Raw genomic sequence first — 72,089 nt, forward strand, 5'->3', positions numbered from 1 at the left:
AGTTTAGGAATTTTAGTTTTTAGATTTTTCAAGACTGAGGTTTCCATTGGATCAGGAATTCTTGTCTGCTGTAGATTTATATTCATGAGCATTGTGTGGAAATTGTGAGCTGCTTAGGTGGTTGCAGTGGGGAGTTATTCTATTCCTGGGTTAGAAAAGTAAGCTAAAGATGAGGTTAAAATTCTAAACCTCTAACTTGGTAGTCTTCTATGAGATTCAAATTTCCCCATCTTCAGATTTGGGGTGTTAATTTTGAACCTTTATATTTGTTGTGGAGAGTTGTTGGAGTAATTAAATAAAATATTTTGTATAATGTTCTTACCACATAGAAGAACCCCCCCAAAAAAAACAAAAAAAAAACAAGTAAAAGCCTTGTAAGAGGTCCCTCAGCCTGATGGCAGTAGATTTCAAACTCACAGCTTATAATGCGGCATCTCATTTCAATACTACAGCAATATGAGAAAATATAGTGAAAACGAGGCTAACACTCTCCCGATTCAATTTCAGTGATTTTCAGTGCTCATAAAAAAGCATGTTTATTGAAGTAGATTAAGAAATACAACCTGAACCTAATTTATTTCATTTGTTTTAATTTTTCTCCTACTGTTAGTCAATAACCCCAAAATTGTCGCTTTGACATGCCAAGGGGACTTAGAAGCTGCCTCAGATCCAAAGTCCCTCTATCCTTGCTTTATGCCTCCCTCTTTCCAACCCCCAACCAAGCACAGGGAGGAACTTGGGACTCTCTCTGGGAATTTTTTATCTGACAAGGAAAGCTTCTTTTCAAAAGAAGTGCAAATGTCTTAAACCCCCTTCTTCGGGTATCTCATCAAATAACCAGGAAAGACCAACCATCAAAGCACCTGAGAAGAGACTGAGAGTCCTCACTACACTAAGACTTTTCCTCTATTCTTTCAAGGGCAACTCCAAGAGATTACCTGGGGCACTTTCTCTACTTAATAAGACAATCTTTGTTCCTGTGCCGCTCTGCCCCTCACCCTCCTGTATGATCTGCCTCCCACGTTCCGGGCCCATGTATGTCTCCCGTTGTCAGGGGAGTATTTCAGCATCAACCATCTGTCCTCTTTTTGAGTTCATGTTTTGTATGACTCCCGAGCACATATATGCACCTTGATACATTTTGTATGCCTTTTCTCCTATTAATCTGCTTTTTCTCAGTTGATTTTCAGTTAACCTTCAGAAGGCAGAGGAAGTTTTCCTTTAGCCTCATCTCCTTCATGTGAAACCACTTTTGAAAAATTATGACAATATGAGAAATCTGACATGACTGACTCCATCTTACTTCTAGCCTCACAGGTTGGCCGTCTTTGCTCATTCCTGGGCATGGGACAACAAACACTGGAGGAAATTTAGTTTATAATTTAAGTGATAATAACCCTTCCAAAAACTCAACTGCCATTACAAAACTAATGAAAGGCCACCAAATTAGGAGGATGAGAGGGGCCTAAATTTTACTAAGATGTAGGCAAAAATAATTACCAGCTATTATTCCAGAGGTCACAAGATTTGCAACTTTCTCAATTATTCTTTTGTAAAATTATTCTATTGTAAAACCTAAGACTGGATTTTTGAGATGTCTTCTTTTCAGGTTTTTGCATTTCTGATGACTAGATGACCCCACCCAGACTTGCCAATGTGTCCCGTGGCCCTCACCCAGGAACCAACTCAGTGCAAGAGGACAGTGTCAACTCCCTATGATTTTATCTCCCACCTAAAAAAATCAGCACTCCCCACTCCTTGGCCCCCTACCCACCAAGCTATCTTTGGAAAAACCCCTAATGCCTGAGCCTTTGTTGAGACTGATTTGAGTAACAAGCGTCTCCCACAAGGTGTGGCCGGCCTCCTGTCTATAAAACTATTTCTTTACTGCAATGACATGGTCTCCATGAATTGATTTTGTTTGTGCAACAGGCAGGAAGAACTCATTCGATGATTATGATTCAGACGGGAGACAAGGAAATACTGAGAAGAAGAGGGTGGTTCCCTGGCAAAGACCCCACCCTCAAGCCTGGGTAACTGTGGCCCAAAAATGAGGACAGCCTTTCTTGTTTTTGTGCCCAAAAGTTGCCTTTTGGCCTGCCATGCACTGTATCCTATACCCACATAAACCCCAAACCCCAAGCTTCAGAAGCAGACAAGGAAACAAGCAGATGAGCAGACAAATAGCAGAATGGTGCAACAGAAAAAGAGAGAAGATAAGGAGCGTCTGAATGTCGGGAGGATTTTGGCAAACCTGGTTAGAGAATCGGGCACTGAATGGCCAAACTCCAGGGGAAGATCATTTTTCCACTCCATCCCCTGTCCAGCTCCACATTCTTCCCACTGAGAGCCACCTCTACCACCCAGTAAAACTCCACATTCAGCATCCTTCAAGTCCATGTGTGACCCAATTCTTCCGTGATGCCGGACAAGAGCTTGGGGTACAGAAAGCTGTCACACTGGCCCTCTGTCCTCGCAGAGGGTCTACTGAGCCAGTGAACACTGTCTGAGGACAGCAAGGGTAAAAGAACACACTGTAACACATGCCCACTTGGGCTCGAGGAGTCACAGGCTCCCACCCCTGAATGCTACTGTGGGGCTACAGCCCAGTGCCCAACTCCTGCACCTGTCCAACTGCATGCTCCCACTTCCGTATGGGGTTTGAGCAGTGGCGGTGACCCAACAGATTAGCCACAACTCATCACATGTCCTGGGAGTGGGGTCAGGAAACTCTCCCATTTCAGTTGTACATGTAATCTTGTCCTCTTGTGTGTGGAGGGCATCTGTGACTTGCTTCTAATTAATAGTATTTGACAAAGGTGATGAGATGTTACTCATGTGATTATTTTAAAATATATGCTACTCACTCCTAACAAACTAGAGCCAGAGATCAATATGCAACTTAATAAAGTAAATGGCCATGTTTGAGAATCCCATGTGACAGAGAACTGCAGGGAACCCCTAGGAATAGCAAAAAGCCAGTGTCTTAGAAACGGAACTTTAAGGAAATGAATTCTACCAACCATTTGAAGGAGCTTGGAAACTCTCTCCCCAGTGTAGCTTGCAATGGGAATACAGCTTCACTAACACCTTGGTTGCAGACTTGTGAGACCTTGAACAGAGGACCAGGATATGGTGTGTCTGAACTTGAGGCTGCAGAAATTGTGAGATTTTAAATATGTATGAGTGTGTATATATATATATGTGTGTGTATATATATATATAGTTTTCAAGCAATGTTTGTGGCAATTTATTATGCAGCAATAGAAAAATAACATCATAATTTACCTTCAATTTGAGTAAGTCTGGGTTATTTCACTTAAATATCTCTTTGATAATTAGAAAATCTAAAAAAATTAAATACCTCTCTGATAACTAAAAAAAAAAAAAAAAGAATGTGTAAAGATCATTTTGGCTATAAGCATCTGGGATTTGAAGATTGTAACCTGTGAAGGGGAAGCCAGTGTTCTCATGTAAGCCAGAAACTTGTGAATATGAAATATAAACCCAGGAAGAAATATAAACCCAGGGTGTCAGGACTATAACATAGGGCTGAAGTTGAACTCTGCATCACCTTTTGTATGGGTGTCCTGGCTCAGTGACTTCTTTAAAGAAGTCTGGAGATTTCCTTTGAGCCAACATGCAGATTTCCTAAGTGACATGCTGCCATTCATTAATTCCTGCACTTGGGGAAAGTGTCCCGCACACCCTTAAAGGTCACATTGCTCTAGCAGTTGACTTACTTAAAACTGACAGAAGACTGGATCCTTAAGTTTGGAGTTAAAAGCATTTAATCTTCCTTAACCAGAGTAATTCCTCTATCTGTGTTAAATTCAGTTTTCAAGACCTAGAATAAGCAGCGTGTTGTCAGATTTGTTCAGTTTTCCTCAATGCTATGAGCCAAAAATAACAATTATTATACATCCAAAAACACAATAGGACACTATATTTTGCCTTTATAATGAGTTCTCCCTACTAGATTCACAAAGCTGAATTATATATTTTTTTCTCAGATTTAGACAATATACCCAATCCAGAACATGACATTTTTATTAAAAAAAAAAAAAATCACCCCATGTTTACCATTTGGTCTACTGTTTAAAAATATAAGAACAGAAGATTTATCAATCCCTACTATTAGGAATGATTCCTTTCCAAAGCAGGGACTCACAAAATATCATTTTGGTACTTTATGGCTACTATTTCATACCTCTGTTATTACATGTTACTATACCTTGTTTGTATTCTGATAACCTGGAACACTTAGGTTGCCTCATTATTTTCCCAGGAAAAAGCCAAGAAAAAGCAAAACATTTTGGAGTTGAGAAATGTGAGCTATGATATAAAAATCTCTGTTAAATGTGAATGAAAAGTAAGCACTCGCTTTTCTCATGTTTTGTGTGTCTTTATATGAAAATAAGTATATTACTTTAATAAGGATTTATCACAGCATTATTAACAATTGCATAATTGCCTTTCTGCATGTTTGTCTTTTCCACAACTCCTCTTTTTATCTTACCATTCTGCCTTCAGATGCATTGGACCGGAGATCCTATAAAATGCAAGTAATTTAAATCTTGCTTCTCTTTAACAGCTCTTAGGGGATGTTGGAGAAAAGCAAAGTTTTAAATATATTAAAACGAAAATGTGAACTATCGGATAGGAATATAGAAGAGAGTTGGTAGCGTTATGTGAGGATAGAAAATGGGTTTCCTTCCTGAGATTTTAATTTGGTGGTATTTTCTAGAGATGCCTGGAGCCCTTGTTAACATTCATATCATGGTAACGAGATTTATTTTTTGTAGAGAATGTAAATTGGGCAGGAGAAAGCTTTGGGAATGAGCAATGGGCTTGTATGGAGAAATACCAGGAAATGTGGTTCTTTCCCTCCTTATTCCAAACACACATGCACACTATTAAACTTGGGAGCCTCTTTCACTGACTCTATTTGCTTTTTTTATTTCTCTCTTTATCTTCCCTGAAGCCTCCATGTTTACTTACTTTCTACCAAAGCTTTATACTACGTAGTGCAACATTGAATGTCTCAGTCTATCTTAACAGCCCTAGTGGAGTCTTTTTTTAATCAAAGCATTTAAATAATCAACACATGCAGTTCTTTCAGACGTGAATTCAGAGTGTCTCTATCAGTTTGAATTATACTTTAAGCACAGATATTTAACCAAAGTGTATTTGTAATCTTATTTTCAGACGTTTTATTATATGAAGTTTTGTGTGTGTGTGTGTGTGTGTGTGTGTGTGTGTGTGTGTGTGTGTGTCTGGTAAATTTTAAATCATCCATCTGACGGATGATTTAATACATTACATGGTATTTCAAGTTTGAATTTTCTAAATACAAAGTATCTAACCATTATATGTCAAATATGTGTATAAAACATATACTATGTTTATGTTGTTGTATTTTTACAAACATACAGTAAAATTTGTTCTTTGAGAGAAAATGAATGGCAAAATGCTCATCACTGATCACAGATAATCAACTCAACAAATATCCTGATATTTGAGAATTCACTTCAAAACCGGAAAAATGGATTCAGGTACATCCAAATTTCATTTCTATTTTCAGTCTTACATTATTATTTTCTAAAATTACATGAAAAAAAGGGAATTTCATGAAGGATAATTTTCAGAATCAGGTAGACTTGAACATTATTGACAGATTTATATACTGCTTGTCATCACAGGAACATATCAGCTTGCTCCGAAATTATCATTTTATAGTGCATTTTTAATGGACATAGTTCATTTTTAGCTTCTCAGGAAACTAAGCTATACTGAAGAGTCTGATACTTTATAACTAACACACTTCTTGAAGTTTACACTCCAAAACACAGCCACAAAAAATAAAGCACAATTCGTATTCACTAACCACTTTTGAAATTGCGAATTCATTTTCTGGCAAGAGCTGTGCAATTCCTTAAAATCTATTATTTCATCTAACTCAGGACATTTTAGCAAAGAGAAATAAGAGTAGTTTTACAGGGCCGTCTGTTCAATACACATGTTCAGTTTGAATCTAAATATCTGGAGTTTTATGAACTGAGAAAGGGTTCTCTTTATTTCCCGAAAATGATTTGTATTACTGTTGATCTCTTTAATTTCAGAATAATACACGTCCATTGAAAAAGTGATGACATTCACAAAATTATAAAAAGTAATGTTTATATTAATTTACATTTCATAAAGTCCAGATCATGAACCCTGAAGCAGGCTGCTTGAATTACAGTCCTACTCCAGTCCTTACAAAATATCTAAACAGAATAGTTACTACACTAGCCTGAGTTTTCTTATCTGTAAAATTGAGTTGATAGTAGTATATAAATTTCATTGTAATTCTGAGGTTGAAGTAGGCTCATTCATTTACTGTGAGTAGTACACTTCCTAGTATACTAAAATAATTTTGGCTTGGCACAGTGGCTCATACCTGTAATCCCAGCACTTTGGGAGGCTGAGGTGGGCAGATCACCTGAGATCAGGAGTTCAAAACCAGCCTGGTCAACGTGATAAAACCCCATCTTTACTAAGAATACAAAAATTAGCCAGGCATGGTGGTGGGCACCTGTAATTCCAGCTACTCAGGAGGTGGAGGCTGGAATATGGCTTGAACCCAGGAGGCGGAGGTTGCAGTGAGCTGATATTGAGCCATTGCACTCCAGCCTGGGTGACAGAGTAACACTCCATCTCAAAAAAATAATAATAATAATAAGTGCTATTAATATTATTATTAAAATCAATTTTTTTTCAAAATGAATTGTTCTGCAGTTTCTGTCAATTTTATATATGCCATTTACATTTTTATGTGAAAAAATAAAATAAACTACAATATTTAAGTTGTGGATAAATATGATAGTGACAAAATATCTATATATACTTATAAATTTAGGATAAAGCAAAAATCACTAAATATTGGTATTTCTTATTTTTCTTTAATGGAAATAATATTAAGAGAGCAGCTTAAAGGCCCAGGCCCATGTATCTCATAGCCAAGTAAGAGGCACTTATATCTTTTCATATTTTATCTCACTAAACATAGCAAGTAAACATATATAAATGTAATTATTAGTAAAAATGTAAATGTAATTATGAATATTCCTCAATCCATCCCAGATCTTAGTATTATTTTTCCTCTGCATGTATCCATACAGAAATATTACAACAAACCCATTTGTTCAATTGTGCTCACATTGCATTTCCAGAGAATCCCAAAATATATTTACAAAGAAAATTGCAAGAATTAACTGGCTATATATATATATATATCAACTATGAAATAACCATTCAACCAGTGAAACGTATTGGACAAGATCATGCTTAATGCCTTTTCCATATCCAAATTTAAGAATCAACACTCTATTTTAAAATTGTAAACATTGTCTCTTTATAATATTTGATATCATAGTCTTTCTAAAATTTCACTAAGAAACCTAGTATTTTTCTTCTAAAGAAGAGAAAATGCATGGTGATTTTCTGGATATATACTCTGTAGGGGATATTGCCATATTTGTAATTCTCATCTTAATAGGTCATCATGAGAGGTGAGGTCAGCTGGGCTTCTGGGTCGGGTAGGGACTTGGAGAACTTTTGTGTCTAGCTAAAGGATTGTAAATGCACCAATCATTGCTCTGTATCTAGTTAAAGGATTGTAAATGCACCAGTCAGCACTCTGTAAAAACGCACCAATCAGCGCTCTGTAAAATGGACCTATCAGCAGGATGTGGGTGGGGACAAATAAGGGAATAAAAGCTGGCCACCCCAGCGGGCCCAGACAACCCACTTGGGTCCTATTCCATGTTGTGGAAGCTTTGTTCTTTTGCTCTTCAGAATAAATCTTGCTGCTGTTCTGTCTTTGGGTCTGCACCACCTTTAAGAGCTGTAACACTTGCTGTGAAGGTGCGCAGCTTCATTCTTGAAGTCAGCGAGACCACAAGGTCACCAGAAGGAAGAAACTCTGGACACATCTGAAAGGACAAGCTCTGGACATACCATCTTTAAGAGCTGTAACACTTACCACAAAGGTCCACGGCTTCATTCTTGAAATTAGCGAGACCAAGAACCCAACAGAAGGAATAAATTCCGGACACAATCACTATGAGCAGCCTAGAGAGAAAGCATGCAGTATGTGTGCATTATTCACCATAGTGTCTTGTAGGGCATAATTGTCTAAATTGACCTGTGGTAAATCCCTAAAATATGTTTAGTGGTGAAATCATCAACTTTTATTCCAAAATTAATAACCCATTTTGGATGAGAAAGCTTTGGAAAAACCTTTTTTAGACTGCATTTGGAAAGGACTTCAACATACTTCCCTGATTGAATTAAATTTGGATTATTCAGATCTTTCTCTCTCTGATTTGAAATAATAAATTTTGATGCATTTGAAAGAAATTAAAAATATCTAGAAGAAACTGAACAGTCCTGAAGACTATAGCGCCAAGAAGACTAGGTATCTTTTCTGCTTTGTTGGAATTCTCAAAATAAATATGAAAGAGGCCAAAAGAAAGAGGTAGAGGATTTTCTTCAGGATTGAGCAACAAAATTTGTTAGTAGGTTCTGAAGTATCAGAATCTCTTTGAAACTGGCCCAGTACTCTCATAGACTGTTCTTTTTGATAAACATAGAAATTGAACCTTCTGTTGTTAAAGCTTAAAACCTGTATTTGTTTTGTCTGAGTTCCTTCCTCAGGGAAAGACCTTCAGGCCTCTCAATCAAAAAAAGTATCAGAGAACTAAAACTCACCAGATCACTGCACCAGATGCCTTCTTGCCTCTCCCTAGTTCTTGTTTTCGTACACATTGTTACATTTCTTCTCTGCTATATAAACCCCTAGTTTTAGTCTTTGGGGGAGATGGTTTTGAGACTGAGCTCCCATCTCCTTGGCTGCAACACCTGATTAAAGAAAGCATTCTTCATTGGCAATACTTACTATCTCAGTGATTGGCGTTTTGTGCTATGAGCAGCAGGACCTAGACCAAACCAACTGTGTTTTGATAACAGATTTTGGTTCCTTGACTGGGAAGACATTGCTTGTGGCTTGGTCGCTGTGGGCCAGAAGTCTCAGAAGTGCTCCTAAGCAGTTGCCCACACAATTTCGCCTGGAGGTGAGTTTCTGTCTCTCTCTGGCCCCATAAAAGCTGACCCTAACACATTCCTGATTGCATTGGATGAACTGCCTTTGAAATTTGATATCTGCATCCCAACAGGTGAGTGTCTTCTGTGGGTCCAGATAGCAGGATATGTTCCTTTCTATTTGGGAAATTTTTAAAGGAATTTCCATTTTCAGGTTGTAATTGAGAGAGGAAAACAACTTGTTTTAGTGTGGACAGTCTTGGGGTTTTTCTATAATTGTGTGTTGTGTCCAAGAAAGTGGGTTTCTTTTATGGGTACCAGACAACAGGGTCAACTCCTCCCAATATGTGAAATTCTTAAGGAATTTTTGTTTGCAGTTGATCAAGCCCAACTGATGGAGAGAGGAAGCACCCTGACTGTTTCAGTTTGGGCACTCTTGGGGCTCCTTTGTTGCTGCAGCAGTAGGATTGTGTTTTGGTGATTATGTGTGTGTTTGCTATATTATGGTCATGAGGAATTAGAATTCAGTGAAGTTGATATTCTTTTGCAACACTGTTTGCCCCAATATTGCTTGGAATCTGGAGTTTGCTGTTTAATGGGAAAGTGGGATAGAGTTGCATGTATTCAGGCTTTTGTGCTCCTTTTTAAAGCAGAGTTGAGCTTGGGTTGTACATGATGTTCTCCTTTGGTACTGTTTGGTCTCAGTGTTTTTTGGAGTCTGGGGAAGTTTGGCCTTTAAAAATGAAACTCCCATGAAAACTGCTTTACACAAAATTTTGGTTCACAGCCTTCACTGAATTACCTAATCCAATGAATCATTTGGCAAACAAAGTGTAACTTTGTATTTATTCTGGAACTTTAGCCATGGGATAGCAATACAAACTCACGGGTTTGTATTGCTATCCCATGGCTAAAGTTCCAGAATAAAAGCTATTGAATTTTTGTTTGTGTGTTTATACCTGTCTAGATGTGTTTATTTGTATGCACATTTATTGTTATATGTTGTGTCTACCAAACTGGCTTATAAATAAAAGTGTGCTCATAAATGAAGTAAATGAGTCCAAGCAATTTTTAAGTTTATATGACTTGAGTAAATCTTTACTAAACAAGCTGACTCTGAAATTATTGGTAAAATAAAAAATAAAAATGTTTTCAGAATTGTCAGCATACATTTTCATCTGGGTTTTATATTTATCTTTGCTAGATATTTTAAAATATCCGAGTTTGACACAGAAGGTTATAAAACTGTAAACCCAGCCAAAACTAAATGATCTTTGTGGGGGTTTTTTTGATAAGTAAGACAAATTTAATGTTGTTGGTTTAATGAAAACAGCTGAATCTTCTGTGTCATTGATAAAAATGCCTATGTAGTTAACATTAAGGCTTTTATTTAGGTTCTTTAGGTGAACATCTGAAATTCACAGGCTATAAAATGGTTAACAAGGAAATAAATAGTGTATAAATAATCAAACTTCTTAAAATAAATATAATGTAAATGGGTAAAAGCTATAGATGAATTTTTTGTGTAATTTAAAATCTTAAAATTATTTTTGATGTTCACAGGATATCTGGTTTATTTCCAGTTAAGAAAGGGTAATGATAGTTTGCTAAGAATGATGGTTTCCAGCTGCATCCATGTCCCAACATGGCACAAGTATACATATGTAACAAACCTGCACATTATGCACATGTACCCTAGAACTTAAAGTATAATAATAATAAAAAATAAATAAATAAATGGTTATGATATGGGTAAATTTATTTCTAAAAATTGTGGAATTGTTCTCATTTATGAAATGCTAATATCTGGTAGGATGCTCAGGGTTTGTTGCTTCCTAAGATTTTACTAGAATTTAAGTCTACTAAGGATAAGAATTATAGTTAACCTATAATTCTATGTATAAACTGGGCCAAAAAAGACATGTTATTGGTGAGAATAAATAATTTTGTCTAATTTAGAAGTTATCTAAAAGTTGAATTATGGACTTGAAAAAGGTGATTTATGAAACAAGTTAGTTAGAAGGGGAGATAAATATGAAGAAAGTTATGGATATGAAAATATGTTTTTGGTAAGGAAGGTTGTAAAAAAAGAATAATTTTGTATGAGAAAAGACCTTGTATGGTAAATTTTTCATCCTGGGTAAAATGACTGGTTATTTAAAGGAAAAAGTAGAAGAAAAAATTATGGGACTGAACAGAAAGCCCAGGCATGTCCGTGGACAGTCTGTGTAAGTCATAGGTAGTTTTTCCTATTTCCCTGTGTGTCCGTCTTCATGCAAATACAGAGAAAATAGAAAGCTGAAAAAGTTTAGATACTAAAATGTTCTGTAAAACCTAATAAAGAATTGGAGAAATTTGGCTAATTAACATTTTTGTAGTTAAAACTCTTAGGCTTGATGAAGGTAAAATAAGAAATATTGTAAAGAAATGCATTGGCAATTTGGCAATTCTTTTTTAATAGAGTTAAGCATGAAGCCAGATTTAGTGTGAAGGCAAATTTCACATACATGCTTGTATTGCACATTGTTTTTGCTGTTTTATATGGATGATGGATGGTGCTGGCACTGGAGTAGTTAGTGGTTATGTGTCTAGAGTAAATTTATTGATTTCACAGGATATATGGTGATATTGATGGACTTAGGGTATTGCATTGTCCATCAGCAATAAAATATTCACCATGTGTTTCAGCAGTCGGGGGTGGGGGCAGGGGTTTGCTCTGCCTAACCCTGTAGCCTCCAGGATAGACTGAGTGTGGGAAAGGTTGGGGATTGGTTTCCTGTTTTGTTTTTCCTTCTACTTTTCATTTTTTGTTTGCTGTTTGCTCTTTTTTGGGTTTTGCTTGTATATGCATTTGTATAAAACCATTGGTGTTCTTTAGTTTCTAGTGGAAAATTTTTATTTAGTTCTGTGAACAGTTATTTTGTTTCCTGTGCATTTTTAGCAAGTCATCATTTGTTCTATTTATCTGGAATTCCTAGGCTACCTTTGTCAGGCCTGTAGGAATTGAAGGAGCACCCCCAGACATTTGGAATTTGGTTGGTTTTTCTTGCCTCTGATGATCTAGAAAGCTAAAAATATATAAAAGAAGTACTTATTTTTATAAGGTCTGAACAAAAATAGTACATTATATATTTCATTGTTTGGAAAGGTAGATGACAGTGGAAATGTTTGAGTTGTGTTTGTTTCCAGGGTGAGTCAGTCTAATCAATAGTTTGGGTTAATTTCAGATTGTTTCCTTTGATGAGGAAAAACTGTGATATAGGTACAATGTTCTAACATTCAGGAAAGATTGGCCTTGTCCTTAAGGAAATTATATTGATTAGAATTTCTGTCAAGGTAATTTAGTTGTGTTTACTACTCTTAAATTAAAGTGACATTCACTTGGACTCAGGAGCAATTAAAAAAGGTAAAACTTTCTTGTGATTTTTTATCTCAGCTGTTTATCATAGATGGGCCTTCATTATGTACTTAAAATCAAAATATGTTCAGGTTCTGCACTAGTCTGAAGATTTTGGTGGTGAAAATTCCCTAATCAGTTGTCTGTGTTGTGTCTAGAAACAAATCTTGGAAATTTGTAATGATGTGCTTTTAAAATAGCTGAAAAGAAATTGTTACACTATTTAAATGAATGGAGATTATTTCTCATATTGAATTTCCTAAACTGATATTTGTATTTACCATTTTATAATAGTGGAGAAAAAGTTAATTGTCTTTGATAAGTCTGGCACAGGACTTAGGATATTTTTTATGCCTTTGGTCATAGTTCTGTCACTAGAACACTAACAATTAGAAATATGCAATGAGTAACCTAACTACTTTAATACAGTGGTTTGAAGTTCTGCAGGCAGTAACTCTTGTACACCAAATTACACTTTTAATTGTAACATGTTAGAGAAAATGATAAGACTTTCTGTGGTATAAATATCCTATTAGCTAATCCTTGTGGTGGTAAGTTACAGGGCTTGGACTCTTGAGTCTGAAGGAGGCACCAACCACTGCTAAATTTTGAACATAGACCCAAGTCAAAGCCTCATCTTCAGACTTGGGAGAAAGTGACACTCAAAATGAACTGGTTTTGTGAGACAGAAGGCTAGAAATCAAAACGATTCAATCTCTCTAGGCCTGGGGACTATTGCAGAAGAGGTGGACATGTGAGACTGTAAGGGCTAATTTTGAGGGACAAGATTATTTCAGAGAATTTGTGCAAGTTAAACATTAATACAAAAAGTCCACTGATTCAAGAACAGTGTCTGGGCTCAAGTGTTGGAATACCTGGGGTTTCTTGGAGCTTTGTTCTACCCATAAATAGAAAATTAGAAAAGATTATTAAAGAAATTATGGAACTCTTACCTTATGATCAAACTGATTAAAAGTAGATACGTTTATTTATAAGGTTTTATTAAAATTAGCTTTAACATTAGTAATACACCATACAAAGGTAAAATTGTAACATGTTAAAGAAAATGATAAGACTTTCTGTAGTAAAATATCCTATTAAACAAATTAAAAAAGGTTTTCTCTTTGGAACAAAATAATTTGTGTTGTATGAAGACATAAAAGATTTTGTTTACCTTCTGAGTAAACTACAGGGAGAAAATGGAGTTGGGGCACAGGCAATTTTAGTTGGGCCTCATGCTGTCTTTATTAAGTCTTGTTGTTTGGGAAACTGAGTCTCCTCTCTATCAAAAGATAAATGCTTTTATCACTTCTGCTCAATGAATGACTACTTTTATAGTGACCTATGATACTATTTTGTGCTTAAAATATTGATATTTGGAAAACTTTTGAAAAGCAAAATTTCAAGTTCTAAGTTCAATATTTTTAGCATCAAACTAATTTTTTTTGACACTAGGTTTCCTGAAGTCCGAGAGATATATTAAACTTACTTGTTATGTTAGAATTATACAGGAAGCGTTGTCCAATGTGAGGTAGTATTTTACTTTCTTTGGGTTATATTTATATACATACATTGTTAATATCATCACAGAATCCTTTGGGTGTCATTTCATCAACCAGAAACCTCTGTGGCTGGTGGGGCCTCTGCTTGAGTTTCATTTACACCTGCTGGGCTCATTCTGCCCACTCAGCAAGGCAGGCTGTGCTTGGCTCACACTACCAGCCTGTATCCCATGCCCACTGAGGATGAGCTCTGGCTCAGTGAATCCTGACGTCTGCGTCCCCCAGAAGGGTTACAGAGCATGTCACCACCCGTAGCCAGCCAGGAACATGTTATATCCTTTTAAAATATATTTTAATGCCCATTGTTCATCAGGTCCTGAGTTATTGTTCCATGTCCAGGAAGAATGCGGTTACATGGACAACTGGAGGGTAAGCAAGACAGAGAAGAATGTTACTGAGTGAAAGAACAGCTCTCAGTGAAGAGGAGACCCAAAGTGGGTAGCTCCTATTCTCAGGCGTGTAGTCCTGACATGTGTCTGAGTCTAGCTGAGTCTGGGATTTTTATGGACTCAGAATGGAGGAAGTGCATGCTGATTGATCCATGTGTGTGCCGGAAAAAGTCACCATATGATTGGCCTAAAGGTATCAAGAAAGTTCTCACTCTGGGTGTTGGACTCCACCCAGAACTGGCAACTCGGTTTTCAGTCTTCAGGCTGCCTCGGTCCTGAAGGCTGGGTTTCAATGGGGACCCACCACTTTCTGCCCAGGAATTTGCCTGCTTCCAGTTGCTGTCAATCCCCCTCTGAAGAGGTACATCTAACTGCCATTAGGATAGGAACAGTGACTGCTCTCAACTGCTTCATGCTGATAAGGAGCATTGTTTTGGGGAAAACAGCAGTCAGATGTCTCTCAGAGGCCTATCTAAGGGTCCTGGGTAAAAAAGGAGCTATTGTTCAAGGCTCTACTTGCATACCATTTGGAGTTTCTTGACATCTAGGTGAGTAGAAACAAAGTTTACAAAGAGGTTAAGTATGTATGGACCAAATATGAGTATTATACAAAGAGGAGCTAAAAGAAAAAAATCTAGTGCCAAAGACAACAGAAATAAGAAGTAAAATAGAGGAATCATTCTGAAAACAATGTTGTGGCTAGACCTGTTTACCCTGGTGAAAAAAAAAATTAAATCTTGTATAGAGAGCAGTTAAACTTTAGAATAGAAATAACTGTTTAGGGGAGTAGATAATACCTTGGAAGTTCAAGCTCAAGGGGTCCTTGATAAAGACACTTTATGGTGAGGACTCAAACAAAGAAAATAATAGCAAGCATAGGTGAGACTATAAAGAGGATATTCAAGTAAGGTTATTTATTGGCACTGATCTTTTGTGATTTTAGCTTGGGATCTTTGATTTCATCACAGTGCTACTTTGGGTGCTTTTCTGGATCAAAAGAGGTAATTCAGTCAGTTCCCTAAGCCTTTACTCAAGAATAATGAATCCAAGAATCTATTCCAGTGACTCTTACTGTCGTAGAAGTAGGCAGAAGTACAGTGTAAGGTTCCTCCAACTCCAAGCCTAGAGTGGAAGAAAAGGAAAGAAGTGCCTTTACCAGTACTAAGTTCCCTGGATTGAGTAGAGGAGGCCTTGGTTCATGGATTTGGGCCTCCAACAGTTGTTTTAGTTCTTGTTGGCAAATGGGCCAAAGAAGTTACATGTTTAATGAAATCAGAGGTTTATTGTTCTAGCAAGCAATCATTGGTGAGAACAGGTCATCCACACACCATTTCGAAGAGACTTAAACCCAGCTTCAAAGGGGTGCGTTTAACACATAGTAAGGCTATGTGAAGAATAATCCAAGGAAGATGAGTCTCCTGAGTCACTTTTCTGATAATATCATTTGTCTTTTCTACCTTTTCTGAAGACTGTGGTCACCAAGCAGAGAAGACAGTCTTATACACTTAGTGTCTTTGAGCTCCTACCTCCCCCCTCCTCCGGCCTGGTTGACAGCTGCCTTGAAGCAGGAGCCATAATTGGTCTGGAGGTACTGAGGAAGTCCAAAGTGAGGGATTATTTCATTAATTAATACTTTTCTCACCTCAGAGGTTTTCTCTGTCCAACGTGGAAATGCTTCTACCCAGTTAGTGAAGGTATCTACCCATACTAGGAGGTACTGAAGTCCCCTTATCATTGGTATATGGTTGAAATCCATTTGCCTGTCTTTCTATGTGTAGCCTCACAGTCTTTGGGCTCCGAGGGGAAGAAACCATCGATTGAGGGGATTATTTTTAAGGCAAGTCTTGCAAGCATTAGCAACCTCTTTGACCAACTTTAGCAAATTTTTACCTGTGAACAACCTTTGAACCAATTGATAGGTTTTATCTTGACCTGGGGGTAGGCTTGATGAAGGGTTTTATGAACTTTTCATTGGCTGCAAGCTGGTTGATGAAGTTTGCCATCCTCTGATTGCAGCCATCCTGAGGACTGAAGGGTATATCTCCAAGAAGTGGTCCATTCTATCTCCACAGAGGAATGCTGAGGTCTTACTTGTTTTGTGGAGCCCTCTCAGATAAGAGGGGGCTCAAGTGGATCAGAAAGCTCTGGCCCTCTCACTGACAGTTTAGCTGCTTGGTCTGCCAACTTATTTCCCTCAGCTACTTTATATATCCCCTTTTGCTGACCTTTACAATGTATTACTGCCACTTCCCATGGAAGGAAAGCCAAGGATAACAGTCTGTTAATTTCCTGATGGCATTTAATGAGAGACCCATTGGTTTTGAGGAAGTCCCTCTCTTTTCAGATAGTGGCATGGGCATTGGGGACTAGGAAAGCATACTTAGTGTCAGTAGAAATGTTAACTGCTTTCCCCTTGCTTAATTCACATCCCCTCTTGAGGGCAATTAGCTCAGCTGGTTGAGAGCTTGTGCCCAAGGAGAGAGGCGTGCTCTCAATAATGTCATTCAGGATGATTGCTGCATACCCTGCCTTTTGGATCCTTTGCTCTACAAAGGAACTTCTATCCATAAAGAGAGTCCAGTTTGGTTTCTCTAAGAGGGTTTCTTTCAAGTCCTCTCTGGCTGTGTAGGTTTGCATTAGTGTTAGCAGTTACGTTCAAGCTCCCCAGCTTTCTCTGGGAAGAAGGTGGCTGGATTTAGGGAGGGACAGGTTCTTAACTGGACTGTAGATCCCTCTAAGAGCAGAGCTTATCATTTGAGGAAACAGTTGTCCATAATCCAGAGACTCCCCTTAGAAGACAGCAGGTCTGCCACATTATGTTTGGTATTGAATGTTTATGTTATTTCCTTTGGTTAATGTAGTGGCCTCTAGTACCAGCAAGGCTACCACTGCAACTGCCTGGAGGCAGGCTGACCATGTTTTAGTTACCAAATTAAGCTCTTTGCTTAGGTAGCCTATAGGCTGCTGGGCAGGACCTAGGGCCTGGGTTAGAACTCCCAGGGCCATTCCCTTCCTTTCTAATACGTAAAGATTGAACAACTGCCCTATGGGAAGACTTTAGCAAGGCTTGTTTTCATTGGTCTGTAAAAGGAAAATCAATCTTGGGGCCCCAAAATCACTAAGCTAAAGGTGAAAGTCAAGCTGGAAACCACTCAGGGCACACTACCTCCCATTCTATTCAAAATCAATCCTCTGCTCACTAAGATAAATTCATATCGGATTGCCTCATTTGGTGAGGCTAATCAGAAACTCAAAGGAATGCATCCATTTGTCTCTTATCTACCTATAACCTGCAAACCCCCTCCTTACATTTAGTTATTCTGCCTTTGCTTCAAGTTGTCCCACTTCTCCAGACTGAACCAATGTTCATCTTAATATGTTGATTGATATCTCATATCTCCCTAAAATGTACAAAACCAAACTGCTCTGACCACCTTGGGAACATGTCATCAGGATATCCTGAGATTGTATCATGGGTGCATGTCCTCAACCTTGGCAAAATAAATTTCCTAAATTAACTGAGACCTGTCTCAGATTTTCAGGGTTCATAGGTCAAAGGTTCCTTTAGCCTCTGCTTTCCAAATTAGGGAGTGGGTCTTAGCTGCCTGAGTTTCCTTTATTAGGTGATATAAGGGATAAGCTGTTTCACCATACCCAGGTATATATAGTCTGCAAAATCCTATAATGCCCAGATCTCCTCAGATAATTGAGGATTTGGGGGAGGAGGAAGGGAAGAGATGGGCTTAATCCTTTCTTCACCTAGCATCCTAGTCCTGTCTGACAAGACTAGACCTCAGTACTTTACTGAAATCTGACAGAGCTAAGCCTTAGATTTTGAGACCTTATATCTTCTGTTAGCCAGCTAATTAAGAAAAGTCTTACTGCTCTCCTGAGAGATTTTCTCAGTTTGGGAACAAAGGGGAATATTATCTACATATTGTAAAACTTTAACCTGAGGATAAAGGAATTCAGAGAGGACAACACCTTCCCAAACAGATGGAGGCTGTCTCAGAATCCCTGAGATAACACCATCCAAGTTAGCTGGGTTGTTTTGTTGGAAGGATCTTCTAATGCAAACAAATACCGAGAGCTGGGCTATAATGGTATGCAGAACAAAGGCATCCTTTAGGTCCAAGACAGCGAACCATTTAGTACCCTCAGCGTATAAGGATTAGGAACTACTGGATGAATTGAAACCACAGCCTCATTAATGAGGTGGAAGTCTTGGACCAGTCTCCATTCCATTCCCTGTTGTGTTTCTGTACCCCCAATATGGGGGTATTACAAGGGCTGTTGCAGAGTTTGAGAAGGCCCTGCATCCTCAAGTTATCAATGATGGCTTCTAGACCTTTCCTAACTTCTGGTTTTAGAGGATAGTGTTTCTGGTTAGGCAAGGAAGTAAGATCCTTAAGATGGATCCAGATCAGTGTGGAGGTTCTAGCTTAGCCGGTTTTCCCTTGAGTTGCCCAAATTTCTGGGTTAATATTGGTCTCCACTAAGAGGAGACCAAAAGTCTGTCCTGGAACAATAAGGATGGTAGTTCCCATATGAGCAAAAATATTCCTGCCCAACAGAAGAGTTGGGCTGTCAGGCATGAATAAAAAGGCATGAGTAAACCAGAGGTCTCCCCAACTACAACTAAGGGGTTGGGAAAAAATACCAGGTTAAAGGCTTTCCTGAGATGCACCTCACAGTCATACTGAGGGGGTTGGGGGCCCATATTGAAGAGGAGGACTGAAAGGTCCACTCCAGTGTTAAGGAGGAGGTCCACCTTCCTCCCTTTGACTTCCAGAATCACCTAGGGCTCCTGGATGGTAATAGTGGTCTGAGCCACTGGAGCCAGCAAGAGAAATCTTGGTACCCATCAGTCCTTCTAGACTATTTGGGATACTGGCTCTGGACCTATTGACTTGTGTCTCTGGAGACAGCTCACCCTACAGTGGTCGCTATCCCAAATTGGAGAGGGTCAAAATGGCTTCTTCATGTTGCCCGGGCTAAAGTGTCTTGCTTGCCACATTTGTAGCAGTTAACAGGTGCATCTTAGGGATTCTGGAGTCTGTGAGCCTGTACGGTGGTCGTTTGAGCCTCTTCCTTTTTCTTGTGTCTTGTCTCTCTCTCGGGCTTCCTCCCAATCCCTAGTGTAAAAGACCAAAGTGACCACTTTCAGGAGGTTGTCTAAAGTAGTATCTGGTCCCATGGCCTGTTTCTGCAACTTCCTCCTGATATCAGGGGCCACCTGAGTAATGAACTTATCTTTTAGGATTAGTTGTCTCTTGACAGAATCAGGAGATAGAAAGGTATGCTTTACCAAGGCCCCTCTTAGTCTTTCCAGGAAGGCAATGGGATTCTCATCCAGTCCCTGTTCTATCATGGATAGTTTCGAGTAATCGAGAGGCTTAGTTCCAGCCCTTCATAAGCTCTTCAATATGCACATCTGAAAGTGTTTTTTTCTCTTTCATTCTCCCATTTCATAGTTGGGGTCCCGTTTAGAGTTTTCCAATGGTACTGCTATTCTCCCAAATGGAACAGACTCATCCCCTTCCCTGGCCTTATATGAAATACAAAGCTCATCCCAAAATTCTCTGCCACTTTTGGGGCAGCCTGCTTTTCAGAGGTAGGGTTTGATTCAAAAGTAACATAACATTTTTCCAGGAGAGTTCAGATACTTGGGTTAAATTCTGGAAAGCGCCTATATACCTGTCAGGATCATCTGAAAACTTGCCAAGATGCCCCTTAATTTCCTCTAAGTCCTGTAGAGAAAAGAGGTCTTGGACCCTAATGGGGCCATATTTACCAGGCATCTGTTGTAGGGGCAGGAGTGAGACTGAGACGTGCCTAAAATGAGGATTTCTAGGATGGGGCAAGTTTGGGAGAGAACCTGCATAGGGAGGATGGGGTGCACCAGGAGGAGCAGGACCAGAGGGAGCTGACTCTCTGACTGGAGGAACCTGTGGAGTTTGCTTTCCTACTCCCTTGGAATTGCCTTTTGCAGCCTCTCCTGAGATAGTTGCTAGGATGACTGAATCAATTCAATGTTGGCAAAAGTCCAGATTACCCTGCAAGGCATAGAAAGTTTGCATGTAGGGGATTTTAGATCATTTACCCTCATGTTTACAGAAAAGGTCCAGCTGCAGGATGGTATTAAAATTAATGTTTTCTTCTTGAGGCCAAACTTCTCCTTCCTGCAAAACATAACCTGACCACTCCTTCGTACAAGGAAATATGAGATGATTTTTCTACAAAGTCTGAGGGTTGTAGGAGTACCAGTGATTCAGGATGCGCACAAGAGGAGTGCAAGCTGAAGATGATTGAGTACCCATCTGGAAGAGAGGGGAAAAACATCCCTTAGTTTGTCTCTCTTCCAGCAAAAACCAGGAGTATGTGCCTGAGAGTGAATAGGCAGTCCCTTTTTTCTTCCTTTCTTTTTTTTCCCAAATCCTGGCAGCCCCTAGAAGTGACATCCATGGGTGTGAATGTGACCTCCATCCATGTAGTGGGAAGGCCTGAGTAGGGATATTCACACGTTGAATTCACTACGTTGCCTTATCGTCCTGCCGTCAGTAACCTGTGGATTTCCTAGATCTCATCTATGCCATGGACGTGAGCAAGTTCTCTGACCAGGATTCAGGAAGGTCTAATCAGCAGAGATAGTCTTGCTTACCTTCACTGTGTCCTGGCCTTCTGCTGTAACTGCCTCTGGGCCCCTCAGCTATAATTTTTTTTAGGGCTTCACCCAGAAGCTTGGAATTGAATTTGAGACCCTTGGGAGGGTATATGGACCCATTAAATTAGTCCCAGGTTGCCTTTACAAAATTGAAGCCTGCAACCAGTGGGGCAGCTTCTTCATTGCTTCTCTATTATAAGCAGAATGCTGAAGTAAAGCTGTGGAATCAAGTTCTTCTCAAACAAAGGAAAGGGAGTCCTAGGAATTGGGGACCTGTCCTAATAAGATGCCCCTCAAAAGGAAAAGTAAATCTCTCACATAGAAAGTATCCCTCTATTGGCCGGGCGCGGTGGCTCATGCCTGTAATCCCAGCACTTTGGGAGGCCAAGGAGGGTGGATCACGAGGTCAGGAGATCGAGACCATCCTGACTAACACAGTGAAACCCCATCTCTACTAAAAATACAAAGAAAAAAATAGTCAGGTGTGGTGGTGGGCACCTGTAGTCCCAGCTACTTGGGAGACTGAGGCAGGAGAATGGCATGAACCTGGGAGGTGGAGGTTGCAGTGAGCCAAGATCATGCCACTGCACTCCAGTCTAGGTGACAGAGTGGGACTCCATCTCAAAAAAAAAAAAAAAAAAGAAAGAAAGAAAGAAAGAAAAAAAAATAAAAGAAAGTCTCCCTGTATTTACAGGACTGTTGACCCCTGACATGGTGGAAAAAGAAACAACTTAAGTGCAGTGGAGAAGAAGATGCCTGCATGAGGTGGCCTCTTGCCCTATGCCAATAAGTTTCCTCAATGGGGGAAAGAAGGTTGCAATCATTACATCCTCCTAGCTTCTAAGAATAGAAATGAACCACATTGTTCTAAATTACACTCCTGATGACTATATTATCTCTGTGGTTTGCAGCAACACCTTTAACATTGTATGTAAAAAAGAGATAGGAGCCATGACAGCCGGAAAGGAAAAAAGAGAAAATATAGGAAAGACTGGAGGTCCTAATGCTGACACCATAATGGGCTGTCAGGGACTAGAGCCAGTCTAGGGGCCTACCAGCAACATAGAGGTGTGGCCTCAGCCAGATGCCTTCGGTTGCTCCAGGACCTTATTTCAATCCACGATGAAGCGAAACCGGATTGGAACAAAGTCAACATTCCCAACACTCAAGGATGACAGGGAATTGTCAGCGTCCTCCCCAGCAAGCCTGACCTCCATGTCTTAAGTCCGGCAGACACACTAATTGCTTTTACCTGGCCAACAGATGCCCAATGTTTTTCTTTCATTTTGGCTATTGTAGAGTAAGGACTCTGAAAAAAAGGACAGAAAACACCAAGTCCACTTTTACTCACCCTTCCACAGATCCCACATCAGCCCTCAGAAATATCACGGGATCCGCTGGGTGTCATTTTGCCAGCCAGAAACCTGTGACTGTCAGTGCCTTTGCTTGAGTTTCGATCATGCCCACTGGGCTCATTCTGCCCACTTGTCCCAGCAGGCTGTGCTCAGCTAGTGCTATCAGGCCAGATCCCATGCCCAGGGACAAGGCAGGCATGCAATGGTGAGGGGTTTGTGAGTGAGCAAGCATAGGGTCCGGCCACTGTGCACAGCATTGCTGCTGTTCTGGGCCGGGCAGCTCCAGGTGCCAGCACAGGTGCTGTCTCCATGTGTGGCTACAGCTGGACCAAGTGTACCACAAGTGGCTTCCACTGCAGGTGATGGCATCTAGACTAATGGAACATCATGGCGCCCAAAAACTCAGACACCAGAAACCATGGAGTCCCAAGGGGTGTGTGTGTGTGTGTGTGTGTGTGTGTGTGTGCATTAGAGCTGTCACTTCTGTTGCCCACAGCTCAGCAAGTGAGGTGGGACGTGTTTCAGCTTGTTCAATCCTCACTCCGGCCCATGGTTTCTGGACTGACCCAGCCCCACCACCACTTCCTGTTGAGAGGTGAAGCCAGCTGGACTTCCTGGGTCGAGTGGGGATTTGCAGAACTTTTCTGCCTTACAAGAGGTTTGTAAAATGCACCAATCAGTGCTCTGTAAATACACACCAATCAGCCCTCTGTGGCTAGCTAGAGATTTGTAAAATGGAACAGTCAACGCTCTGTAAAATGGACCCATCAGCACTCTGTAAAATGGGCCAATCAGCAGGACATGGGCAGGGACAAATAAGGGAATAAAAGCTGGCCACCCCAGTCAGCAGCGGCAATCTGCTCAGGTCCCCTTTTATTCTTTTGCTATTCACAATAAATCTTGATGCTGCTTACTCTTTGGGCCCTTGCCACCTTTAAGAGCTGTAACACTCACCGTGAAGTTCTGCGGCTTCATTCTTGAAGTCAGTGAGACCACAAACACACCAGAAGGAACAAACTCCAGACACACTGTCATGTAGGATGGCTGCCTGACACTGTCGGAAGTCAAGAAAGCTACAGTGTTAGAGCTCTGCTTTGGGGAATCCTGAGGTCTGGACACCTGTAAGGGTCACCACTCTTTACTCCCACGGTCTGGTGAATGGGAGTGTGTCACTACCCACAGCTCAGTGAGCCAGCCAGGAACGTCTTACAGCCCCTTTTGGTCCCACTAGCAGCTTGGTGAATCAGCCAGGAAAGTGTTACTGCCACTTTTGCGCCTGCCCACAGCTTGGTGATCTGGCCAGGAAAGTGTTACATACAGCCCTTTTTCACTCCCACCCACAGCTCAGTGAGACAGCTAGGAAAGTGTTACAGCCCTTTTCACACCCACAGTTCAGCAGGTCCTGAGTTCTTGTCCTGTGTCCAGGAAGAATGAGGTTACACAGACAACTGGAGAGTGAGCAAGGTGGAGACAAGTTTTATTGAGTGACAGAACAGCTCTCAACACAGAGGAGACCTGAGGTGTGTACTTTCTACTCACAGGCATGTAGTCCTGACATGTGTCTGATTCAGCTGAGTCTAGGGTTTTTAGGGTCTCAGAATGGAATAAATGCATGCTGATTGGTCCATGGGTTGACACGGGAAAAGCATCATCTGATTGGCCTAAAGGCATCAAGGAAGTTTCTACTCTGGGTTGTGGACTCAGAACTGGCAGCCTGGTTTTCAGGCTTCAGGCTCTCTCTGGCTTAAAGGTTGAGTTTCACTGCAGACCCACCCCTCTCTGCCCAGAAATTTGCCTCCCTCCTGCAGCTATCAATACGTGTTCCATGATTGTATTTCATTTCTGAATATCTGATGTGTCCTAATATATGTTGTTGGTAATTATTATGTTAAATTGTTGTATGCCGCAGAAATAGCCAAATTTCCTTGTCAGCTCTGTCTTTAACTATTGCTGTCTTAAGACATTTGTCATCCATAAATAATATTTTGCTTTGATCCTCCTCAAAAAAAGTGAGTTATAATCAGCACACTCCAAGGCTTGCTTCTTTGGATGAGTTCATGAAAACCACTCTTGAATGCAGGTTTTGATAACTTTGGAGATTGTGCCATTGGATTGGAGAGAAAACATTCAGGACGCTAACTGAAAAACTGATGTGTTTGTAAATATTGCTAACCCAATATGAAGCAGAGCAGGAGTTGATTGCATGGACTGAACTAATGGAGAACAGAAAAAACGTTTCATGGCTTTTGTTGTTTGAAACATTACTGATTCTTTTTGTTTTGTTTTTCAGAGTCTTGGGGATCTTTTTCTTTTGATCCACTTATAACCTCGAAATATATGTTAAGTATATTGAGTACATTTTTGTAAACAGAATTTGAGTCATATTTCTCTCTCTGCCTAATGTCTTGTAACCTATTTGTAAATATTCTTAATTCATGGCAATATGTTTGTCAGTTATGAAATTAGGCAAACATGTATTAAGTATTCAATTTAAAAAAAACTATTCAATGAACGAAAAAACAACTCTGACATGTATCTCTCATCAACAACCAGTAATTACTTCAGGATGTAAACTGTTATTACATCTGAATACTTTTAAAATAAGGACCTAACGTGACTTCATCTACAATTAATATAATTACTGTTAACTTCAGTCATTTATCCTTTTAACAGGTAATTAAATACCTACATTGTCTATTTCATAGCAAGGAAACTAAGAGAAAAAGATATCTCAATCTTAGAGAAGCCCTTAGCAGTGACATATTATATTATGTCATGACTTGATAAATAGATAGGTAAATTACATAATTTATAAATTTTAGCAAATTAAAAATTTTAATTTTAATTGAATTAAACTTAAATTTAAAGTAAATTAAAAATATAAATCTATAAATAAATTACATACAAACATGAAAAGATAAATTACACAATACTACAACACAAAGACTCAGCATTAAAACATGGTTCTAGTGTTTCTTAATGCTGGAAACATATTATTGTACCCTGTTTGTCTTTACCTGTGAAGCAAAATTGTTTAAAGTTGGAGTAATCTGGGAATGATTAAGGCTGACTCTCAGGTAAACAAACATGACTGTGGGATTGACCAGCCTTCTTGGAAACAGCCAAGTCCACCTTCCAGATCATAGTTTTCAAGGGTCATGACATCATTTGATGAGAGTTACATGGAAATAGATGAGTCACAGATGTAGTAGAAACAGTTAACTGTTGGATAGCTAAAAATAAATCAGTTTTCAGCACAAGTAATATTCAATCAATTCACAAAAATGTTTGGAAATTCTTGTTCCCTGACAGAGCATGAAAAGGCAGAAAATGTAAAGACTGCATGAATGGGCTACAGCATACAAATCAGAAGTCAAGAAAATTTCTGTGCAATGAGGAATAAGCACATAAATTGTTCTAAGAGTAAAAGAACCATGCTATGAGACCCACACAGGCACACAGGCACATCAGATAGAGGTCTCTGGCAAAATCGTTGCTGTTGAGTGAGATTTGCTTCATGACGAAGACCAAAGTTTCTAATTCTGATATTATTAATACAAATCAAAAAGCATTAGCAAGTGTTTCTAAGAAAAGTGATTACTCAAATGATGCTCTACTACAGAAGTCCTCAAACTTTTTAGCTGCTTTTGTGAAAGACAATTTTTTCATGGGTGGGGCAGGAGGGATGATTGTGGGATTAAACTGTTCCACCTCAGATTATCAGGCTTTAGATTCTCATAAAGAGTGTGAAACATAGATCCCTCACATGCACAGTTCACGGTAGTGCTTCTTTGAGAATCTAATGTTGCTTCTGATCTGACAGGAGGTGGAGCTCAAGTGTTGATGGTCTTGTCCACCACTCCCCTCTTGCTGTGAGGCCCAGTTCCTGGCAGGGCATGGACTGGTACTGGTCTGTAGCCTCGGGGGTCGGGAACCCCTGCCTTATTATAATCCACATCTCAATAAAATCCCAGACGTGCTAGAACCAATGAATGAATACAAAAAGAAAACAGAAAAATAATGTATGATTGTATTTTTTAACAGGTTAACAATATGAAAGTATTACTCAGCAAAAAGCTTCTTCTAAAGGGGAAAAGTGTAAGAGTGTGTGTGTGTGTGTGTGTGTGTGTGTTTTTGAAACAAACAAAATGAAACCTATTTTTCCATATTCTATTAAGAGGATTCTGGCCATTGGTTTTTCTATTTTTCAAGACTGTGTTCAAGTAGCGGCAATATTTTGTTTTTGTCCATTACTTTGTTTTTAGTTAATAATCATGATATATTGTACTGTATAAGTAAAATTTATATGTGTGTATTTCCAAATACAGTTCAAACCATAATCCTTCAAAACTTTACATAGGTCAGGCACGGTGGCTCATGCCTGTAATCCCAGCACTCTGGGAGGCTGAGGCAGGCAAATTACTTGAGCCCAGGAGTTTGAGAACAGCCTGGGCAACAGGCTGATACCTGTTGAGATGAAACCCCATCTCTACTAAAAAGACAAAAAATTAGCCAGTCATGATAGTGTATACCTGTGATCCCAGGTACTTGGTCCCTGAGCCTGGGAGGTCAAGGCTGCAGTGAGTGAAGATCATGCCACTGCAATCCAGCCTGGGCAACCAGAGTGAGACTGTCTTAAAAAAAATCTTTACATAAAACTCACCACTTTCATTTGATTTTTACTTTATTAACAGTTTCTAAATGGAATGATCAAATTAAAATATATCAGCATTCAGACAAATGTTCTGTTAATTTGTTCTAATATGTGACCTTCTGTTGGGTTTCTAAGACTTTCATTTGATTACCTTTTATAAAATAATATCTTTTAGGGTTTTAATATTATTTATATGCCCTATAGTGTATATAACATATTCTCAAAATGTATTGATTTGTAATAATGCAAAAGTGATATATTACATGTATGCCAGTTTGCAGATCACACTCAGATACTTTAATTTCACAGGATTTTCCTTGGCACTTAAAGTTACAATAGTGGTCTTCTGAATCTGACATTTGTATGATTTGCGGATTGTGCTCCAATTATGTTGACCTTTATTTTTTTTTTTTTAATTTTTATGCTCACTAGCTCATCAGATGCCATGTTGCCAAAAAAAAAAAAAAAAAAAAGCCCTCAAAATTTCCCTTATCCTCTGTCAATTAGTGTATCTTCTTCAAGAGCATTGGTAATCATTCATGAATAGTTCTTACTTTGGCTGTCTACAACTCTCTATAATATTTATAACTTTCAGGGAGCTATTTGTCTGTGCATTACCTAATCTTGTAGATTTATATACTTGTAAGCCCAAGAGCTACTTCTCAGCCCCAGGGTAGCAATACATACTCTATTTCTTTGCCAAAGCTGCCTTTTCCCTTTCTCCCTTTTTAAAGTAACCATCATTTTATATTTTCTTTGAGAATTGTTTTTTTAGTACTTCCTCTTTGTTATTGTTATTGTCTCTAAAGACAATATTTTACTAACCTACTAGTAAGTCCTACTAGTATAAATTCTTATCACAAAGGAGTGGTTAGGGCATGACACATTTTTAAAAATTTTTTGAATAAAAAGTTTATTCGACACAGTATTGTGCATATTTGTGGAATATATGGTGACGTTGCAATACATCTAATGTACAGTGAGCAGATTAGGGTAATTAGTATACCCATCATCTCAAACATTGATCATTTCTTTGTGTTGGGAACATTTAATATCCTCCCTCTAGCTATTTGAAAGTATGTATCATTGTTAACTATAGTCATTGTACAATGCTGTAGAATACTAGAACTTATTTCTCCTAATTGACTGCAATTTTGTAGTTGTTAACAAATCTCTCCCTATTTTATCCTTTCTCCTATCCTTCCCAGCCTCTATTATCCTCTATTCTACTTTTTAGTTCTGTGAGAGCAACTTTTTTTTTTTTTTTTTTTTTTTTTTACCTTCAGCATGTAAGTGAGAATGTGGTGTTTTAACTTTTCTGTTCCTGACTCATTTCACTCAACATCCTCCAGTTTCATCCATGTTGCCAAAAATATCAGAATTTCATTCTTTTTTTATGATAAACTAGTATTCCATTGTATCTATGGTGTATATCTATCACTCTGTCTTTATCATTCATCTGTTGTTGGACACCTAGGCTGATCTATGTCTTGGCTATGTGAATAGTGCTGCAATAAACATGGGGCTGCAGATGTCTCTTTGATATACTGATTTTGTTTTCTTTGAATAAATGCCTAGTAGTGGGATTGTGGAACCATATGGTAGTACTATTTTCAGATTTTTGAAAAATCTCCATACTGTCTTTCATAGTAGCTGTACTAGTTTACATTTACCAACTGCAGAAGAGGTCTCTTTTCTCTACATCCTTGCCTGTATTTGTTATTTTTTGTCTTTCAAATTTCTCTGTACCTTTGATAATAACCAATGTAACTATGATACCTCATTGTGATTTTAATTTACATTTATCTGATGATGAGTGATGTTGAGCATTATGCATATATTTGTTGGCCATTTGCACATCTCCTTTTGAGAAATGATGGCTCAGATCATTTGCAAATTTTTAAATTTTATTCTTTGGCTATGTTTTTTGTTGGTTTGTTTGTTGTTTGTTTTGCTATTGAGATGTCTGAGTTCCTTATATATTCTGGATATTAATCCCCTTTCAGATAAATATGTTTAAAATATTTTCTTTCTTCTTGTATGTTGTCTTTTCTTTCTGTTGATTGTTTCCTTTGCAAAAAAATTTTTGTATGGTATCTCATTTTTAATTGCTTTTGTTTCCTGTGCTTTTGAGATCTTATTCATAAAATCTTTCCTCAGACCAATATCCTGAAGTATTTCCCGTGTTTTCCTTTAGTAGTTTTGTAGTTTCAGGTACTACGTTTAGGCCTTTGATTCATGTTGAGTTTATTTTGTATAAAATGAGAGGTGGAGGTCTAGTTACATTCTTCTGCCTATGAATATCCAGTTTCTCAGAACGAGTTATTGAAAAGGACATGCTTGCCACAGTGTGTTCTTGGCACCTTTGTCAAAAATCAGCCGGCTATAAATGCTGGGATTTATTTCTGTTCCATTGATCTGTGTTTCTTTTTTATGCCACTATCATAATGTTTCAGTTACTATAGCTTTGTAGTGTATTTTGAAGTATGGTAGTGTGATGATTCCAGCTTTGTTCTTTTTGTTCAGCATTGCTTTGACTATTTGGGAGCTTTCACGGTTCTTTATAAATTTTAGGATATTTTTCCTATTCTGTAAAGAATTCCATTGGTATTTTCATAACAATTGTATTGAATCTGCAGATTGTTTGGAAGTAGTTTGGTTATTTTAGCAATGTTGATTCTTTTGGTTCATGAGCATTTGATATTTTTCTAATTTGTTTGTACCCTCTTCAGTTTTTAAATCAATGTTCTGTAGTTTTCATTGCAGAGATCATTCACCTCCTGGTTAAACTGATTCCTAAGTATTATATTTTTTGTAGTGATTATGACTAGCATTGCCTTATTAGTTTCTTTTTTTATTATTATACTTTAAGTACTGGGACACATATGCAGAACATGCAGGTTTATTACATAGGTATACATGTGCCATGGTAGTTTGCTGCACTCATCAACCCATCATCTACATTACGTGTTTCTCCTAATGTTATCCCTCCCCTTGCCCCCCAACTCTGACAGGTTCCAGTGTGTGATGTTCTCCTCCCTGTGCTCATATGTTCTCACTGTTCAACCCCCACTTGTAAGTGAGAACATGCAGTGTTTGGTTTTCTGTTCCTGTGTTACTTTGCTGAGAATGATTGTTTCCAGCTTCATCTATGTCCCTGAAAAGGACATAAGCTCATTCATTTTCATGGCTACATAGTATTCCATGGTGTATATGTGCCACATTTTCTTTAACCAGTCTAACGTTGATGGGCATTTGGGTTGGTTCCAAGTCTTTGCTATTGTGAATAGTGCTGCAATAAACATACGTGTGTGTGTGTCTTTATAGTAGAATGACTTATAATCATTTATGTATATACCAAATAATGGGATTGCTGTGTCAAATGGTATTTCTAGTTCTAGATACTTGAGGAATTGCCGTACTGTCTTCCACAATAGCTGAACTAATTTATATTCCCACCAACAGTGTAAAAGTGTTCCTGTTTCTCCACATCCTCTCCAGCATCTGTTTCCTGACTTTTTAATGATTGCCATTCTAACTGGAATGAGATGGTACTCCGTTGTTGTTTCGATTTGGACTTATATAATGACCAGTGATGATGAGCTTTTTTTATATGTTTTTTGTCCACATAAATGTATTTTTTTGAGAAGTGTCTGTTGATATCCTTCGCCCACTTTTTGATTGGGTTATTTTTTTTTCTTGTAAATTTGTTCAAGTTCCTTGTAGATGCTGGATATTGGCCCTTTGTCAGATGGGTAGATTGCAAAACTTTTCTCCCATTCTGTAGGTTGCCTGTTCACTCTGACAATAGTTTCTTTTGCTGCGCAGAAGCTCTTTAGTTTAACTGGATCCCATTTGTCAATTCTGGTTTTTGTTGCAAATGCTTTTGGTGTTTTAGTCATGAAGTCTTTGCCCATGCCTATGCCCTGAATTGTATTACCTAGGTTTTCTTCTAGGGTTTTTTATAATTTTAGGTCTTACATTTAAATCTTAAGTCCATCTTGAGTTAATTTTTTATAAGATATAAGGAAAAGGTCCACTATCAGTTTTCTGCATATGGCTAGACAGCTTTCCCAACACCATTTATTAAACAGGGAATCATTTCCCCATTGCTTGTTTTTGTCAAGTTTGTCAAAGATCAGATGGTTGTAGATGTGTGGTGTTATTCCTGAGGCCTCTGTTCTGTCCCACTGGTCCATATATCTGTTCTGGTACTAGTACAATGTGGTTTTGGTTATTGTAGGCTTGTAGTATGGTTTGAAGTCAGGTAGCATGATGCCTCCAACTTTGTTCTTTTTCCTTAGGATTGTCTTGGCTATATGGGCTCCTTTTTGGTTCCTTATGAAATTTAACGTAGTTTGTTTGTTTGTTTTTTAATTCTATGAAGAAAGTCAATGGTAGCTTGACGGGAGTAGCATTGAATGTATAAATTACTTTGGGCAGTATGGCCATTTTCATGATATTGATTCTTTCCATGAGAATGGAATGTTTTTCCATTTTTTTGTGTCCTCTCTTACTTCCATGAACAGTGGTTTGTAGTTCTCCTTGAAGAGGCCCCTCACATTCCATGTAACTTGTATTACTAGGTATTTTATTTTCTTTGTAAAAATTGTGAATAGAAGTTTGCTCAGGATTTGGCTTTTTGTTTGTCTATTATTGGTGTATAGGCATGCATGTAATTTTTTGCACATTGATTTTGTATCCAGAGACTTTACCGAAGTTGCTTATCAGCTTAAGGGGTTTTGGGGCTGTGAGAGTGGGGTTTTCTAAATATATAATCATGTCATCTGCAAACAAAGACAATTTGACTCCCTCTCTTCCTATCTGAATACCCTTTATTTCTTTCTCTTTCCTGATTGCCCTGGCCAGGACTTCCAATTCTATGTTGAACGGAGTAGTGAGAGAGGACAGCCTTGTTTTGTGCATGTTTTCAAAGGGAATGCTGCCAGCTTTTGCCCATTCATCATGATCTTTGTCTTTCATTCTGTCAATATGACATAACATGCTTGTTGATCTGTACATTTTGAACCATCTTTTCATTTCTAGGATAAATACAACTTGGTCATCGTGTATTAACTTTTTGTTTTGTTGTTGGATTTGGTTTGTCAGCATTTTGCGAAAGATATTGGTATCTATATTCATTAGGGATGTTGGCTTGTAGTTCTCTTTTTTTGTGTGTCCTTTTCTGGTTTTGGTATTAGGATTATGGTTGCCTTGTAAAGCAAGTTAAGAAAAATTCTTTCCACTTCAATTTATTCATAATAGTTTTAAAAATATTATTATTAATTCCTTTTTAAAGGTTCAATAGAAATCGGAGGGGAATACCTCCAGTCCTGGACCTGGCTTTATTGAGAGATTTTTATTACTGATTCAATCTTGTAATTTTTTTTTTTGGTCTTTTCAGGTTTTCTCTTTCTCCTGGGTTCAATTATGGTAGGTTGTATGTGTGGGAATGTATTCATTTCCTCTAGGTTTAAAATTTATTGTCATATAGTTCTTCACAGTAGTCTCTAATTATTCTTTGTGTTTTATTTTTTGAGATGGAGTCTCACTCTGTTGCCCAGGCTAGAGTGCAGTGACATGATCTCGGCTCCTGAAAGCTCTGCCTCCCGGGTTCAAGTCATTCTCCCTGCTCAGCCTCCTGAGTAGCTGGGACTATGGGTGTCTGCCACCACCCCTGGCTAATTTTTTTGTGTGTTTTTAGTAAAGACGGGGTTTCACCATGTTAGCCAGGATGGTCTCCATCTCCTGACCTTGTGATCTGCCCGCCTCGGCCTCCCAAAGTGCTGGGATTACAGGGTTGAGCCTCTGTGCCCAGCCTATTTTTTGTATTTTTAAGGTATCTGTTGTGATATCTGTTTCTTGTTTCTGATTTTAATTATTTGTATTTTCTCCCTTTTTTTCTTAATTCATCTATCTAATGTCTTCTCAAGTTTTAAACATCAAACATCTTTTCAAAAAACTACAATGTTGTTTTATCTTTTGTACTTGTTTTGTCTCAATTTGATTTATTTCTGCTCAGATCTTTGTTATTTCTTTTCTTCTACTAATTTTGGCTTTGGCTTATTCTTGCATTTTTGATTCCTTGAAGTACATCATTGGGTTGTTTATTTGAAATCTCTCAATTTTTTTTAATATAGGTATTTATTGCTATAAACATTCCTCTTAATACTGCTTTTCCTGTATCTGCGTCATAGGTTTTAGTACCTGTGTTTTTATTTGCATTTTTTTCAAGCAATATTTTGTTGTTTTTAAAACTTTTTGTAGAGACAGGGTCTCACTATGTTGTTCAGGTTGGTCTCAAACTCCTGGCTTCTAATGATTCTCCTACTTTGGCCTCCCAAATCACCAAGAATTTTAAAATTGTATTCTTAATTTCTTTCTTCACTTACAGTGTATGTTACAAATAATCTCGATTCCTGAAAATCCATACAATCTCAGCCCCTGGTATCTATCTCTTGTTTTCTCTTGTATTTAAGGTTTTTCATTTAAGAGAATTTAGTTTAGAAATTTTACTCTTGCTTTTTTTTTTTTCCTTGACGGAGTCTCACCTTGTTGCCCAGGCTGGAATGCAGTGGTGCGATCTCGACTCACTGCAACCTCTGTCTCCTGGGTTCAAGTGATTCTTCTGCCTCAGACTCCCAGGTAGCTGTGATTACAGGTGTGTGTCACTGTGTCTGGCTAATTTTTGTATTTTTAGTAGAGACGGGGTTTCACCATGTTGAGCAGGCTGGACCCAAACACCTGACCTCAGGTGATCCACCTGCCTTGGCCTCCCAAATTGTTGGAATTACAAGTGTGAGCCACTGCACTCAGCCTACTCTTGCTTTTTGTATTTAAATGTAAATACAAAGTTTACACTTTTCCTAAATATTTTCTTACCCTTTGCCTTGAACTAAGGTTTTATCTCTGTTTTCTATTAAACTCCTTTATCTATAAATGTTCTTGCACCAAACCGTTGCACGCTCCCCAAAAAATAAATATATCATTCTAGAACAATAAAGACCTCCAGGCTCAAGTGGGTAACGTGAATTTCCAAGAATCTTAGAATGAGTTTACTTCGCCATTTACTTTGCCATAGGCAGCATACCAGTTTGGACATACTTGTCTTCAAGTGAAATAAAACTTGAGTTATATTAGTTTAAGTTACAATGATATTTAATTTTTGCCTCTCAAAACTGGAAGAGTGTAGCACCAGAATTTATTTAGTTGCTTTATGGCGTTCAAACTTTGTGTTGGCATCTCTGCAAATCATTTTGCTCTTTCTTAATTGTCAAAAGTTGTATACAGATATCTAAATAGCACTTGTTCATGTCATAGCATCCCAAATGGGGACAAATAGAAAGCAACTCTTCCTGCAAGACAATTTTATCATAGGAGAATATTCCCCAAAATCATAAAGAGACTTTGAAATTGTTTTGTTTGGCCAAAATGAGGTCACTCAGATACCCCTATCCAGTCATTGGCAAATAGTTTTATTGCTATTGCTTTTAACAAATATGATTTATACTCAAGACCTAGTATGTGAGTTCAGTGTTGTTCTGGGTCCACTCTTTAATATCTTAGTTTAAATGAAGTTGGGTTTTCAATACTTCAGAAAAAAGGGGAATAGCTGTTATATGGTTAGCCAATATTAGTTACTGTAGACTTGTCCTACCCTTGGAAACTATCCACTTGAGGGCTTTTGCTAACTTCTCTAGAATAGTGTTTATTTATAAATATTGCATGTATTTGAGGTTTACAACATAATGCCTTGATAATCTTGATGTACATATACGTTGTGAAATGTGTGAAATGAGTACTACAGTAAAGCTAGTTAACATTCATCTCCTTACACAGTTGCTTTTTTTTTTTTTTTATAGTGACAACATTTAGGATCTCCTCTCTTAGCAAATGTCAAGTATTACAATACAATGTTATTAACTATAGTAACCTTGCTGTAAATTAGATCTCTAGAATTTACTCATCCTACATAACTGAAACTTTGTACCATTTAACCAATATCTCCCCATTCTCCTCCCACCCCTGCATGCATGCTTGATAACCACCTTTCTACTGTGTGCTTCTGTAAATTAGATATTTTTATATTCCAAATATAACTGAGTTCATGCAGATTTTTCCTTTCTCTGTCTGACTTATTTCACTTAGCATAATATTCTCCAGGTTAGCCCATGTTGTGGCAAATAGCGAGATTTCATTCTTTTCCAAGGCCGGATGATGGTGTATGGATCCCCCAAAATTTCTTTTATCCATTTATCTGTTGACAGACACTGGGGCATTTCGGTTGTTTCCATATCATAACTATTGTGAATAATGCTGCAATGAACATGAATGTTCAGAAATCTTTTTGAGATACTGATTTTATTTTACTTTTTTAGCTATGTAACTAGAAGTAGGATTTCTGTATCATATATAGTTTTTATGTTTAACTTTTTCAGGCACCTCTATACTCTTTTTATAATGGCTCTACCTATTTACAGAACCACCAACGGTCTACAAAGGTTGCCTTTTCCCCACATCCTTGCCAGAACTTGTTTTCTTTTGTGTTTTTGGTAATAGCCAACCTAACAGATGTGAGGGAATCTTTCACTGTAGTTTTGATTTGCATCTCCCTGATGAATAGGGATGCTGCACACTTTTTCATATATCTGCTGGCTATTTGTATGTCTTCTTAGGAAAATGTCCACTCAAGTCCTTTACCAATTTTTAATTAGTTTTTTTTTTTTTTTTTTTTTGGTATTGTGTTGTATGAGTTCCTCATAAATTTTGGACATTAACCCCTTATCAGATATAGGGTTTGAAAATGTCTTCTCCCAATCCATATGCTGCCTCTCTATTTTGTTTGTTTTTTAACTCTGCAGAAACTTTTTACTTTCATATGGTCATTTTTATTTTTGCTCTTATCACCCATGCTTTAGGTGTCATATCAAAAAATTTATTGCCAAGACCAATGTCAGGAGCTCTTAACCTTTGTATTTGTTTAGCAGTTTTATGGTTTCAGATCTTACACTTAGGTGTTTTTTGTTTTTGTTTTTGTTTTTGTTTGTTTGTTTTTAAATCAATTTTAAGTTAAAGTTTATGTGTGATTAAGGTAACTAGTCCCATGGGATATCTAGTTTTCCCATCACTATTTATTGAAGAGACTATCCTTTACCATTATAGATTCCAGGAATCTTGGTTGAAGATTAGTTGGCCATATATACATAGGTTTATTTCTGGGCTCTCTATTCTCTTACATTTGTCCAATTGTCTGTTTTTATTTTAGTGCCATGCTATTTTGATTACTATAGATTTGTAGTATAATTTGAATTCAGGAAGTGTAATACCTCAAATTTCATTCTTCTTTCTCAAGTTTCTTTTGGCTATTTCAGGTCTTTGTGATTTCATATGAATTTTAGGGTTTTATTTTCTGTTTCCATAAAAAAAAAATCCCGTTGGAATTTTGATAGGAATTGCATTGTATCTATAGATTGTTTTGAGTAGCATGGACATTTTAACAATGTTCTTTTAGTCCGTGAATATGTGAAAACTTTCCACTTATTTGTGTTGCTTTAAATTTCTTTCATCAATGTTTTAGCAGTTTTCTGTGTACTTTTTTATTATTTTGGTTACATTTATTTCTATGTATTTTACTCCTTTTGATGCTATGCAAATGGTATTATTTTCTTTATTTCCTTTTTGAAAAGTTCACTTTTGGTGTAAAAAAAAACACTACTGATTTTGTATGTTAGTTTTGTGTCATCACAAAATCTTTTAGCAGTTCTAACCATTTTTTAAAAATTGAGTCTTTGGGGTTTTATTCATATAGGATCATGTCATCTGTACATAGATAATTTTGCTTCATTCTTTCCCACTTAGATGCTTTTTATTTATGTTTCTCATCCAGTTACTCTGGATGAGAAACTTCCACTATTATGCTAAATATAAGTGGTGTGAAAATGGGCATTCTTGACTTTACTGGATCTCTGATGAAAATCTAAAAGCCACATTGATTATGTTACATTTTTTTTTCATAAATGGCTTTTATATGTTGAGGTAAATTCTTTCCATACTAATTATATTTGTAACTTTTTATCATCTATAAATTTTGAACTTTCTCAATTTTTTTTTTTTTTTTTTTTGCATTTACTGAGATAATCATGTAGTGTTTAGCTTCCATTCTGTTAATGCAGTGTATTACATGGATGAATTTGCACATGTTGAGCCAACAATGCATTCAGGGATATATATCACTTGGTCATGGTGTATAATCTTTTTAATGTGCTGTTGAGTTTGGTTTGCTAGTATTTTACTAATGATTTTTGCATCTATATTCACCACAGATATTACCCTGTAGTTTTTCTTTTCTTTTTGTTTTTCCTTGTGGTGTTTTTGTTGGCTTTGGTACCAGGATAATGCTGGCTTTATAAAATGAGTTTGAAGTGCTCCCTCTTATTCTGTTTTTCAGAAGAGTTTAAGCTAGATTAGTATTAATTACTGTTTGAATGATTTGTAGAATATCCATGAAGACATTTTATAAAGTCGTTTAGTCCTAAGCTTGTCTTTATTGAGTGGTTTTTGATTACTACTTTAATTTCATTGTTATTAGTGTGTTTACACTTTCTATTTCTTTTTTATTCAGTCTTGATGTGTTGTATGTTTCCAGAAATGTACTTAATTCTTTTCAATTCGTTGTTATATAATTTTTCCTTATGATTATTTTTATTTCTGTGTCATTCATTGTAATGTCTCATTTTGCATCTCTGATTTCATTGGAGCCTTCTCTCTTTAGTCCAGCTGGTAATTTGTTAATTTTGTTTATCTCTTCAAATAAAAATAACTATTACTTTATTCATGTTTTTGTCTATTCTCTGCTTATTTCTGCTCTTATACTCATTATTTCTTTCCTTCTACTAAATTTGGGCTTAGTTTGTTCTTTTTTTTCTTTTAGTTCCTTGGGAATAAAGGTAGGTTGTTTATTTCAGACACTTTTTCTTTTTTAATGTAGAGTTTTATTGCTATGAACTTCGCTTTTAGTACAGCATTTGCTGTGCCTTGCACATTTTAGTGTCTTGTGTTTTGGTTTTCATTTGTCTCAAGATAATTTTTAATTTCCTTTTGATTTTTTCTTTGGTCCAACATTCATTTAAGAGTGTGTATCTTTAGTCTCTATGTAGTTCTGAATTTTCCCATTTTCTTATTATTATTGATTTTTAGTTTCATTTCATTGGCAAAAGTGCAGAGTTTTTATTTGCAAGGGAAGTTATCAGCTTAAAATAATATGTTATAACTATAAGACTATAAGATATTTAATTTAACCCTTATGATAACCACAAAAAGCCCTATAGAATGCATATAGAATATCTTTTACACATAAGAAAAAGAGAATGGAATCAAAATTTATTGATAACAATAATAAAAAAGAAAGATGAAGAAAGCGAGCCAGAGAGAAAAAGAGGGGCAAAAAAAAGACAAAATGCCAATAGTAAGCCTTTTCTTATCAATAATGACTTTAAACATAAATGTATTAAATTCCTCAATAAAAAGACATGTAGGACCTAAATGGATTTTTTTAAAAATTACTCTATACTGTCTACAGGAAACTTACTTTATATTAAAGGATATACATAAGCTGTAAGTGAAGGGATGGAATAAGGTATTCCACCTAAATAGTAAACAAAAATTTAAAAAACTAGGTGTCTATATGTATATAGACAAAATAGACTTTAGGTCACTGTCTCTAGAGACAAAGATGTCATTTGTCATTTGACATTAAAAAATGACAGTTTTTAAATGATAAATGTGTCAATTCAACAGGAATAAAAATTATAAATATATATGCATCAATATTTAGGGCATGTGAGTATATAAAGCAAATATTGACAGAACTGAAAGAAATTGAACCTGACAGTTAATACAATAATAGTAGACTTAATTATCCCATATTACATAATGACTAGAACATCTTGACAGAAATAAGAAACAAAAATGGATGCGAATAATACTATAGATCAAATAGACCTAACAGATATATACAAAACTTTTCACCCAGCAGCAGGAAAACACAAATTCCCTTAAAGATGCATGAAACATTTTCTGAGATCAATTATGTGTTTAATCATAAAAGAAGTCTAATAAATTTAAGAAGATTGAAATCATACCAAGTATCTTTTCGGATCACAATAAAATAGCATTTAAAAGTACTACCAGGAAAACAAAATAATCAAGTTTACATATATTTGTATATATCAAAATACATATGATATGGCTTGGCTGTGTCCCCATGGAAATTTCATCTTGAACTCTAGCTCCCATCATGCCCATATGTCATGGAAGGGAACTGGTGGGAGGTAACAGATTCATGGTGGTGAGTTTTCCCATGCTGTTCATGTAATAGTGAATAAGTCTCATGAGCTCTGCTGCTTTTATAAAGGGTAGTTCACCTGCACATGCTTTCTTCTCTACTTCCATGTAAGACATGCTCTTGCTCCTCCTTCACCGTCTGCCATGTTTGTGAGGCCTCCCAAGCTGTGTGAACTGTGAGTTCGTTAAACTTCTTTTGCTTTATAAATTACCCATTCTCATGTGTTTCTTCATAGCAGTATGAAAATTGGTGAATACAGTAAATTGGTACTGGTAGAGTGGAGTGCTGCCATAAGGATACAAAAAAATATGGAAGTGACTTTGGAACTGGGTGACAGCCAGAGGTTGAAACAGTTTGGAGGGCTCAGAAGAAGAGACGAAAATATAGAAAGGTTTGAAACTCCTCAGAGATTTGTTAAATGGCTTTGATCAAAATGCTGATATGATATGGACAAAAAACTCCAGGCTGATGTGGTCTCAGATGGAGATGAGGAACATCTTGGGAACTTGAGTAAAGGTCACTCTTGGTATGCAAAAAGACTAGTGGCATTTTGCCACTGCCTTAGAGATGGGGGAAGCTTTGAACTTGAGAGAGATGACTTAAGGTAGCTGGTGGAAGACATTTCTAAGCAGCAAAGCATTCAAGAGAAAGCAGAGAATAAAAATTTGGAAAATTTACAACCTGACAATGCAATATGAAAGAAAACTATTTCTGCAGAGAAATTCAAGCTGGCTGCAGAAATTTGCATAAGTAATGAAGAGCCAAATGTTAATCACCAAGAAGGGGAAAATGTCTTCAGGCATGGTTTCTGACATGCAGAAACCATGGTTTCTCACAGCAGCTTCTCTCGTTTCAGGCCTGGAGGCTTAGGAGGAAAAAGTGGTTTTCTGGGTTGGGCCCAGGGCCTATCTGCCTTATGCAGCCTTGTGACATGCTGCCCTGCATGGCAACTGCTTCATCTCCAGTCATGGCTAAAAAGGGGCAAGGTACACCTCAGGCTGTGACTTCAGAGGGTGCAAGCCCCAAGCCTTTGTGGCTTCCACATAGTGTTGAGCCGGTGGGTACACAGAAGTCAAGAATTTAGGTTTGGGAACCTCTGGTTAGGTTTCAGAGTATGTATGGAAATGCCTGGATGTCCAGGTAGACTTTTGCTGCAGGGGCAGAGCCCTCATGGAGAAACTCTGCTGGGGCAGTATAGAAGAGAAATGTGGGGTTGGAACTCCCACACAGAATCCCCACTGGGGTACCACCTAGTGAAACTGTGAGAAGAGAGACACCATCCTCCAAATCCCGGAATGATAGATTCACTGACAGCTTGCACTATTCACCTGGAAAAGCTACGGACACTCAAAGCCAGTCCATGAAAGCAGCCAGGAGGGAAGCTATACCCTGCAAAGCCACAGAAGCAGAGCTGCCTAAGAACATGGGAGCCCACCTTTTGCATCAGCATGACCTGGATGTGTGACATGGAGTCAAAGGAGATCATTTTGGAGCTTTAAGATTATACTGCCCCACTGAAATTCAGACTTGCATGGGACCTGTAGCCACTTGATTTTGGCCAGTTTCTCCCATTTGGAATGTGTGTATTTAGCCAATGCCTGTACTCCATTGTGTCTAGGAAATAGCTAACTTTGTTTTGATTTTGCAGTCTCATAGGTGAAAGGGACTTGCTTTGTCTCAGGTGAGACTTTGGACTGTGGACTTTTGAGTTAATTCTTAAATGAGTTAAGACTTTGGGTGACTGTTGGGAAGTCATAATTGTTTTTGAAATGTGAGGACATGAGATTTTAGAGGGGCCAGGTGAGGAAAAATATTGTTTGGCTGTGTCCCCACCCAAATTTCATCTTTAATTGTAGCTCCCATAATGTCCACGTGTTGTGGGAGGGACCTGTTTGGAGGTAATTGAATCATGGTGGCAGGTTTTTCACTTGCTGTGAAATAAGTCTCATGAGATAGTGAATAAGTCTTACGAGATCTGCTGCTTTTATAAAGGGCACTTCCTTTGCACATGCTTTCTTGTTTTCCACCATGTAAGACATGCCCTTGCTCCTCCTACACATTCCACCATGATTGTGACACCTCCCCAGCCATGTGGAACTGTGAGTCCATTAAACTTGTTTTTCTTTATAAATCACTTGGTCTTGGGTATTTTCTCATAACAAGATGAAAATAGACTAATACAATATATCATACATATGTACCAGTTTTAATATTTGTTTATACATATACATACATATATATACATGCATATATAATGTATATTTTTCTTCTTCTTTGATCCCTACATATGTTTATGCAAGTGTATATAAACATAAATATATATTTAAGTGCATATCTACATATGTACGTTTTTATACATATATATGTTCCTTTTACTCTTCTTCATGACTATTTCATACCATATTACCTCCTTTCCATTAATATGCTTTGCTGATGACATGGTATCTTCTTTAACTGAGATAATTGATGTAATCACAAAAAATTCACAATTTTCTGCTTACCTTCTTACATTTTTGCCTATATGCCTAACATTCTCTCCTACTTCTACGGATAAAGTACTCATGCTTCTTGCTTAGACCAATCTTTCCACTTTTCACTTTATTTCTCCTTTCTGATCTATTTTAGTGTAATGCTCTGGCAAGTTTATCCTTTGTACTCTGCATTGAATTATTTATTTTTCCTGAACCAGTCATGTAAACATGCAAATATTCTGATATATCATGCAGTTTCAAAAACTGAAAATAAACCAGTAAGTCCTCTTGACTGTGCTTTCTCCACCGTTAATGTCTCATTTCTCACATTTTCATCACAGATAATCTTACTTTCTTTTTATTCTCTCTGGAATCCGTTACAGTAAGGTATCTGTTCCCACTGCTCCACTGAAACTCTTGACCAGGGCAACAATCGATGTGAAATTGCTACATCCAATGGCCATTTCTCAGTGTTCATCCTACTTGATTATCAGCAGCATTTGAAGTGTTGGTGATATGGTCTGGCTTTGTGTTCCCAGATAAGTCTCAACCTGAATTGTAATCTGAATTGTAATCTCCATGTGCTGCAGGAGAGAACTTGTGGGCAGTGATTAGATCATGGGAGTAGTTACCCTATGCTGTTCTCATGATAGTGAGTTCTCATGAGACCTGATGGTTTTACAAGGAGATTTTGTGGCTTTGTTCTGCACTTCTCTCTCCCTACTGCCATGTGAATAAGGACATGTTTGCTTTTACTTCTGCCATGATTATAAGTTTCCTGAGGCCTCCCTAGTCATGCTGAACTATGAATCAATTAAACCTCTTTCTTTTATAAATTACCCAGCCTCTGTTATTTGTTCATAGCAGCATGAAATTGAACTAATACAGTTAGTGACTGTCTTAACCTTTAAATACCCTTCATTTTTCTTTCAAATTATTACAAGCACTTTCAGGGTTTGGTTACATTCATATGATTTTTTCTATTTTTTTATTTTCTTTTTTTCTTTTTTATCTTTCTTATTCTCTTTTTCTGTTTCTTTCTCATCTCTAAAATTGTATGTTTCAGTAGAGAGTCTTTAGAACTCTTCTTTTTCTCTATCTTCACCTACTCACTTTATGTTTTTATTCAGTCTTTCGATTTAAATTTCGTCTACATCTTAGAACTTTCCAAATTTGTAGCTGCATTTTAGGCCTGCAGCAGCCCACTCCACCTTTTCACAGAGACATCTCAATGGCATTCAAGGCATTAGATAGCAAAAACTTAGCTCCTTATATTTTTACTAGTGTTTTCCTTTTAAGTCAGTCTTTCTTTTTCAATATAGAAAAGTTCAGCCCCTCCAGTTTCTCAGTTAAGTATCTAACTCTTATCTTCTTCTCCTGACACTTGATCCATTAGCAAATCATAGTGTCTCCCCTTTCCTTCTTTTGCCAGTTCTTAGTGCGTCCTAACTTCCTAGTATGATTCTAAATGTTCTATAGATATTAACTTAATTAGTTGCCACTGTTATTCCTGTTTTTATATAAAAGAAAACTGAAGTCAAAAAATATTAAAATTTTAAAAGGCCATAGTGAACTCTAGAGACTGGTCATCTGACTACTGCCTAATATGCCCATAAAATAACCTGATCTGCTACTTCTCTTCATCTCTGCTACTTCAGTCATATATATATTTACATACACACATATGTGTGTGTATGTTGTGTGTGTCTGTTGTGTGTTTGTTTTCTATTGGCCAAGAACAGAGAGAGATAGAGAAATTTATAATGAGGAATTTACCTTCATGATTAAGGAGACTGATATTTTTTTATATCTGCCATTTGTAGGTTGGAGACTAAGAAAAGCTGGGGGTGTAATTTCATTCCAAGTTCAAAGATCTGAGAGCAAGTAGAGCCAATGGTACAATCCTAGTCATTCTCCCTCTTTTTATTCTATTCTAGATCTCAATGGATTGCATAATGTTCACTCATATTAGGAAAGGCAATCTCCACTATCGAGTCCACAGATTTAACTACTAATCTCATCCAGGAATATCCTAACAGATTTTCCCAGAAATAATGTTTAACCAGGACACACTGTGGCACAGTCAAGTTGACAAATAACATTATCCATCACTGCCATAACCCAACATTCTTTGCTGTTACTTGTGTTTATGTTTTATCTCACTGAATATAATTTATACTTTGTGATGGCAGAAAATGTTGTCTGTTTTGTTCACTCTAGTGTCCCCAGGGACTAGAAAAACACCATTTTGTAAACATATTTTATATATAAAATAAATATTTGTTTACTAAAAATAATCAAGAATTTACGCATTGGTTTAAATTTTGAAGATTATGATTAGCTCAGAGTTTTTTCAAGATAGATCTATTAGTGTTCATGATTGATAAGCAATTACTTTTTATAATTCTGGTACTGTTCAGTATGTTTCTGTTTAAACTTAAGACTTTAATTTTACTTTTCTTCTCGTTTTAAGAATGACATAGAACTATCATCATTTTTTAAGAAGAAAGTTGCATTTGCTACAATTCTTTTTCCAAATCTCTATTTATGAACCATTTACAAATCAAATTCAATGCATCTAATTCATAAATCAAAGCCAATATTTCATTCAACCTTAAAATTTCCAGCTTCATCCCACACTGGCTTTCTCCTTAAACTGTTTATTAGTGTCAAAGCAAACTATTATCCATTTCTTATGTATAACATTAATTTTCAAACATTTTCTGTAGTCCTCCCAAAAATCAGATTTAATTGAGTTGATCATATCTACCCTGGTATGATCTTTCTCATCTTATTAGCTCTTTTTTTCCCTAAATGTCTTTTCTTCCATTAGTCCTTGTTTAAAGTTAAATGACTGGAATCTCTTCCATAAACATTTAGAGTACTTTGTCTTCATACTTATTACTAGCTACTATATTATTTTTTTCTGTCTTTTTTATGATGCTAAGCTGCATTAGAATAAGGAATATGTCTCAGTTAACCAATTATATCTATTATATGCTATGTCATAACTGAATAAAATATATTTACTATAAGACGTAGCATATTGTAGATTCATTTTATCTATCATGTATTTATCTATTTTATCAATTGAGCAATTGAATAATTTATTAATGTACCACACTCTGGTACATTTGGCTAAAGGAAATTGAATCAATCTATTTAATGAATGTTATTATCCTGTCTTTCAAATTTCATAGATTTTAAGTCAAATAAAATGAATTTGGATAACATTTATTTTTAACATATTTATGCATAATAAAGGAAAATGAAGTGACAGAAAGTTTAAATTTTTATTTTTTTAACATCTACCAAAATTAAATGTTATTTAAATATAACAGTCTCATTAGTTTTATGAAACCAAAATAGATAATGAAAAGATATATTCACAAGTTATTCATGTTGCATTTACTGAAGTGTAACATTTTAATGAAAGTCTTCTTAGGAAACTTTGTATAAAATACATAGGTATGCACAATGGGAATATGTGTAAAACATTTATTATATTAAGTAGTTAACTTACTCTATTGTCTGTAACATTTAAAACACACAACTTCAAAAGTCATTCCAAAAACAACCTGCACTACTATAAGTAGCAATTTTAAATGACTGCAGGTGCCTTTGTAAGAACAGTGTTATATCTAAGTGAAAATAGGACATGAGCTGACGCAAGGTTTAAATGATTGGGAGACTATTGAAATATTGCACAGATAAGGTACGACTGATTTGAGTTTAACATCAGGGATGGAAACAATTAAATGGACTCAACATGTAATTAGAAAATATAATTAACAGAAAATGTTATAGATTAGATGTGGGGGAGTGAAGGAAAAGTTAATGATCCTTGGTTTCTGGTTCATCTAACAGCGTGTGCCTTTTATTGTGACAAGAAATACTGGAAGAGAATTGGTTCTGGAAAAGAAAGTGGACAGATCATGATCTCTATTCTTGACTGGTTACTTTGGAGACATTTTGAGGGACTCAAGTTATGAGATCAAGAGGACAGTGGAAATATGAATCTGAAGCTTGGGGAAGAAAGTTTGGCTAAAATTAAAATTGTAGATCTTTAATTATATGTAGAGATTATATTTGTGGGCTTAAAAGACACTCCTTTGTGAAAGAGAAGTGAAGAGTTAAAGGTCTAGCACTAAGAGATTATAGAGAGGACAACTTCTCTGTGAATGTGCTAATGAGTAAAATGAAAGGGGAAGTGTGATAGAGTGCAGGCAAAGAGTGGGTTTAAGAAAGGAAGGAGTGTCCTACTCTATTCAATTCTACTGCGATGTCACATGAAAGAGAAAATTTTAAAAAGCTCATTTCGGTTAACTTTTCCAAGGACTGGTTTAGTTAAAGTGAGGGAATAAATCAGTCTTTGTTGAAGTAGCCCACCGAGTATGTATGTAAGAAATAAACACACAAGTAAAGACTATTCTTGAGAAATGTGGCTGAAAAGGCATAAATAAAAGTCAGGGAGGTATAAGACAAAGTGGAATGATAAGTAGTGTCTTTGGTCTTTGTATTAGCTTATTTGTTGTTGTTTTTTGTTTGTATTTAATGTGAGATTCTCCAATATATTTAAAATAATAATCACAAATGTTTTCAGCTTTAGTGAGTCTTGCATTAAATATTTTAATTATTGTGCTATACTACTATTTTAGGAGTCAGTTATTAAGGTTATCAAAATCACAATGAAAGTCAAACAGGTAATTTACATCTGGACTTTGGAAAAGTGTTGGAATATTACTGGGGAAAGGAGAAACAGGACTTTGTGGCAAGGTTTTTGATACAAAATTTGGAGACTAAGGAGATGAGTGCTCTAATAGCAGTTTCTTGTTCTACAGTTAGAAGGTATAAGATGGGGGAAATAAAATGAACATTACTAGTTCAGAGTCTTAAATTCCAAGCTAAAATCCATGGAAGAGTGAGGAGAGGAATGAGGCTGGAACATGAAAGATGGGGGTGATAGAAGGATTCCTGTAGTTAAGACAGCTGTCAAACCCGTCTTAATGAAACCTTACAATCTTGGTGCAATTCTGTGATGGAAACATGCTCAGAAGCTGCCAGATCTTAGTTCACCTGATGGTGTCACTGCTCTTGCAAAGGTCAATAAATAGCGTGTGGAGCTCTTGCTGCTTCTCCTTGTCATACTCCTGTGCTTGGGGTAGCAGCCAAAATGATTCAAACAGCTCTCGGAAATTTAAACTCAAATAGAAACTATCTTAGGCATATGCCTGTACTTGGGTATTTATAGTGACTCCTACACATTAACCTATAATTTTAAATTAAAAAACAGATAGTTTAATATATATGTTTTCTTTAAACATGTTTTAAAATATTATATGTTTATGAAAACATTTTAAGGCAACATCAAAAACTAAAACTCTTATTTCCACCAAAAATGAAAATCCATATTTCTACTGTCTAATTATAGTGAAAATATATCCATGATGAATTTTATTCTTTATTGTACTTAATTTTATTTATAATATTTAGAAAACAATAAATACATTGTGTATTTTTAAATTTTTATAAATACAATGTGAGATACATATTTATATTTCACCAATTATCATCCAACCCTATACTCTCAATATAAATACTGCTAATATTTTAAAACATTCTAATAGAATTTTCTGGAAAAATTATAAACATTACAAAATATAATGCTTAAGAACATGGGTTTTGGTATTAAAAGAAGTTTCGTTTTTATATTTGATATTTTCCTTTACAATGAAGTACTGTTAGAAATGTTATTTTTTTCTCTTAATGTCTTACTTTAACATAGATACAGTGCGGAGATGAAGACAACTTTGTTATGTATGTGTTATTAGAAGAAAAAACTTATTATTCTCTTGTTAAAGGTGTAATGTCGTTATCTTTGATTTTTGCCAATTTTGTATAAAAGAAGTATCTCATTTTAATTTGCATGCATTTGCCTACTAGTTAAGTACAGTGTTTATGGTCTAGACATTAGATATTTAAATCTAATTTTCTGAATTGGTTATGCATGTTACCTATCATTTTTATTTTAGGAAGTTTGTCTTCAAATTTTTAAAACCTTCATTCATAGCCTATTAATTAACCCTTTATCTGTCAGATCCATTTCTATTGTTTACCAAGTGTATTGGTTGCAAAATATTATATGTAATTTTTATATTTATAAATAACGCATATAGCGTCTGTGCGTGTAATTTATTTTCTTCAGCCAAGTCCATTGCACTAATAAATCATATTAATAATCTAATTTTATTGATTTGTACATTTCTTATTTAACTTTCAGACTTTAAAATACTGTTTAAGTAGGCATCCAAATTTACTAGCTTTGATATAGATGAGCTGTCAATGCAGCAGCTTTTGTTGAAAATAAACCAAAGATTGAAGAGTTTTCTTTATTAATTAAATACTAAAACATACCATGATCTATTTCTTTTTATTATTTTTTCATGTGTATCATAGTTTAATTATTATATCTTTATATATACTTTATTATCTGGCAAACCTTTTTTTTTTTTTTACACTTTTTTTCCTCATATTGTTTGATATATACTTTTGTCCACTATTTTGAACTTGAAAATCATTTGTCAAATTCGGGATGAAAATATCCTTTGGTGAACCTGAATTTACTTGGTCTTAATTTACCAAATAAATTGGAAATGATTAAACTCTTTTTTTTTTTTTTTTTGACGGAGTCTCGCTCTCACCCAGGCTGGAGTGCAGTGGCGCGATCTCGGCTCACTGCAACCTCTGCCTCCCGGGTTCACGCCATTCTCCTGCCTCAGCCTCCCGAGTAGCTGGGACCACAGGCGCCCGCCAGCTCGCCCGGCTAGTTGTTTTTTTTGTTTTTTGTTTTTTGTTTTTTTTTTTGTATTTTTAGTAGAGATGGGGTTTCACTGTGTTAGCCAGGATGGTCTCGATCTCCTGACCTCGTGATCCACCCACCTCAGCCTCCCAAAGTGCTGGGATTACAGGCGTGAGCCACCGCACTGGGCGTAAACTCTTTTTAAAATGTGTTTTTCAGTTAGTAACCTGCTAAACCTGTTCATTTATCTGTATTTTTGAAAGTTTCCCTAGATAAAATTTTGCATTTTTTTTTCAAAGTGATGTATTTCTTGGCAGGTTTACATTTGTTTATTTTATTGTAGATACTATTTTGTGAGCATTTTTTCCCTTCTATTTTCTACTCTATTTTATTTTTTATGCCAGGGGTTGTAGCAGGGAGCTATGTAGGGTAGAGGCTAAGAGTTTAAACCACCCAAACCTTAGACTAAGTTCAAATCTTGGTTCTCCTGCTTTTCACTCAGACAAAAATCACATAACCTCTGAGTATAATTTAACTCATCTGTAAAATTAAGGTAATATAATAATAATAACCACCTCATTAAATTGTGGTATGGATTAGATTAGCTTATATCGTGCAAAGCGCTTTGAAAAGTACATGGCTTCTATGAAGCACTCAATAGAAGTTGAAAAATACACAGTAAAAGTTTTCTATTATTGTGTGTATATTTTTGTACCGGATTGCTTGATGATTTTTTTTAGCTATAAGGTTTTTAAAAATTGACTCATGTTTAATAAATATTTCTATCTGCATATAATGTTCTTATTTCTAACAGTTAAACCTTTATTTCTGATATCTACATAGCACTGTTCATCTCTAGAGGTTTCATAGAATTCAATATTTACTAGTTTTAATAGTTCCCTCTCCCTTCCTTCCTTTGTTCCTTCCTTCCTTCTTTCCTTCCTCCCTCCCTCCCTCCCTCCCTTCCTTCCTTCCTTCCTTCCTTCCCTCCTTCCTTCCCCTCCCTTCTTCCCTCCCTCTCTTTCTTTCTCTCTTTCTTTCTTTCTTTCATCCTTTCTTTCTTTCTTTCCAATCTCTTTCTTTCTCTCATTCTCTTTCTTTCCTTCCTTCCTTTCTTTCTTTCTTTCTTTCTTTCTTTCTTTCTTTCTTTCTTTCTTTCTTTCTTTCTTTCTCTCTCTCTCTCTCTTTCTTTCTTTCTTTCTTTCCCCTTCCTTCCTTCCTTCCTTCCTTCCTTCCTTCCTTCCTTCCTTCCTTCCTTCCTTCCTTCCTTCCTTCCTTCCTTCCTTCCTTCTTCCCTCCCTCCCTCCCTCCCTCCTATGTTTCTTTCTTTCTCTCTCCTCTCTCTCTCTCTTTCAATAGACGTAGAGTCTTATTGTGTTGCCCAGGCTGATCTCAAACAATTCTCTCGCCTCAGGCTCCCAAACCAAAGTGCTGGAATTACAGACATAAGCCATCATGGCCGGCCTTAATAGTGCCTTTTCAACTGGGGTCCTGACAGGAGGAAAAAAAAGGTAACTCAAATTGAGTATTTAGCAAGGATTAATTCAGAGACTACTTACAAATAGATGGATGAGGTGTAGCAACAAAACAAGATACAGTGAAATATCAATTCTAGTAAGAATGGGGTGCTTATATACGCTCATTACTACTACTACTACTACTAAGAACAAAAGTGAGGGCATAGTTACTTGGACCTGGAGACAGAGAAATTATGTTGAGAAATGCAATCAGACTACAATAACTCTAAATGGAGGAAACCAAGGTAATATATATGCCAACTTCACTCTTTTCCCTCCTCTAGAAATTCTGCTGCTATTGACCTTTGTATAAAACCATGAAGAAGCCTGAAGATAAAGAAATCCTTGATATTGTTCATTTGGGTTGGCTTTGAAGGGCACAAAGGGCACAGAGCAAAGGGTGTCTCTGAGGGGACAGTGAAAATTAGCCAATTGAGGGCATTGTTGTCACATTCCAATATTGTTTGGTACATTTCTACATTTTCACAGATAATTATGATATTAAGATAAAGATTCTCTATCACTTAAAGGAATTTCATTGTTATTATTGTTACTAATTAACTATTTTAATTGATCAGGAATATTCACTTTTTTTCAATTTCTTTGGACTTATTCATTAATTATGTCTCGTTTGAGGACAAATTACAGACCAAGCCCTTAACAGGTGCTCAATTTACATTTGAAATTAATTCAGAATTAGTTCCTGCTTTCATAGGAACTTTGGAACTTTGATAAGGCAGAAAAAATAAGGTAAAAAATATTCAAACCAATACAAAAATGTGTTGCAATGGAGAACGATTTTGGTAGAGAGTGAAGGAGGAGAGGAAGTGACAAGTCTTCATTAAAGAGCACGTTTAAGCTGAGACCTATGAGATGATTTAACAACAAAAACAGCTAGCATAGAACTAGCTAGAACTGAAAAAACAGCATTTGATAAGTGTTATGCCAAAGGCTTCCAGGTGGGGAAATATTTAAGAATGCAATCTGAGAAGTGAATAACACAAAATTGTGGTCTAATCTGCCAGTTCAAAAAAAGAAGCTAATTTGGACGAGATAAGTGAGGTCTAATCATGTGTACCCCAGGGCTAAGAAAATCCGATTTTATTCTACAAGTCATGGAAAGCCATTAGTTACTTATTTCCTGAAAACCTTATATACACTTATTCAGGGAATAAAATTCAGCATTTTCTTTAAACTATATCTAGTACCAAATCATATTGACCTCTACCATTACTATCTTCTTCCCAGACAACATGACCTCAACAGCTTCAACATTGCCCTGCCCTTCACTTACACTCATACTATCCTCCGTGCCAGGGACATCCCCCTAAGAACAGGAGGAAGAGTACTAGTAGTTCAAGCCACAGTTCTCACTGTTCAAAGCTTTAGACTCTACAGATAAACAAGATGGGTGAGCGGTTGCTTTCTTTTGCCCTTCACTAAAGTTGAAAATTCTGATCACTTCATAAAATTGATGCACTTTTTTCCACCAATGTTTTTGAAATATTTAAATGAGTAGGTATTATTAGCTCTTTAAAAGTTCAGGCTCACTAAAAATTAAGCCCAACAGTTTTGAAGGATTATTTGAAGGTTGTTGATATCTCTGTGTCCCCACCCAAATCTCATTTTGAATTGTAATATGAATTGTAATCCCCATGTGTTGTGGGAGGGACACTGTGAGATGTGTTTAGATCATAAGGGTGGTTGCCCCATGCTGTTCTCATGACAGTGAGTGAGTTCTCACAAGATCTGACGGTTTTATAAGGGGCTTTCCCCCCTTCACTCTGCACTTTTCTTTCCTGCCATCATGTGAAGGAAGATGAGTCTTTTCCCCTTCTACCGTGATTGTAAGTTTCCTGAGGTCTCCCCAGCTATGTGGAACTATGAGTCAATTAAAGCTCTTAGCTTTATAAATTGCCCCATCTTTGGTATTTTTTTCATAGCAGCATGAGAGCAAACTAATAAAATTCTGTATTAGAACATTTTAAATGTTCTTTAAGCTGTTGATCTATTCAGCTATATATATTGTTCAATAACTTTTGGATTTATGGCTGTTAGCAATTGAAATGTAATTTTATTGCAATGAAGCTCAACAATATGTCCTTTAAATATTGTTTTCAATGTGCTGCCAGATTTGGTTTGCATGTATTTTGTTGAGGATTTTTGCATCTGTGTTCCTCAAGGATATTGGCCTGGAGTTTTCTTGTTGTTGTGTTTCTGCCAAGTTTTGGTATTAGAATGATGCTGGCCTCATATAATGAGTTATGGTGGAGTTCTTCCTTCTTAGTTTTTGTAATAGTTTCAGTAGGAATGGTACCAATTCTTCCTTATACGTCTGGTAGAATTCAACTTGAATCCCTCTGGTCCTGGGCTTTTTCTGGTGGGTAGGCTTTTTATTGCTAATTCAATTTTGGACCTCTTACGTATATATCATGGAATACTATACATCCATAAAAAAGATCATGTATTTGTAGCAACATGGATGAAGCTAGAGGCCATCATCCTAAGTGAACTACCACAGGACAGAAACCAAATCCCACATGTTCTCGCTTATAAGTAGTAGCTGAACTTTGAGTATGCCCAGACACAAAGAAGGGAACAGTAGACCGGACCCTACTTGAGATTGGTGGGTGGGAAAAGGGTAATGATCGAAAAATGATGTATGAGGTATATGCTTATTACCTGGGTGATGAAATAATTTGTACACCAAACTCCTATGACACACAATTTTTTATATAAGAAACCTGCACATGTAGCTCTGAACCTAAAAGTATATATATATTGTTTTCACTTTAATTTGGACTATCAGTGCAGTCTTATTTCTTGAGTTTTATTGTGGAAAAAAATTATCTTCTACTTAAATGCAAATATTTAAATAAATCATTTCATGTATTTCTGTATATAATTTTAATATATATATATAAATGTCATGGATTATATTATTTGAAGATTTATCCTTATGCATTGTAAATTACTTCTTTCAAAGTCAGAGTAATTTATTAGTCTTTTAAAATGATTGTTTATGTTGATCTTCTTGTACTCATTATATACTTTGTCTTATTTGATTCCATGATTTATTACTGAAAGCAAAGAGCTTCATGACTATTATATAACCACTGAGGCTACAAACTCAACATTGTGTCTCATGTAATTAGATATCTTGAAATAACAGAACAGAATTTTGTGTTCTGAACTTATATCTGAGGGATTTTCTTAAAAATATTGGTATATAATTCCAATTGTACAAACAATTTGGTTAATTTTGTTGTGTGAATGTCATTCATTTCTGGTTTTCTTACTATTGGCTTTATCTAATTATTATATTGAAGTTCACATTTAATAAGCGTTTTTGACAGTAATGTTGAAAAGGAGATTGTTGCTATACTATTGTCATATTTCCTATTCAGCTTTCCATGCATACAATCTCATTTTTCATAGTCATAATTTTGATTCAATAGCATCACATAAAATATTTTTAAATGAACCTAAATTATGGGTAAGGAATCAGGAAAGAGTAAAGAAAAGACCTATCAGTGGTAATCAGCCTTCTAAATAGCACTATTCATCATTTACCATTGTTTTCTCTCTCTCTCTCTGTTGTCTCTTAGTATAAAGCATATTTAATTGTGCAAAATATTTTTTAAAAAGTGATTTACTAGCCAGTCAAGTCAATTTATTATTTATTTTTTATTTAATCAAATATCACTCTAAATTCAGAGAACAAATACTTTGAAAATATGGTTTGGACCCTATTCCCCACTTTCATCATAGCAATTACATCAACATAAACAACAATTAGATGGTTCAACATGCAGTAGACAAATTACTGACTTCCATTAAAGTCAGTTTATGACCCTCTTGAGCAAGACATCTCTGCTGCAACCTACTGTGAGACCCAATTTGAGACTTAGCATTTTTCCACTTCAATTGTGCTGCACATTCCCCTACGTAATTTTATCTGTGCTACTTACATAAATCAAGATAATTCTGTGATATGGGTGTATATTACAGTTTTTTATGTGCTTATTACTTGGAGGCTGATGCTTCTGAAACTTTTTCTTAACCACAATGTCAACTGACAGCTTGCCCTGAGGGTTTCTTTTATTGAGGAGCAATGACTAGAGGCTGTATTTTATTTTTGTAGCCTCAGAAATGCATTTGTAAATTGATTAAACTGAAATGCATATATCTTATAACTAGAAAAGAAAAACGGATTCCTAATAGACTCTTTCAGAATGGCCTTGGGCTTTTAGTTATACAGATTGAGTGAAATATATAAATATTAATTGGTGTATCAATTTGGATATCTTAAAAACAAAGCAAAATAAATTATGGTCGAAACTCAAAAGGAGGCAACAGCCTTTAGGGAAATTAATCAGAGCACATTTTTTAGGATTTTTCACTTTTTTCATTCAAACCAGAAACGGGGACACTAACATTTTTGATAACTAAAGAACTGTACCTGCATTTGAACTGTCATTCAAGAATATGATGAATAAACCTATAAAAGGAATTTATTTAAGAACATTTTTGTGCTCTGTACATGGTTTATACTCCCTGTCTACATAATTATTTATGATTACTTGAGTATATTTTACAACATGCAAGCAAGCAAATACAAATAAAGGAAGAGTATGTAAGTTAAACCATATTTTCTCCATGAAATGTAGAGCACATACCAACAAGCAAGGAAACTGGGAAACAGGTAAAACTGGAATACAAGTATACAACTGAGAGAATATAAATATGGGACAAATTTGCAGAAATAAACAAAAAATGATTTGAATGAATAAACATTATAGGGTAAAATTTTTATCTCTGGCACAAAAGCAGATGAAAATAAACAGTCAGCCACTGAGAGAGATTTGAGTTAACTTTGCTGCAAGTATTGGTGGAAAGAGTTGAAAGTATACAAAAGCAGATGAATGACGAAAGAAAATATGGCATACACATCCAACAGAATATTATTCACTCTTTAAAAAAAAAAAAAGAATATATGGCACTTGCCACAGCATTGATGAGCCTGTAGGACAATATGCTAAGTAAAGTAAGCCAGACACACAAAGACGAATAGTGGAGGATTCCATTTTAATGAGGCATCTAGCATAGTCAAACTCATAGGAGCAGAGAAAACAAGAGTAGACAGTGGTTGCCAGATGTTGGGAGATAAGGGAAATGGGGAATTGTTTAATGAACACGAAGTCTCAAGTATGCTAGAGGCATAAGTTCTAGAGGGCTGCAGTACCTGTAATACATAGTTAATTATACAGTGTTGTGCACTTCAAAATTTGTCAAGAAGGTAGATCTCACGTTGCGTTTTTACAAAGATGAGGGGGGACCACAAGAAAACTTTCGAAAGTGTTGGCTACTTCTATTACTTTGATTGTGGTAATAGTATCATAGATGTTTGCATAGGTTCAAACTTATCAAATTGCAAACATAAACATTAAATATGTGTAGCACTTTTGTGTTTCAGTTATACTTCAATAAGGCCGTAGGAAAAAAAAAAAAAAAAAAGAGAGAGAAGAAGAAAAGAAAAAAGAATAAGAGAAATCAGAAGCCCAGAGGGAAATATTGCATGAAAAGCTGTTTTAACTCATCAAAGTGTATATTCAACAATTTACACCAATAGAAGATGTTTAGTAATTGATAAGAGTGGTGCAAAAAAGACAAAATATACACAGGAAGATTCCAAAGGAAGCTCTTTTCTAAAGTCAATATCTAAACTGAATAAGGATCCAAAAGTATTTTATGACATCATTGTCAATGTTTATTTTCAATTAAGCTTCTGACCATACAGCTTTGACAAGCACATATTTTTCAAAGTATTTTCTCTTTTGTCCTATGGGATTTGTTTAAATTTAATGAGGATTGTATATATTTTCTCTTGCTGTTGAATGATTTTGAATTTTATTAACAAATGGCAATATAAATAGTAACATCTAATCAGAATGGTCAATTTTATACAATTACTGTTTTGTTTGATTATTTTAAATATTGTAATGATTTTAATTTCTATTCGGGAAACAATTAAATGAAAATTGTTTGAATGCAGATGTCTCACACTATTTTACAAGGTTGCAAGGACATTGGAATATTCTGTAAATGCACACAACTCAATTTAAACGTTTCATAGTTCTACAAAATCTGAAGGTCTGTATTGTCAAAGGCAGCTGTGTGCTATAGGTCTGGTTAAAGCACTTTTGAAACCACCAAAGCCACGTTCTTTTATCAAGTGATATGGTGCTAATAAACATTAGAAAATATTTTGTGCCCGGATGTCAAGTACTAAGAGATGATACTATGCCCTCAAATGTGTTCTTAATATTAGTTGACTGATAAAGTCACTGCAGTTGGCATTTATTGCCATGAACTATAGTACTTCACTTTATCACTCAGACTAGATCACAATGTTCCAACAGCTACAATCTGTTAACTCGCATCCAAATAGCTAAAATGCCCTTAAAGGAAGCATTACTTGCCTCTGAAGGTTCCCTAGCATTTTAAGAGCTTTCATAAACCTTGGTGAAGTTCAATATCAGCTCTCGGATTGATATTGAATTAATTGTGAAGTAGAGAATGAAAAATTTTCTTTCTTTTGCACAAGAAAGTAGGCCTTGTATCCTACAATATTTAGACATAAAAATTGTATGCATATTTCAGTAAAAGCAATTATGTTCTATCGGACAATCCTTTCAAACTACCAAAGCTTAATATTCTTATTTCAATGAATAACAAAAATAAGTAAACAAGGAAACTCAGCACTCACTCTTGCCTCTTCCACTTCACATTGAGAAAATTTAACTGCATATGATGCATATCACCAAATATAATAATTTTCTGTATCCATTAAACTATGCATGTATACAAGTTTAATTTCACAAACATGCCATTTATTATATATATTACTCTGCATTTTGATTATTTTAAATACATATGTACATATAAATCTATTTTTTATTTAACGTCTGTATAGTACCAGATATTTATGGATAATGCTATCCTTTATTTAGCTATTCGTCTATTACTGAGTACTCAGGATGTTTTTATTTTTGTCACTTCAATGAATTCTGCAGAAAGCATGTTTAAAAACGTGTCTTTATATGTTAGAGATGTTTTTCCATATTTTTATTACAAAGCGAGATTGTTGAGTCTAATGGAATACTTCAATTTTAGATTCTTCCAGATTATTTTCTAGATTTTTGTAATTAGCACATTCATCAGAAACATATGAAAGTCATCTTGATCATCTTGACCACTGCCACCAGCACTGATGTTATTAATCTTTAATTTATTTTCCCATGTGATCAATGGAAATTATTTACCATTTATTAGCTTTTCCCTGATAAATAACATGGTTGAACATATTTTCATATAGTACTTATTGAAAATTTAAAACGACAATCTCTTTTACTCTTCATATTCTTTTCATAGCATTTATCATCTTTTCTATTTGATTATGGTTTTTTACTTATCAATTTGTAGTAACTATTGGTGTATTAAAATATCATTCCACTTCCTTTTTTCCTGTATAGGTTTCAGACATTTTCTCCTAGTTACTCTACATTTTTCTCGCTTATTCTCCCATTGGATATTTAAAATTTTTTACACTCCAAGAATTGTTGATTTTTTCATTCTCCCATTTTACAAAATATCATTCTAAACATTTTTTTTTTTTTTTGTAATTTGGATTTTACTCTTTATGGGATTTACTTTTATATATGGCATAAAATAGTGGTCTGACTTGATTTTTGTTCAGAAAGGTAGTTAATATTGCCCACCTGATAACCAATTGTTAATTTAATCTATACATTTTCAACATTTTGTATTCATGTGCACAAATTAATTTCAACATGTACATAATAACACAAGATAGATATGTTTTATTAGACACTATTTCATTTGGCATGTTATTCATTTATTTGCATTCTGGGCTCCAGAGTACCGAAAATATTTACTACTCAAAATTTCTGTAAATTACTAGCCACCTGTCATTCTGATTTGTGTTTGTTTTGATATTTTTATTTGGGATAGAGGAAGGAGCAAAGTGTGTGAGAGTGTGTGTGTGTGTGTGTTGATAGCTCTCAGTTTTTCTTTTTTTCCTTTTGAACTGCCATAGATTCTAACCATGTGAAGGGTTATGCCCTACTTGGATTTTTATTAGAAGGTTCTGTTTGCTAGTTTCTTTGTAACACTGTAAATATCTCCTGGCTACAGTAGCACAGATGATTTTTGATGAACCAGTTCAAGTATTCTCTGTGAAAGCTGTGAAATCCAATGTTAAAAGTTAGAAATTGGATTAGTTTGTCAGGAACTGGGGCTAATCCACCTTATATTTTTGTTAGTTTAGTTTTGCTTTACAGTGATATTGGATATACAAAAGGATATTAATAGACATTTTCCTGGTCATGACCTGCTTCATTGTCAATAATAATCAGGAGGTACAACAAGTATTGTTCTCTGCTATGAAAACAAATACCTAACAAATGAAGAGAGAACAAAATAGAAAATTTATTACTCAATGATTTCAGTGACCATCACTTAATGCTTATTATCCAACATTTCTATTTTTATAACAATAAACTCACATGTTAGATTAATGTACATCCTCTCTGAAAAAAACTTTTGTATGTTTTATATAATATTTTGTCAATTCTGAATTTTCTCATTTCTAGTGTAAATTTTATTTGCCTAAAATTTTGCCTAAAGACTATTTGTCTAAGTAGATGGTCAACTAATATGGATGTTAACTACTAACAAGAACAAAGAAAAGAAGCTTGCCGAACATTCAGCAAGTATTTTTCCAATGTTCAAAATGTGCAGGATTCTTTGCAACATACGCAGAGTTTCAGAGAAAATTTACAGGTAAAACAGTTATACTTCTGTTAACATTTTATATAAATAAAAATAACTTGGAAGAAATTGACAATTCATTGTATGACTCATATTCAAGCCTTATATTTTAGATGATGTGTGGGTAGCAATGCTGCTCATATGGTCTCTTGCTATCCCTGGCAAACGCTGCTGCGTTCAGCGAAGCTGGTCAAACTTACTGACACTATATTTCATTAATTACCATAATCATAAAATTCTGCCTTCATAATGCAACTGCGTTGTATATTTATAACTTGTTTGAATCTTTTAATTCCCTGATATCCATAGAGAAAAAGACATAGTGTTATTCCAATTGAAGCAAGTAAAGAAAATGATCTAAATGGCTAATCCATAATCAATATCCAAGTTTAAAATCCAAGTATTGAGTGTTCAACCTATGTCAATCTCAAGTGCTTGAATGAAAGTAGGTTATCTATTATAGAGAATAATTTTATGCATTTGAAATAAAGATATATTTTTAAAGTAAAAGATATATATTTAATACAATGGAGGGAGAGAGTTGTGAGAGAATTTGTATAGAACACAATATTCTAAAAACCCAACTATCCTAAACTCATTTTCCTCTACACAATTATTTTTACATTTTGTTCAATCCTATTTATCTATATATCTATGCATAAAACAATAAAACTCCATTGCAAGAATGTAAAGTGTATTAATGTAAACACAGTGATTAGTTTAATACAATATTCATCACAATGTAAATTGACATATTTAAAGAAAAAGCATACGATCGTATTTTTAAATTTAGGAAAAAAAGTCCTAATAAAAACTCATTTGTGATCAAAAGAAAAATTTACCTTGCAAAAAGTAAGGTAAAAATTTTGCCTTAGTAAAAGCAGGTTAAAAAATAATCTTTAATTGATTAAGGAAATGAAACAAACATAACAATAAACAAACTTAAAGTGTCATTTAATTTACAGGTAATATTTCAGACATATTTTTAATAGAATCAGAAATGCAATGATACTCAGTAGCACAATTTCCCTTTAACTTTGAAGGGGATGGGTAGCAGATTCTAGCCAATTTTAATAAATCTAGAAAAATAAATGCAAGGTATAAGAATTAAGAAAACAATTACTATTATCTATGAATGACAGAAAAATCTTAGAGAATCTAGAAATTATTAGAAGTAAAGCAGTTAACAGTAAAGTTCTTTAGCATAAATTAATATTTAATTGTCAGAACAATTTACAATTATGCTTAAGTGAAACAGTTAATTTTGAAAGATTCCATATAAACATAAACTATAAAGCACACAGGAATGAAGCTACTAAATGGTATATAAGACTTTTATTAAAAAATTATGAAGTTATACTGAAGTACATGAAAGAACTAAATGAATGGAAAAACATGCCATGTTCATAAGCATGACTGCTTAAAATTATGAAGATTCTAATTATTTGAAAATAAATATAAATGTATAACTTTACATACAGAATATCAACAATATTTTTACAGTACTGGACTAGCCGATTTGAAACTATATATGCAAAGGAGGACAGACTGTGTGTGTACAAATGTGAAGAATAGGCAAAGAAATATGGAAAAAGAAAAGATGGCAATAATTACTTTATAAAAGAGTGTACGCTAGAAAGACAGAGGAAATCTCTTCAGAGAGAGTTGCTAATATAACAAGCCTCCCATGGGAGAAGAAGAAAATAAAAAAGAAGGGGGCTGTTCCCTTCTCATTTCCGGTTAAGTGGGGAGATTTCAGGCAGACTACTGGAGTTAAAAAAGCATTCCGTGTGGTTTGGAACTTATGGGGCCTGCTATCTCATCCTCATTAGGGGAAGGGTGAGAAAGAAAGGCTATGGTTGGAAGAGTTTTCCTACGAACTACATTCAGTTTTAGCTGTGCTGTACCAGGGGTGCAGAAAGGATGCATATAGAGTTACTTGAATCTGCAGAGGTAGTGGAACTGTAACAGAAGAACTGGATGGGTTTTCTAGATGCCGTAAGTGGAGAGAAGTGTAAAGCAATCTTTTAGAGGACAGGCATCATTTGCCAAGGGGCAGAAGTAAGAAGCTGCCAAAAGAGAATCTTAAAAAAAAAAAAAAAAAAAAAAAAAGCAGCTCACCTAAAGAACAGCGTCCTTTTACCTCTTAAAGTCTGATTTTCAAAATGTTAAAAAAATATGACTGAAGCAAATACAAAACAAACATTTGTCAAAGAGAAGATAGTTAATGAAGAAACCAATTGGATGGCATACCTCAATCAAAGAATATTTAAACACATGAGGTTTGTAGACAATTTAATAAAGAAATATTCAAATAAGATTACTCTGTTATTTACAAAGCTGGCTGATTGTCTCTGGAACAACAGTTACCTCTTGGGTTATCATTTCCATCAGAGAGAAATTATCTGCATCTCTCTTATACAAAAATATATAAATTAACATGGAACTTCACTACGTGTGGAATTTAGTTTACAAAAGTCAATATTGAGTCAAAGTGTATTCCCTTGGAAAATTATCAAATGTGCCTATTAAACAATGCCCCATATGATCTTAAAATGACATATTGCCCATCTTTTAGCATTGGTTTCAAGTTTGGGAAAACTTTTCTTAACACCACCTCATTTTAAACTCCCTTCACTCTATCCAACCCCCAGGATTAAAAACATCACCCTGCTGACATGTTCCACTTTCCATGGCTTACTTGCAAGCCTGAAGCCAACCCTAAAGGGAAGAAAGGCAGACAGTGTAATCTGAACAACATTCAAGGGTTTTACAAGTATACTGAATTGTATATTTCAGGTGTTAAAAGGAGACTAATTTTGAGAATGAAAGGGAAACAAAACATTATGGAATTGGTCCTAGATTTCCACCCAAGGGCAGGTTGAAAAAACAAAGGGAGAAAGAGCAGATTGCTTCATGAATGCAACTGTGTTCAACTTCTCTGATAAACTATCTATATTTTTCATAGTAAAGTATCACAAATAATAGTAATCCGTAGGAGAATTAACAAGTACATTCTGATATAATTGTGTGATTAAAGCACACTACATGATGGAAATTAATTAATTGTAAATTCAGTGTGGTATCCTGGAATGAATCCTGGAACAGAAAAGGTAGGTTAATGAAGAATATAATAATAAATTCCAAATAAATTCTGAAGTTTAGTGAATAGTAATATATCTATGTTGGTGTGTTGGTTTTGACAAATGTACCAAGGTAATGTAAGATGTTAACGTTAAGAGGAAAGGGCAAGAATGTTATGGACACCATCTGAATTATCTTTGTGACTTTCCTATTATACTAAAAGTATTCCAAAATAAAAAGTTATTAAAAACGTCAACTAAACTAAAACTAAATTTATCAGTAATGATAAATCACCAAATGTGTCTTTCAGGAAAACTATATACATATTACTTTCACTTTTCTACTTATCTTTAACTGGCCAACATATTCAGGTATTAAATTCACAGATATTTAAAAATATCAGAATATCACATGCTCCTTATGAGAAATAAAGGTATTTTTTCTATAACTACTCATTGATATACCCTTGTTTGCAAAGTGAGAGGACTATAAGAAATAATATTAATAACACTTAACATGAATCATTAATACATGATATTTTTACATATTTCAAAGTTAACATACATTCTTTTATCTGGTTCTTGCAGTAGTCACTTCAAGTAAGCAAAATGTATACTAAGGGAGAGATGAAGGAAATTACAAAACCAATCACTATACATAAAAATCTGTTTTACTCCTAAGTGTCTGTGAACATACTAAGGAGGAGATACTCAGGGAAGTTACATGGCACGACTAGTTAGTGTAGAGTAATAGTTGGACCAGAACCCAATTGTTTCAAATATTTTATAAATATAGTGTGACTATGAATGTTTTTGAAAAAATCAATAAATTAACTCCTTCAAAATATTTTGCAGATCCTCTGCTGTTCTAAAGGATCCTGTGTGCTAACCAACTTGTGCAACTATGGATTGCATATCAGCCTAATCCACAATATTTAATTTTGTTTCTCACTGTGTAACTTTATTCCTGTTATTTTCCTTTTCCCCCAAAAAAGTTCAGATAATTTATCTACATAAATGCCGGACCTTCATTCATTCTTATGCTCCACCAGCTAATCAGACCAACCAAATATTCACAGTAGAGATAAACCAGATGCAGATCTCCTTCTGTAAATCAGTCAAAGGGCCATTTCAGATAAATTGTTTCTGAAATGTAACAAAAACCTATTTCCAGGTCAGAGTTTTCTGAATGTACATTAACTCCTTGACTAAGACAGGGAGTGTTAATAAATCTATCAATAATTTTGTTCTCTTTATCTTGTAAGTAGAGAGAATGGTAAATGGCTTCCTGCTAACTGCTTTATTCAATAGAACTCCACATTCAGGGAGCGATGAAGGAAATTACAAAACCAATTGCTATACATAAGAATCCGTTTACTCATATGTCTTTGCCTACTGTTCAAAACACTAACTACTGGCATAATCCTTTGAATTTTGTCTTAATTTCCTAGGATTCCCTTTATTTTCAAGCACCTTCTCACTTAACCACAACTTATAAATTCACTAATCCCCAAATACATTAAATCAAAATTTCTTTTTACAGTTATTCTAGTCTCTTTAAAAGTCCTGCACATAAATAATAATGTATCTTTTATTTGACTTCTAAAGTTCTATCCTATAATACTTACAGCTAGTACTGTCATTATCTTGACTTTGTTCTATCTGTAGGTACTGATACCACAAATTATCAATATCTGTTTTAGTCAATATAAATATAAATATAAGTTGAATAAAAATAATATATTTCAGCAAACATCAGTCAAACTTATGCATAATATCATCTCTTCTGAACGTTTGTTTCTGAAAGAACACTGCTACCATCCAACTCCTAAAATCTTTATTTTATTGTTTTTATATCAATATCTGTCACATTGTAACAATCTTAATAAGTAATAAGCCCATGGAATCAGCAACCTTAATGTACAGTGAATTCTGGTTTGTATCCATTTGTGTAGACTAGCTAGTAAGAACTGAATGAGTTTAACTAGTCTGTATTTTGTGTCTTATTTCTAACCATGAGCTATTATTAAAAAATAGAATATGGGCTTCTAGTTTTCTTCATAGTATATTCAGGTGAGCCTCACCAAGGAGGTCATCCTTGAGGCAATATTCAAGCTTCTTTGCATTGCCTTGGATAATTTTTCTGTAGTTTTCCCTCAACGTGACTAATGGATTCTTTTTAGCAAGCATCACATCGATTGTTGCAGGCCTTACTTTTCACTTCAAGAAATAATGTTGTTTGTAGTCTGAGGTCTTTTTTCTGCCCAATAATTTTTTTTTCCTGTATTTCCGAATTATATTTCAAATTATTTATCCAATCGCGGGGACTACAAAATTTGCCCTTTTATTTCTTTTCTTCTCATGAATGCAAACAAAATGGGAAGGCAGCATCACTTTACTACTTTGATTCATTTTATTAAAGTAAAAGTTATAATAGAAAAGAAAATAATTTTTAAAATGCTGCCTTTTGAAGAATAATGAAAAGAATCACAGGATAAATCTTTCCAGTGAATAAAACTTCAAGACAGAAATGCTGCCCTCCAAAATGAAAATCTAACTAATTGAAATCCTTGGGCATCTGGTGACTCCAAATGAAAATTCGATATACTATTTTTGCCTTCAGTTCTTCCTATTCATTTAACAGACTAAGCAAAATGTACACTGCAATCTTGCATAAAGGAAAAAATGTAAAAATTATTGACTAACTTAGCCTGTGTATTTGATATATTACCATCAGTATTCAATATCAGCAATATTCTCTTCCTATGTCCTTTCCTTAAAACAATCCATAGGAAACAAAAAGAATAGGGAAAGCTTGATTTTTTTCCTTCTACTTGATTACTGTCTTTAACCTCTCCATCTCATCCCAATATTATGACTGTTTAACCTTTTACTTTCTAGGACTTGATAAATATCTTTCCCATTTTTTAACATTTTAAAAATAGCTTATTTCTGATATGTTATTCCATTTATCACTTTGTGGCATTTTCTGGCTATGGGAAGAACAACTCATGCAAAGCTCAGTACTAACCTTTAGATGATTTTTACAAGCCAAAAATGTCTTATTTCACATTTTATAGATTTATTTTTGGGTAGTTTTCTTGATTAGCCACCCTAAAAGTCGGATAGGAAATGTGTGAAAAAATACAACATGAAGAGAAAATGGAAATGGAAATGGATCTCAATATGGGAAACAGGGATTGTGTTTGTTTTATTTATTCCCATTCAACTTCATCACTCCCTCATAGTACAACAAGAATCTGAACAAATGTCTTTTGGTTTCAGGACTTCTATGAAAGAATAACTTCCACTTAGAGAACGTTGTTCACTGTATTTTTAAGATATAACATATCATTGAAGATACAAAATTGCTAATAAGTGAGAAACACATGGCTTGAAAAAGATGTGCAGTGGACTGTGATTTAAAACAAAATCACCTTCAGAGAAACAAAAGAACATGGCTTAATGGATTTACATGTTCTAATATATTTAATCATTGATTTATGATTCTCAGTCACCCATTATCAACAGAAAGACTTTCTGATTTAGACAAAGTACAGGCCTTCAGTATCAAATGCAGGCGGCTTTTGACTGTGGCTTTCACACATAGACCAAACAGGGATGCCCTCATTCTTACTGTAGTAAGTGTGCTGTTGTTCCCCAAGACAAAGAAAGTCTCCCCGTATGTTTGTAAAGAGTGAGAGAGAACACAAACATTAATAGGAGCTCTCTTCTCTGAAATTCTCCTGTAATGCCAGTAACACAATTGGCAAATACTGAGATCCAATTCTGCTGTCACATTTTCCTGTACTGCCTTTTATTTCTTTCTAGGCTATTTCCTTATACTGGAAAATTAATCCAACTCTTCCTTGAATCATAACTCATGCTAGTGGATTCACTAAAATTAATTTCTGGTGGCATATTTATTATCTTAAAGCCAAATCATTGACACTGAAGATAATGTGATGCCCATCCTCTTATCACTGGGTTGAAATTTTACATGGCTTTTAAGTATTTGGTTGCACTGCTCTCCCTCTTCCCCAATTTAAAATACTTTATATAATGTTATATTGCATAGATCATGGATCCAGCATGGCCTTTCATTTGTCAAAGACTGTGTTAAATTCTAGAATCCTTAAAAATATATATTTAATAAAATCCACAAAATAATAAAATTTTGTGAAACTGACATTGTTTGAAACAATCCGAGCTAATAATCCTCATTTTGTTTTTCTACTTCCGTAAAAGAATAATGAACTTAAAGGATTTTTTTCCTATTTTCAGTTCTACAATTTAAGATTTTACATTGTCTCAATATTCTTGTCATTCCACCCTGTCAAAACTTCACAGAATGAAGTTGCAGTTTTAGCTTCCAGATGATTGAACATCACTTTTTCTCCTGTCTCTTCTGAGAATGCTTTTTTCTTTGTATATATACATTATTCATGGATTTTCCTTTTCTTTGGAATCTAGAACACATTCCATTTAAGTGCAGAATATTTCTTATAGTCTAGCTTAAATAGAAGGATATATCAGTCAACAATTGAGATCTGTGTAACAAGTTTGGTCAGTACCCTTTTCATTTGTCTCTAGAGAAAATGTTTGACACAACAAACATTCCTTATCTGGTTTCTTGCTGCTGACCTGAGTACATTCTCTTCTTTTAAGCACTGCTACTGATGTACCTGTTTTCTGGAAAAGCTGCTTCAATCAAAGATCAATGCCCGTATCCCAGTAGCTTACCCATCCACAAAAGGCTTGAGTATCCCATAAAAAATCTGAATGAATGACAATTGTTCACATTCTCTAGAGTGTTATTGTTATTTAAGAAGATTACTAAATTAGTTACCTGATACTTGCATTATAATTCATTTATGATTGATATCTGTTGCTAAGTATAATAAAACTGGATTTGGAGTATTTACATAATTTTGAGACTGTTATTATCTTAAAATAGTAATGTCTTCAGAAAACTAATCATAATAAAAATATTGGTATCATAAATAATGTGTACTAAAGTGTTTTGATGGCTATGGCTAAAATTGTAGATACTTTTCAATCCCAAAGCTACAGGTTTTCTATACTTCATGCTTTAGTACTGTTTGTTAAATCTCAAATTTTCTTTGTCTTTGGTTCTCTCTTTAGCAATGAGTTCTTCACTACAAATGTGATTTAAGTAGATGACCTTGGATTAAGCTCTCTTTCTCTGCTGCTCTCGCTACAGTGCCAATATACTGGCAGCAATATAAAGATTTTAGTAGCAATGTTTCCCTTGCATGTGATAAAACAGATAATAAAGATCAGCTTTCCCTAGGTACTGACTAGCCAATACTATCTTTGAGACACTAAATGTGCTCTTCCCATAAGTTAACCACTAAAAACACTCAGAAAGATAAACACAGACCCTTACTTTTTACAACTACATTAACCATGTTCTAATACAGAAATACATGATCATTTAGAAAAACAACAGTACATCAGAATTATAAAAACAAATCTAATGGTATTAATATTAATAATTTTAGTAGTAGAAGTAGTATAATCAATATTTAATAATGAATTTGTATAACCATTGCAGTGAGTTATTTTATATTTATTACTTAAGCTTCACTATAATATCTCTAATGTAGATAATTTATTATTTATTTCACTATACTATACTCTTTTAAGAATATTAAGTTCATCTTAGGTCACCGTTCCTAGGATTTATTTTATGTTATTCCCTTGAACATTCTATTTTACCCCAATATTACTAGTCATTTAATATTTATTAGAACTCTACCTATTATGCTATAATATGTATCAATATTTTTCTTATACTTATAGGCTGTATTTAAATATGATACGTATAATCCAGTGGTATTTTCTGGTTTTATTTTTTTTTTTAACAAGGGGCATCAAGGACACTTAGCCTATATCGAATTTTTCCAATAAGCTCTAAGAGAATGCTCAAACTTCCTGATAATTACAATTGTTGTTTCTAAAATAGTGTTAGGAAATCTGGTAGTAGTTGAAACATTGATAACAAGTCTAAGCTAGATGTCTCCCATTTATCCCTCTAGTTTTGTTCTTCCTCCATCTCCTCCTGCCCTCTGATCTGATTGGTTGGACTCCATGGATTATGTTAACAGGGCACTTTTACCCTAAGTACTTCTTATTTTTTAGCTCATAGATAAGCAGGCAAGAGATTAGAGGGATGGAGGACTGTGAGCTTAGTGTACATTTTTTAAATTGATTTTATTACTTATATCAACTTTAAGTTCATAGCTGTTGAGCAGAAAGTACTCAGAGTTCCCATATACCTTCTGTCATCCAAAAACACAACCTCTCCTACCATCAAGATCTTGCACCTTGTACAATGGTACCTTGTTACAATCAATGAATGTACATTGAGACATCATTATCATCCAGTGCTCGTAGTTTACATTAGTGTTCAATCTTGGTATAAATTCTATGTGATTTTGACAAATGTATAATGACATGTGTCCACAATTACACTATCACACTATCACACAGAGTAGTCTCACTGTTCTAAAAATTGCCCCACTCCACTTATTCATCTCTCCCTCCCCTAAGTGCTACCAGTAACTAATCATTTTACTACCTCCATATACTGTACTAGAGTGGCGTATAATTGGAATCATATAATATATAGCATTTGCAGAATGGCTTTTAGTAATACGCAAGTAAATATTCTCCATGTATTTTTGTGGCTCAGTAGCTGATTCCCTTTTAGCACTGAATAATATTCTATTGTCTTGATGGACCACAATTTATTTATCCACTCACCTAATGAAGGATATTTTGGTTGCTTCTAAGTTTTAGCAATTATTAATAAAGCTACTATAAATATCTGTGTACAAGTTTTGTGTGGATATAAGAATTTAACTCATTTTAGTAAAAACCAAGGAACCCAGTTTTTGGATGATATGGTAGAGTCTACTTTTTATTCTGCCTCTTCTTCCTCAAGCCTGGAGACATTACGAAATGTAATGTCTAGTTGATGGTCAGTCCCTTTATACCATCAGGCCTATGGCTGCTAGCAGCTCTGTCCCTTGTAGCCCAGATTATGGCACTAACGTATGCAATCCCTTTGTAAGTAAACATTCTTCTTTCTCATGTGTCATCTCTTTCTTGTTTTGACACAAACTAATAGAAAAGGCAAAGTAGACAAAGATCCAGTGCCTGTTCTTCAGCATTTTGTTACTTCCCATGTGCAACATTTAGAAAAAAAATATTGCAATGTAAAGATGATGTCCTCCTAGACTTTTAACAAAATACTCTGCAATATATATGTTTCTTTTTATTAGAAAAGCCTGGTGGTGGGGGAGAGACATCTACACCATAGATTTTGCTCAGTTAATATATCTAATATCAAAGGACATTTTCACTACATCAAAATGATAATGATGCTTCCTTCCTAAGAGTTTCCTATGTTTGTTCTAGGCAGAAATTACTGTCACTCCATTTGCTACCAACAACCATGTGAAGAGCTATTCTTATTTACATTTTACAAGTTAGCAAAAGAACGGTCTTTTGCAAATCAAGAAGTTGAAATGGAATTTAAAATTAGGTCTAAATTCAAAGGTTTTACTTCTAATTATTTCAATTCTTCCTTCTCTTTTAAATCTAAGTACTTAATGTTCTGTACAGTGTTTAAATTACCTGGTTTAAATTCCAAATCACTATTTTTGGAAACAAAACCGTGAGTTCCCACATGCTTAGGCCATCTCTCTTCATTCTCCTCCCCCATTTTCTAGCTCCATGCTCACTGGATGAGCAATAAGTGTCTGTGGTGTTCTTCCTCTTGCTGTCTGTCCTCCCTGTGTAGTTATCAGATGCAGACACGGAAAGCCCAAACCCTCTGCCTCTCCCTCCAGGATATTCTGCCCTGCACTCTCTTCTTTCTGGAAACCATCTCTCTCTTGCACTAGGTTAACAATTTCGTTCTGAAAACTACAGATAGAAGACTGATTGCTTTGGAAAAGCAGTAAGTCTGATGTTTCAGCAGTCGTGACCTAATTGAAGTGAAGAGTCTAGGGGAGGTTGTAAAGTCATACAAGGCAGGTTATGATTATAAAATGACAATATTGATAAATGCCTGAAAACAAATTTACCAGAATATTAAAGGCTTAAACAAATATGAGAATATAATAAAAATTATAACATCAAAACTATATGAATCAATAAAAGGAAGATTTAAAATGTCCATGGAGAATAAGAGAAGGCATTTGTTTTCTGGGCATATTCAAATATTAGAATTTTTTCTTCTTTTCTGAATATTTAGACTTCTTTCACATTTGGGTTCTCACTTAAACTCCAACCATAGTTGTGAACCAGATAGACAGATACAGAACTCTTATACTTACAACATATTTTTAGAAGTAACAAAGGTAGAGAAGTAACAAGCTCTCCCAATTGTTACAAAACAATTATATATATTATATTTTCCTCAGCCTAGTCTCTCTATTAAGTAGATTATGCTTTAAACACACCGATGGAAATCATGGGAAGCATAATTACTCATATTTTCTGGTGATACTTATAAACAAAACTCATAAAAAACAGCATACAGAATAAAAGAGAATTAATGATGCCCCAGCTTACAAGAAAACTAGAACTAATAAAGAATTTAAGACTAGAACTCAACAGGTTAGCTATAATTAGTAATTGCCATATGAAACCAGGAAAGAAAGTCCTAATGAATAAACAGAATAAGCTAAAGTGAAACAATTCAATTAAATAGCAAACTTAATTGAGAGATAGTTAAGACTTTATTCAGATTTTTGGATCAAATTATTCAACCGTGAATTCATTTTACTTCACACCATGAAGAGTTGTAGTTATTAGCCTTGGTAGAAGGCTAAGCATAATCAGCATTCTGAGATCTCAGGACTGGCTGTTTCAATATAGCATGCTTTTTATGCAGACATTGCTTAATAATACCTCATAAAAAAGTGATCACTCTTTTCTCACTTACAGCATTCCTCAGAAATTTTAGTTTACCATAACAGCTGGCTACAGTACTTCTGTGTAGGAAAAACTAGAATTATGTTGCCCTCAACTAATCATAAATGTGGATCCCAGTAAAATCATAATTTATAATGCAAAGGTTTATTAGCTCAGTCTCCTAAATGGGTTTTCATGTACAAAATAAAGTTTTTTGTTGTTGTTGTTGTTGTTGTTTTTTTACTAGATCCGTGTTATTAAGCAGCATACTATTTTATGAGTTAAATCCACCCTCTGTTTGTATTTAATGTTCTTACGAGTGCCCTGTTTTGTTTTTTAAGAAAACAAAAAAGGAAAATTATGTTTACATAATAAAGGGTAACTTTTCTTTACAATAATGTTTATGTTTCATGTTAACCTAAAATCAGTATCCCTACCACTTTCAAGGTTATGTTGTATTGATGTGTACATATCCTGGATTAATTTCCAATACCCCAGTTCCCTAAGAAAGATGCAACCCACACAAACATAACACACATCCACAGACATTCAAACCTCTCCAATAACCATAGGTTTAACCTCAAGAATTGCAACAGTAGGATTTCTTTCAACCTAGACTTTCTCTCTAATGACTGTAGATTATACATATATATACACACACACACACACACACACACACACCCCTCCATAAAACACATAAAAAGCATAATTGTTCAGGTTTTTTATTGATACTAACAAACAAAACCAGTAATAGTAAATCTCAAGAGTCATTGCAATGTATTGTATGCCTGACTTACAGCCAACATAGCCTATTAATGTGTTAGTAGTTAACATTTAGGAGGATTTTTTAAATACAAATATTCCAAGTTAGGAATTACTCTTAACAAATGTTGAACAGCATACCACTCTGATATAGAATTTAAAAATATAAAATTTAGAAGACACAAACCTAATACCCAGAGAAATGTA

The sequence above is a fragment of the Theropithecus gelada genome, chromosome 17 (genome assembly GCF_003255815.1).
Source record: "Theropithecus gelada isolate Dixy chromosome 17, Tgel_1.0, whole genome shotgun sequence".
Lineage (NCBI taxonomy): Eukaryota > Metazoa > Chordata > Mammalia > Primates > Cercopithecidae > Theropithecus > Theropithecus gelada.